The sequence below is a fragment of the Cyclopterus lumpus genome, chromosome 5 (genome assembly GCF_009769545.1).
Source record: "Cyclopterus lumpus isolate fCycLum1 chromosome 5, fCycLum1.pri, whole genome shotgun sequence".
NCBI lineage: Eukaryota > Metazoa > Chordata > Actinopteri > Perciformes > Cyclopteridae > Cyclopterus > Cyclopterus lumpus.
In genome coordinates, this window is record NC_046970.1 from 1,966,194 (window position 1) to 2,025,000 (window position 58,807).

General features: G+C 44.1%; 4 protein-coding genes and 4 long non-coding RNA genes across 9 annotated transcripts in view; 1 reads left to right on the top strand and 7 right to left on the bottom strand.

The window, feature by feature from the left end:
- Window positions 1–3,117: 3,117 nt before the first annotated feature.
- Window positions 3,118–5,334, bottom strand: LOC117730932. The gene is made up of 3 exons (XR_004609503.1): window positions 5,280–5,334; window positions 4,203–4,265; window positions 3,118–3,227 (listed from the first exon to the last, which is right to left on the bottom strand). It is a non-coding gene; the product is annotated as an uncharacterized LOC117730932 (long non-coding RNA).
- On the top strand, window positions 4,922–7,510 carry LOC117730931. Its single transcript, XR_004609502.1, has 3 exons — window positions 4,922–5,240; window positions 6,632–6,982; window positions 7,164–7,510. It is a non-coding gene; the product is annotated as an uncharacterized LOC117730931 (long non-coding RNA).
- A 3,196-nt stretch (window positions 7,511–10,706) lies between these two features.
- Window positions 10,707–13,007, bottom strand: LOC117730805 (tripartite motif-containing protein 16-like). Its single transcript, XM_034532798.1, has one exon. It carries the CDS (start codon window positions 12,956–12,958, stop codon window positions 11,210–11,212), a length of 1,749 nt encoding a protein of 582 aa, XP_034388689.1. The 5' UTR covers window positions 12,959–13,007; the 3' UTR covers window positions 10,707–11,209.
- An 8,874-nt stretch (window positions 13,008–21,881) lies between these two features.
- On the bottom strand, window positions 21,882–24,098 carry LOC117730937. Its single transcript, XR_004609504.1, has 3 exons — window positions 24,044–24,098; window positions 22,967–23,029; window positions 21,882–21,991 (listed from the first exon to the last, which is right to left on the bottom strand). It is a non-coding gene; the product is annotated as an uncharacterized LOC117730937 (long non-coding RNA).
- Window positions 24,099–29,379: 5,281 nt separating this feature from the next.
- On the bottom strand, window positions 29,380–31,743 carry LOC117730754 (tripartite motif-containing protein 16-like). The gene has a single exon (XM_034532714.1). It carries the CDS (start codon window positions 31,685–31,687, stop codon window positions 29,939–29,941), a length of 1,749 nt encoding a protein of 582 aa, XP_034388605.1. The 5' UTR covers window positions 31,688–31,743; the 3' UTR covers window positions 29,380–29,938.
- Window positions 31,744–40,597: 8,854 nt separating this feature from the next.
- On the bottom strand, window positions 40,598–42,815 carry LOC117731492. The gene is made up of 3 exons (XR_004609535.1): window positions 42,760–42,815; window positions 41,683–41,745; window positions 40,598–40,707 (listed from the first exon to the last, which is right to left on the bottom strand). It is a non-coding gene; the product is annotated as an uncharacterized LOC117731492 (long non-coding RNA).
- Window positions 42,816–48,129: 5,314 nt separating this feature from the next.
- On the bottom strand, window positions 48,130–50,528 carry LOC117731490 (tripartite motif-containing protein 16-like). The gene has a single exon (XM_034533888.1). It carries the CDS (start codon window positions 50,443–50,445, stop codon window positions 48,697–48,699), a length of 1,749 nt encoding a protein of 582 aa, XP_034389779.1. The 5' UTR covers window positions 50,446–50,528; the 3' UTR covers window positions 48,130–48,696.
- A 4,822-nt stretch (window positions 50,529–55,350) lies between these two features.
- The window catches only part of rhobtb3 (Rho related BTB domain containing 3), a 22,984-nt gene continuing 19,527 nt past the window's right edge, over window positions 55,351–58,807 (bottom strand). The window contains exons 11-13 of one of the 2 annotated variants that reach the window (XM_034533890.1): window positions 56,852–57,018; window positions 56,463–56,559; window positions 55,351–55,487 (exon numbers count right to left, since the gene is read on the bottom strand). In XM_034533890.1, the coding sequence (XP_034389781.1) occupies window positions 55,369–55,487; window positions 56,463–56,559; window positions 56,852–57,018 (383 nt within the window). In that variant the 3' untranslated portion in view covers window positions 55,351–55,368. Of the gene's footprint in view, window positions 55,488–55,981; window positions 56,560–56,851; window positions 57,019–58,807 lie in introns of those variants that run through there. The other variant, XM_034533889.1, reaches the window with a different exon arrangement.

The window sequence follows — 58,807 nt, forward strand, 5'->3', positions numbered from 1 at the left end:
GTTCTGAAACTAATAAAAAAGGCCAAACTAAAGTGAGAACTCATTAAAAGTCAGACGTCCTCTCCGGTTGTTTTCTGCCCTCTCGGACGCTCGTGTCTGCTGCTGCTCCAGGTGTCGATGAAGTCAAAGACACCAATCAGCACCAGCAAGACCATCGATCTGTCAGATAATGAGCCCAGATGGCCTCTTCCCTCAGAGTCCCGAGGAATAACATGTCAATACACTGCATTTAAAACAAGTTGTTAATGCAAATGTGCATCAGGGAAGAAATTGATGGTCGTCACAACTAATCCTGAGGACAATATTCGCTATTTTAAGGCTCAAACTTCATCGTCTCGTAAATAAATAGACTGATGTGCTTTTCCCACGAGACGTCTTTATTTGTATCCATTTGTTACATCTTTAATGAAAGCTTTGCTGCGATGACATTTAGTTTTAAAAAGCTGATGATGGAGACTCGCGATGCTTTTGGAGGCTAAGCGCTGAGATGTTGAACCAGGTGGCTGAACTAAATATTCACAGGCGTACGCCTCCATCAGAACCCCTTCCTTAAAGCGTCAAGCTGGGTAACGTTTCAATTATTAAAACTAAAAATGAATGAATTGTTTTACACCAGAATGAGGTTGCTGGGTTCATGATGCTCTGCAGCTTCATTAGTACATCGAGCTAGAGCCACATGCAGCATCAGCACCACAACAAGCATTTGGCTGGCAGCAACGAGGCAGCTGCATCCTTCCTGAGCATCTTTGAGTGTGATCCACTTAAATGATGAGTCTCTGTCGGAGGCTGCAGAGCCGTGTGCAGAGCTTTGACACTGTGGCGTCCGGTGCAGAGACGAAAGGGGCAAGACGGTGGCACCAGCAGGACTCAGACCTGGACCATCGTGGTCCAGATTCACTTTCACACACTTTAAAGCTGCACAGTTTAATGTCAATATTCATGTATAGCATCCTAAAGGGAACAAGCCTCCAACACATTTCATTTCAATGGATAGATGAAAGGTCAGGAGGTGACCTCCTGACCTTTCATCTATCCACCTCGAGACATTGATGGTCACCATTGAGGTCACCGACTGACCGACTGACCGACTGACCGACTGACCGACTGACGACCTTTTGGCCTCTTCTCTTAATTCGGGTTCCTTCAGTAAAAAAAAGCATCATAGATAAACAGCTAAACAATGTTATGATGCTACCATAACATTTTGGAAAAATATGGAAGCAAAGCGTTCCCGTCTGTTTGTGAAGTTGCTCAGTGCAGCTTGCAGTTCATAGTCCTTGTTCTATGCAGCTGCTGCACATGACCCCCCCCCCCCCCCCCCCACTGCAACGAGCACCTCCACTCTGTCCCATCCATCATGAGCACCCCCGTCATTATTAAACATTTAGCAGCGTGGGGAAGTTGAGAGGGCGTGGCAGCAGTGGAGCACACAGGTGACTGAAGGTCTTATCTGAACCCTCCAGCCGTGCCCCCGGTTTCCCATCACCGCCTCCGGAAACAGGACTTTAGTTCACATGGAGGGGGGGGGGGGGGGGGGGGGAGGAGAGAGGAGAGGAGAGGAGGAGAGAGGAGGAGAGGAGGAGAGGAGGAGAGAGGAGGAGGAGAGGAGGAGAGAGGAGGAGGGGAGGAGAGAGGAGAGGAGGGGAGGAGGAGAGGAGGAGGGGAGGAGAGAGGAGAGGAGGAGAGAGGAGAGGAGGAGAGGAGGAGAGGAGAGGAGGAGGCGATCCTGTGTTGACAGGGAAAGCTGTAAACATAGTGTATGCATGCAGAAAAAATTAAGAAGCTTCTCCGAGCCATCAAAACCAATTATATCTGTTGGATGCTTTTTATATTGAATTAGTAGTGATGGTTGTATAGAAGACAGTTACTGGAACAGATATAAAAGGGTTAGAGACAAAGTCAAATGTGTGAGTTTTACTGTGATGTGTCATTTCATTCTCTTTATGTGCAAAAGTTAGTGGTGGACTGTAAGATTTAAAATGCACAAGATGTAATTACTTTGTTGTAGCGGCTGTTGTATTGCTTGTTACATCCATTCAATTCATTCATCCGTTCAGTTCATAAAGCGGATCATTTGGCCCGGATCCAAAAGCGGATCCATTACGCAAAACTGCAAATAGTTTGTATAAAATCCGTGAGAATCAGAATCAGAAACGTTCTATTAGCCAAGTAGGTTTACACCTACAAGGAACTTAGCGTGGTGGGTGGTGCAACATAGGACGTCAGACACAACAAACAACAAATAAACAATCAACAAAGTGCAGTCGAGACAAAGAATTAAATGTACAGTGTATGATAAAGTGCAATTGTAAAGTGTATGTAATGTTACAGTTTTAGTAAAAGTGACACGTGTATTATTTAAGTGTGCTGGTATGTGCAGAGGAGTGACCGGTGGAAAATAGTCCGAGGGATGAAAGAGTCCCGGGTAGTAAATAAATAGTCCAGGGGTGGTAAATAGACCCGGGGATGGAAGAGTCAGTCCGTGGGGGGTCCGGGCTCCGTTGATGAGGCTGACTGCTGACGGGAAGAAGCTGTTTGAGTGGCGTGCGTCTAGGACTTGGTGGACTAGCCTCCTGCCAGATGGAAGGGACTCAAACAGCTCGTGTCCAGGGTGAGAGCGGTCGGCTGCAATCTTTCTTGCCCGCTTCAGGGACCTTGAGGCGAACGGGTCCAAGAGGGACGGCAGATTGCAGCCAATCACCCTCTCTGCAGAGCGAATGGTGCGCTGCAGTCGGGCCTTGTCCTTGGCAGTGGCTGCAGCGTACTAGACGGTGATGGAGGAGCAGAGGATGGACTCAATGATGGCCGTGTAAAAGTGTGCCATCATTGTCTTTGGCAGGTTGAATTTCTTCAGCTGCCTCAGGCGGTACATCCTCTGCTGCGCCTTTCTGGTGATGGAGCTGATGTTCAGCTCCCACTTGAGGTCCTGGGATATGGTGGAGCCCAGGAAGCGGAAGGACTCCACCAAGTTGACGGGGGAGTCACACAGGGTGAGGGGGGCGGGTGGGGCTGCGTTCTTCCTGAAGTCCACAACCATCTCCACTGTCTTTAGGGCGTTGAGCACCAGGTTGTTCTGGCTGCACCAGGTCACCAGATGGTCAGTCTCCCACCTGTAGGCGGACTCATCCCCACCAGAGATGAGACCAATGAGGGTGGTGCCATCCGCGAACTTCAGGAGCTTGACGGACTGGTGACTGGAGGTGAGCATTTATATCCAACAGTGGACTCTGCAAGTAACAATAAAATCCTATTAAAAAGATAAACATTCCTCTCAGCAGCTCCCTGGGTTCTAATCCCAACTCTGCGTCCTGACTATGACAAAAATAATTCTTTAAAAAAGGTCATTACGGCCTTAAATATGGAAAACCTGCATTTTATTAGAAGAAACCCAAATCCTTTTTCCCTATTTCTCGTACGCGGCTCAACTAAGTCGATCAAATGTCCTATTAGCCAGCTAAGATTAACAAGATGATTGACATCAGGCTCTCCCGGTTTCTCAAAGGCTGATCCGCGGTCAAACCATGTCGTTAATTTGAACCAGGTAGGTCACATACAATTTTTGTTTCAGTCGCTCAAAAACCTCTGATTTCCGAGTGTTGTTGTTGTTGTTGTTTTCCTTCCGATTACAGAATCCTAACGCTGCTAGGCGATCACCATATGATGGAAAATACATCTTTAATTCGCTATCTGTCATCAGCTGAATGTGCTGGCATCAATGTAAACATTGTTTAAAAAAAGAGCAATTCTGATTAGATAACCTAATCATTTTTGTTCAATTATTTACAAACAGTAAAAAGTGTCTTTGAAAAGTACAGTTGATTGACTCAAATACAGGAATAAATAAATAAATGCTTAAATAAATGTATAAATAAATACAGGAATAATTAAATGCTTAAATAAATGTATAAATAAATACAGGAATAATTAAATGCTTAAATAAATGTATAAATAAATACAGGAATAATTAAATGCTTAAATAAAAAGGTATAAATAAATAAATACAGGAATGAATAAATATAAGTTGATACCTTAAAAAGGACATCATTAAATAAATCTATTTCTACATTTCTTCATTTATTTATGCCTGTACTTATGTGTCATTGTATGCAAATGAGCTGGGGCTGTCTGTATTTATTTATTCATACATTTATTTATTCATGCATTTATTTATTTATACTTATGTCATTGTCTGTCCTCCATACCAGGTCTCTATTGTTTCCTCAGGAACATTTCTCTGTCTCCAGAAGTCACTTAGAGTCTCTGTCCTGTGAGCATGTAAAGGAAAGTTATTGGAGGATATCATCATATACACACAACAAGAGTCTTGGGCTACAGGTGAGATATTTTGCAAGTGAAGTGGCAACTTTGCATTTGTACAGTTTCTTTTTCACACATGTGGTACCACTACTGTGTTCTCCAATATGGATATGAATTTGAAAGGCATTGAATGATACAGGTTGTTCAATGTAAATGTAGCTTATATAAGAGTCTCAACATAGTTTTACTATCTTAATGTTGGTGCATGCCAACATTGGAACATGTAATTAAACAGTGCAGTATGACCTACTGACGTACTATGTGTAGTGTGAGTGTAGATGTGTCAATGTTGACATCAGAAAGTCTAGATAGAAACGTCGTCATATACTACCGGACACTCATTTAAAATGTCAATACAATAACAAATCATCCAAACTAGCTTAACCAGCGCGGCCAGAAGGCTCCTCTCGGCCGGTCGCAGGAGGAGAGACCCACTTTCTACCGGCAGGAGCTCGACAAGACGGTACCAGAACCTGTCCCCGGTGGGCTCCGGGGCGTACTCGGGACCGAGAGCCCACGACCGGCTCCCTCCACCGGCCCGCCAGAGGGAGCTCCCCGCGGGCTGCTTGTCAACCTGTGAAGGGGAGCCGTGGGGGGAGAGGGGGGGCAGGCTAACTGATGTAGCTAACGTGTGAGCTTCGATGGTGCATCGAACCCACTGAGAACTGCCTCCAACACAGCAAATGAACTACTCGTGTTACCGTTATCATGAAGGGAGGCAGAGGAAGAGCTCTACATGTGACACGCTGAGCAGAGAGCGAGCAGGAGGGGGCCAGAAGGAAGCTATCGCTATCCGCTAAGCTAGCACGGTGGCTAACGTTAGCGGAACTAAACAACGTGAAAATAAGACTGTTGGATTTGTAGCGATACGTCGCTAAAAGAAGGAGAGATCCGAGTGTTTAAATGTGTAAGATGTACAGCAGGTAATCAGCCCTTTGTACTAAAGAATATCACACAATTACCGTATCAGCTCCGGCTAAACCAAGCGATCAGAAAACAGACACGCAAGAGATGGGACATGTTTCGGAAAGAATATATAGAAATAAAAAATAAAATAACTTTTTATTTATTAATTTAATTTATTAATAAAAGAAGAAGAAAAAATATTAAATTAATTTAAAAAAAATTAAATTTAATTTAACTTTTTTTTTATTAGATAAATGAACTTTTTCTTTTTTAAACTGCCACTTTTTAAAACAGACACGATGAGAGATGTTTTGGAAAGAATATATATTTATTTTGTATTAATTGCAATAAAGGAAGAAGAAAAGAAAAAAAAAGTTAAAAGTTAAAAAAAAGTTAAATTAAATTAAAAAAAATATATATATATTTTTTTTTTTAATTTAATTTAACTTTTTTTTTTTTGATAAATGAACATTTTCTTTTTTAAACTGCCAGTTACACCGTGCACTGGTATCGCTGGTAATCCTACGTGCCAAACGCCAGTTGAAGCCAGAGGTCGCACTCTCATTATGCAATGTATACACTGCACACACAAGTGTCCCTGTTGGAGGTACCGGGGAGTCATGAAGTCCCGTGACCGCAATCCAGGGGTAGTTCTCCCAATTTGGCTCAACTGACGCCGACACGGTTCTCTCGGGGGGCATAGTATCGTTGAGAACCGTCCGAAATTTGTGGTCCGTTTGCGGATCCAAGTGGGAGGAAATGAGTAAACCCACCAAGCGCGGGGAGTCGCTTTGTGCGAACCACCGCCACACCCGGGTTTCGAACCCGCATCTTATCTGGTGTGGAAGGCGAGAGCGTAAGCCGCTTCGCCACCGCGCTAGCCAACATATACAGATTCGTGGGGAGCTTTGTCTTTTAGAATTTAAAGATTGCGCAATATTTGTCCAATGTCAAGATTGCGCAATAATTTTTAACCAAAATTTGCATTTTTCAAAATTATAACAATTATAAACATTATAAATGTGACAAGATTAGGAGGGGTTTCCCCCCTCCCTCCAGAATTAGACATGTGACAAATGTGGAATCTTTTCACATGCATGCAAACTAGGATAATACTAATATTAATGCTATTTGTTAAGTGTTCAAAAATCGGTCCAGGAACAAGCTGGTGAAAAAGGGAACCATACAGATGTTTTATTTAGTACTATTATAGATAAATATACCAGTATTGTATTTGTGGTATCATACCTTGAAGTTGGTTCATGAATGACTTTAACCATATTGTATATAATGAAAATGTATATTTGTATGTACGACGAGAGAGTACATTTAACCATTTAATTACATGTATGTGCACACACACATGGCCAATAAAGCTGATTCTCACACAAGTGTTTTTATTGTCCAGGTGGGAGAGGGCGGAGTGAAGCGCTGTGGAGATGGCGTCTTCTGTACACCTGTTCTGGCGGTAGGTGAATTGGAGGGGGTCCAGTGTGGGTGGTAAGCAGGTTTTCAGATGAGCCAAGACCAGCCTCTCATACACTTCATGATGATGGGTGTAAGTGCAGCGGGGCGAAAGTCGCTAAGGCTCGCTGCAGTGGCGTGTTTGGGCACTGGCACGATAGAGGTGGCTTTAAAGCACGTTGGCACAGCTGCTTGGGCCAGTGACAGGTTGAAGATGTCAGTCAGGACCCCAGTCAGCTGCCCAGCACAGGCCTGGAGCACACGTCCGGGATGCCGTCAGGGCCCGCAGCCTTACGTGAGTTGATGCTGCGCAGCGCAATCCACACATCCGTATGCATGTATATGTATGTATGTATATATATATATATATATATATATATACAGTATATATATATATATGTATATGTATGTGCTGTATTATCATATTATCTATTATTGTGCATTTCTAACAGCATAACATTAATATCCTGTTACAGGACAATCCCAATTGTACTTGATCCCAGATATCCAGACCTCGTGATAATGTCCTGTTCAGGGACAACGGTGATCAGAAGAACCAACATCAGACACATCCGGGTATTTGGACCGTGCATGAGCAGATGGGGAGTTCAGAACTCCGTGATCAACGTGCACAGGTCCACCACGTTCTGGCTCTATGTGGATGTTTCAATGTTAGTCAACCTGCCCTGACCTGTGTGACACTGTCCGTCTAACTGGGAAAAGGGAGGCTTGTTTCTCTTAGTTGCATCACACTGTGCACCAGATGTGTTGAGTCAAATGGAAATCAAAAAGATATTAAATTAGAATTTACACAATATTTATTATATATAAAGTGTCATACAGTACATTTTTTAAATTAAATCAGAACTATTATGACATTGGTTCTAATATAAAGACATGTTTACAATGTTTGTTGAACATTTAATTAATAGTGCTATATAAATATATATATATATATATTTATATATATATATATACATATATGTATAATTTAATTTTCTTAAATATAGATCTATAGAAGTATATTTAGTTGCAAACAACTGGGTCGAAAGAAAAGAGATCATTTCAAAAAGTTCTGCCGAGACATTAGTCTGTTGACAGCGGTCACCATGACGAGGGCAATCTGATGCATGGTGGGTAATATGGGCGGGGAAAGCGTGTTTTCATTGGTGGTCCAGCGGATTGGTCAGTGGCATTCGGAGCGCAGGGTCAGAGGTTCGAAACCCGGCTCCGCCCCCAAGCAGCCGACGTGAGTCACGTGAGTCACCTCTGTGTCGATAGCTTAGCTTGTTGCTAACCAACGCTAGCTCTCGTTCTTTAGCTTAGCAGATAGCCATGCACGCGTCTCTTCTACCAGGCGAGGAGAGAATACTATGGAGAGGAATGAGACGTCCTTTCCTCCCAAGCGTCGCGTGAAGGACGTGTCTGCTTCACACTGACTCCGGATCAGCTGATCAGCTGTCAGTCGGTTTTAACAGCTGGAGAGACGCGATCGATGTAACGGAGTTGTTTCCTGGTATAAAGATCCTTCTTCTGTCTTGGTCAGGTCTTTCTTTGTTTTCGCTGACAGCGCCCCACACTTCAGCATGCTCACGCATTCACATTCACATGATACTGATGTCACTGACTGGCACAATTGTCACAATATGTCTTTTCTTTACCTGCTTATAATAAATAACCTTTTTAATTTGCCATCATCCACTGTGTCCTTTCCCATATTTGACAGAGCCTCAGAGCCGGGTTGTGACAGTTACACACACACAACCCTGAAGATAAGAAATGATCATATATTCATTTAACTGATGTCTGTACGGTGCGTTTTGTGAACAAATGGCAACAATACGTTGATTAGAAAACCTATTTGTAATAGAAACATAAACAGGGAGAAAATAACGTCATTGAGAATGCATTTGAGTTTTGTTAATATATATTATTTGGGGGAACTTCATTAATTAATATCATTGTTATAATGTTCACAACACGCTGCGGTTGTGGAGCGCTCAGACAGTCCGCTGTCGCCCCCTGCCGGTCGCTGCGGAGGCTGCGCAACGTGCTGGGTTCATTTCAGGTGACACTAGCCGTGATAACAGAGAGGGTGAGGTCACTTTGTAGGGTGCAGTTTGCAGAGAACAGGTATGTGTTTAAAGTGTTTGACAAGAAGTCCAGAGAACCAGTTCATCTGTGCTGTTGGAACAAAATACTACACTGTGAAAAAGAAACAGTAAAAGTCTTACTGAAGGAAAAGAATGTTGTGTACTTATCGTAAAGTTGTTGTACTATGTTGTTCTATTTTATCTGATGTTTCTGGTTTAATATTACTGCTTCAAAAGAGACTAAAGCCGTCAGACTAATGTAGTAAAAAGTACAACATGTACCTCTTAGATGTAGTACACTAAAAAGTACAACATGTACCTCTTAGATGTAGTACACTAAAAAGTACATGTACCCCCACTTGAGTACTACTCTCGTCTCCCACTGTGAACATAGTACTTTAGTAGTACTTTAGTAGTACTCACGTCCCCCACTGTGAACGTAGTACTTTAGTAGTACTCTCATCTCCCACTGTGAACGTAGTACTTTAGGAGTACTCACGTCTCCCACTGTGAACGTAGTACTTTAGTAGTACTCACGTCTCCTACTGTGAACGTAGTACTTTAGTAGTACTCACGTCTCCCACTGTGAACGTAGTACTTTAGTAGTACTTTAGTGTAGTACTTTAGTAGTACTTTAGTGTAGTACTTTAGTAGTACTCACGTCTCCCACTGTGAACGTAGTACTTTAGTAGTACTCACGTCTCCCACTGTGAACGTAGTACTTTAGTAGTACTCTCATCTCCCACTGTGAACGTAGTACTTTAGTAGTACTCACGTCTCCCACTGTGAACGTAGTACTTTAGTAGTACTCACGTCTCCCAGTGTGAACGTAGTACTTTAGTAGTACTCACGTCTCCCACTGTGAACGTAGTACTTTAGTAGTACTTTAGTAGTACTTTAGTAGTACTCTCGTCTCCCACTGTGAACGTAGTACTTTAGTAGTATTCTCGTCTCTTACTGTGAACGTAGTACTTTAGTAGTACTCACGTCTCCCACTGTGAACGTAGTACTTTAGTAGTACTCTCGTCTCCCACTGTGAACGTAGTACTTTAGTAGTACTTTAGTAGTACTTTAGTAGTACGTAGTACTAGACGAATTCCACACACCACGGTCGACCTCTCAGCAGAGGGAGCGACTCCAAAGGGTTCTCCATGTCTGAGCAGGCTCAGATCCAGGAGTGTGAAGAGGTGAAAGCTGCTCAACTTGTAAATGCTTAGCAGTGCTCAGCTATGAAGACGGCACACAACACATTGAAGGGAAGAAGGAGAATCTAATTGAATCTGTTTGCAAGTCTCTCTCTTCAAGACTCATTCACGTGGTCTGTGTTCTCCTGCGTGACCTCAGGCCTTCACCATCATGGACCAGAACAGACTAGAACCATCTGAGGTATGTCCGCCCCTTAGCACCTTGTCCTTTCAATCTTAGTTGTAGCTGCTAGCACATATCTCATAGCTGCACTATTCAATGTTCATTATATTGACGATGTGTAATGTGAAAGAGATCATGTGGAGATACAGAGAATTGTCACACAGCGCTGCAATTCTAGCTTTTTAGCATTTTAGCTCTTTTTTTCCTCGACCCCCAAGTAACCAAACAAGACCAGTGTTTAGTGCTATTTGTGAATGACTCGACCACCAGGACACTGGACGCTGTCTTCAGATGATGGACTTTGGACTTTAAAACATGTTCTTCTGCTCTCAACATGAACTCTGGACTTTGTGGTGTTTCAGGAGGAAAACTGCCTCAGTTATTCTCTCATATTAGTTTCATATTTTATACATTAGCTTCGTATGAAACCCTGAAAATACGACAAGAAGAAAGTACTTTGTTCATTCTTGAGTCAATAAACACTTTATTCATCATGTAAACCTGTTCAATGTGTTGGACCATAATCTCACTTATGTAAAAGAATAATGAAAGATGTGCTTATTGATTATGATACTTTATTTTATAACACAACATAGTGCATCATGTGTATGTTGATTCAGACAACAACAACAACAACATTTAGTCTCTCAATCTAATGAACACAAGAACACTTTGCAGAAAGTTGTAAGAACTAAATATCTAGAATAAAGAATCTCTTCTTTCTCTTTAAGACCCATGCAGAGGAAGAGACATTAACAAATACATCGATAACAACATTCATCAAACATTTAGAGCTCACAGCATTTGACATGTTCCTGCAGATGAATATGAGTTCAGGTAAACAAAGATCATCATGAGCAGTGAGAGCCTCCATAAACACACAGAGGAAGGAGCGCCACCTACAGGAACTCATTTACACAGCAACGAGATGGACAAGCACCGCCCACAAGGTTTGATTGACAGGTGGAGAAAAGTCTGCTCTCAGCGACAATGAAGTAAACAAAATAAGTTTAAGAATTAAAACCCAGACTTTAACCGGCTGTCCCTTAAATCATTTCTGTCTATTTGAGTTTACAGAACTCAGCAGTGTCTCCAGAAAAATAAAACCCAAGTCCAGCATAGAGAGGCTGAGTGAATGTGGTCTGGACTCTGTGGAGGAGAGTCATGGTTCCAGAGACGCTGTAGAAGGACAGAATACCTGCTCTGTGATCCAGGTACACTCCTAGTCTGGAGGACCGAGGACCAGAGACGGGGGTTTGGACTTCGTTGTACCTAAAGTCATAACTGTTATTGGAACAACATAAAGCCCAAGATTTGTTATTGGATCCAAACCTACATTCATTCCCTGTTCTCATGATGTTCTTGTATGAAACTGCTACTCTAACAACTCCTCCTCCTCTCCACTCCACCTCCCAGTAACAACGTCCAGTCAGACTCTCTCTACTCAGGACCTGAAGACACCATCCACTGAACCTGTCTGGGTGACTAGAATAAGACTGATGTTCATTCATAACAGTTCCTTTTCTGTTCCCATCAGATAATAACAGCCGTGTGTCTGCTGTGTTTGGATCCAGAGTGAGTTCACATGAACATCTTAAGAATCCATCTCTGGTCGTGGGCTCTGGTGCAGACAGTAAAACATCCACTTCAGTCCCCGTCAGTGAGACGTTTGTCCACTTGTCTCTCAGGACGTCCTGTAGTTCATCTCTGAGTCCTGAAACAGCCGCCGTCACGTCCTCAAAGTACCTCAGAGGACGGATGTTGATGCTGGATGAGTCTGTAGACCCACTGAGTGGTGACAGTGAGGGGTAGTGGTGGAGAAGCTGGTTGAGATCCTCTGTGTGTGAGAGCAGCTTCAGCTCAGCGTCGTTCCTCTTCAGCTCAGTGATCTCCTGCTCCAGCTTCTCCTGAAGCTCTTTGACTCGACTCACTTCAGTTCTCTGCTGGGATCTGACCTGCTGCTTCACATCAGAGCTTCTTTTCTTCATGAGACGGATCAGCTTAGTGAAGATCTTCTCACTGTCCTCCACTGTTTTATCAGCAGAGAGGTTGATGGCCTCCACCTCCTGATGGAGCAGCTTCAGGTCTTTCTCTCTGTCCTGGATTCTCTGCTGGATGTTTAGTCGACTCCCCTCCAGCTCTCTCTGCCTCTCGGTCCTTTCTGCTGCAGCTGAGACGGTGTCGTGGCCTTTATGTTCATCCAGAGAGCAGAGGTAGCAGATACACTGCTGATCAGTACGGCAGAAGATCTTCATCACCTCATTGTGACGAGAGCAGATGTTCTCCTGGAGCTGGTTGGAGGGGTCCACCAGCTGGTGTTTCTTTAATGGAGGTGCATCATAATGAGGCTGGAGGTGTTTCTCACAGTAAGAAGCCAGACACACCAGACAGGACTTGAAGGCCTTCAGTCTCCTCCCAGTGCAGACATCACAGGCCACATCTTCAGGTCCAGCATAGCAGTGATCAGCAGGAGCAGCTTGGAGTCCAGTCTTCTTCAGCTGCTCCACTACAACTGCCAACATGGTGTTCTTCAGCAGGGCAGGCCTCGGTGTGAAGGTCTGCCTACACAGAGGGCAGCTGAGGAGCTTCTTCCCGTCCTCTTCATCCCAGTGGTCTTTAATACAGTTCATGCAGTAGCTGTGTCCACAGGGAATAGTCACCGGATCCTTCAGGAGATCCAGACAGATGGAACAAGAGAAGGTCTCCCGGTCCAGCTGATCTCCTTTGGGCTCCATTTCACCTCTCGGTAACAACGAGTGTCTGAGTTTCACTTCCTCAGAAGAGACTCTGACTTCAGGTCTGAACAACATGTGACGGTTCAGTGAACGGGGCGTGTCAGCTCTACTGCTCCGCCTCCATGTTGGTTACACCAATCTTTAGAGCTGTAGATCTGAAGGGGAGGGGCCAGGAAGGATGTGGACACAGTGCAGCTGTCTGTGATTGACAGCAGGAGGAAGAGGGAGGGGCTTATCAAGCTGATCTTCATTCCAGGAAGAGGAGCGGCGCTGTGAAAGTGAACTTTGTTCCCTCATTTACAGACAGAGACTCTGTTGAAACCTGCTGCATGTTTGAAATCATTTCAGTTTCTCAACTTCAACATATGTCTTGGCTCCTCAGGCGTTGATGATCGATCCATATTTCTCTACAACTCTTCCTCAAGTTCTGTTTCTCTAATTCTTAAATCAGTTATTCGTTGCAGCTCTGACTCCAGAAGCTCCTGAAGAACCCGACGAGCTGCTTCTGTAATTAACTGGTTGATAAACATTAATACATGTTTCTGTCAAATGGAGAAATTACATATATGTGGTAAGGCAGGCAACGGGCAGCCTGTGATTAGGACCCAGGCCAAGGGGCGGAGCTTCTAAAAAGGGGTGGGAAGCTCACCTGGGCCTTTCTTCCTGTAGTCAGACACACCTGAGAGAGCACACAGTCATAGAGCAGCCATCTTTCATGGGCCTTTTATTGTTGCTGTGAACCGGTAACTTTGATTTGGTTGAAGAGTTCTCCTAAATGACCTACACACGTTGTGACTTTATACTTTATGTTTTTATTGAACTCTACACTGACAGTTTAGCCCCACATGGTTTACTCTCTTGTTTGAGCACTTCTTTTGATTTATGTATTAAATGTATAATTTACTTCAATAAAATATATATTTTCTGGTGGTGTGTGGTATATCACCGGGTCACACACACACACACACACATATATATATATATATATATATATATATATATATATATATATATATGGCAGCAGATCTTCAGGTCCAGACCCAGTTCAGTTCTGATCACCACAGAGTGCCACGCACAGGAAACGGAGAGAGGTGGTAGACCTGTTTGTGTTATTGATTCCCCAGACATCTTTGATGATGACATTGACCTGTCAATCAAAGCAGGGCACGTGAGCAGGTGCAGAGCGCTGTGTCAGGGCGGGCCGACTGTGTACTTACTGCTGATGGCTTCCAGACGGGGAGAGAGGCGTACTGAGGAAGCTGGAGGAAGCTTTTGGCCAAAGAGTGCATGAACCAACAATCATCCTGTTTACTCGAGGGGACCTGAAGCAGCAACAAATGAGCCCGGCTGACTTCATGCGCTCCTCCACACCTCATCTCAAGGACATCATTGCAAAGTGTGTCCACATTGTGTCTTCTTTGAGAACAAGGCCTCACGTCCCCCTCAAGTGGAAAGGCTGATGCAGAGCGTTGACGAGATCATAACAGAAACAATAACAGATCCATACAGTGCTGGGTTGTGACTTATCTCCTTGAATATATAAATAGGCCACAAGCTGAACAAATCTAACGTCTTAATTAAACTGGTTGATTTTACACATTTTATTTTCTTGGTGGCAGGTTCTGTCACGTGAACCAGATCTCGGCCAGAGGAGACGAGAGGTCGGCCTCCCTGCGCCTACGGGGAGTCGGGCTCTGACTGCTGTTGGTGCTGATGCACCAAACAGCAGTTCAGAGTCTCCGGCCTTCTTGGAGTCGGTGGGAGGGGTCCTGGAAAGGGCGCCGCCTCGGACTCCGTGGTTCTCCTGGGTGAAGAGCTGTCAACTGATCACCACCTGGTGGGGAGTTGGATCAGATGGGGGGGGGGGCCGGCTAGAAAGACCTGGCAAGCCCAAACGTGTAGTGAAGGTGAACTGGGAACGTCTGGTGGAGGATCCTGGTAAGGTCACGATACATAGATGTAGGTGCAAGGGAACAACATGTGACGTTAATATATAAGTGGGAAACAATGTGGGAACGTAATGAAATTAATATCATTATTATAATTTGTATAGCTTATTTAAAAATGATCATATAGAATTTACCAACACTTGAGGGGCAAAATAAAGAAATACATAGAAAATAACTACAAGGTACATTTGTATTGTTACTTTGCAACAAACAGAAGCTCAACGAGTATTTATTGTCAGGTACAAACTGTTGGCCTCAATAATCAGTGAAACATTTGAGGGTCATTGCAGATATCAAAATGAAATTATGAGATGAAAAGTTCATGTGAAGGTCCAAATGTAAAAAGGGTATCTGCACTGCCGCCACCAGATGGCGTCATTGTCAGTTAGTTTTCTCTGATGCTCTTCTGTGCAGTGAGCCACCATCACCACTGATATGAACGATAAGGCATATGTTAGTAAATGTATTGTGACATCTGTGTGATGCCTATAAACTACAGATCCATTCCACACATGGGAAACACTGTTTCTCTGCACGTGTGTTCGGTGTGCAGTACAGCTCAGTGGGTCTGAGTGGCAGTGAAGAGTGACGAGTGCAGCGTGCACACGAGATGAAGACGTGCACACGTGATCTCGTCTGTAAATTATTGCCTTTACATAGTGAGTTTACAACAGGTGACCTTTTGAAGAGAGCCCGTTACCAAGTCGAAGCTCAACAGGTGTCACATACAGACAGCTTTAGCTTTAGTCAAACATACCGAGACAAGAGATGGGAGGTGTTTCGGAAAGAATATATAGAAATGCTGTTAATATATATTGTTAATACAATATATATATATATATGTTAAGATAAGTGTATATAAATCTAACTGTATATAAAGGAAGAAAAAAAAAAAACCTTTTGATTATTTTTTTTAACATGTTTTAAATCGTCTCTTATATAACTGACAATCCTACGTGACAAGGAGCATGGAAGCCAGAGGTCGCACTGTGCCATACATGTACAACACTGCAGACACACCTGAGCCGTATATCAGGTGAGTCATGACCTCACGTGACCTCGACCAGGATAGTTCTCCCTCTATGGCTCAACCGCCAAGCCACATTCTCACAGGGGGGTATATCATATATACATATATATACATATATATATATATATATATATATATATATATATATATATATATATATATATATATGTGACAGAGACCTGATGTGGAATCTTTCCACATATATGCAAACTTGTCGCTTTTTGGTGAAATTCGCCAAAAAGCGCCAAGTTTGAGATTAGAGGTAATTGCTCAGCGGTGAAGACGTGTCTTGAATGCGGTTTGACGAGTAGGAGAAGAGCTTCAGAGATTTGGTAGAAGCTGCGCCGTTAATCTGTCATCCGATTATGAAATAAAAGCCGGACAATAATGTTGAGACGCAGACGGCCGGTGGCTCGTTGATTCTAAAACATGTCTTTATTTAAAGTCAGACGTCATGTTATCTACAGTCTGTACAGCACTGGGTGTGGAGGGCACTCAGTTTACAGTCCACTCTTTCTACTGTTATTCACCCACTTTATTTATGTGTTTTGTTTGAGAGGAGACTGGGATTCAACACTGGTTTCTGTGGTGCAGGTTAATAATACACCTTATGGATTGATTTCTCCTGTACCCCGTCAGTATCTCTGTGGGAGCTTTAATGTACTTTATACACAGCCTGCTCCTCTGAGTACTGCAAGAACAGTGTACAGTTACACACTGTCTGTTCACGACTGATCCACTAAATAAATTTAAAAAATAGCTGCAAAATGTCACTATTTATCTTTTTGCTTTCATTTTGTTTATCTGACAAATAAAGTTATTTCTTTTTTTTATTATGCCCTTTCTAAAAGTAAACGCCAGTGAAGCAGTAGACTGTCAAACAGGGTCACCCAGTTGTCTCTACTCTAAAATGTAAAAATAATAATCATGTCCACGTACAGTATAGTTTACAAAAATAATTGCAGCACCAATAAATCATAATCTCTGATTAAAAACAAGGTGAAATTAAAAAAATAGGATAGAATAAATATTGTGTATGGACCCAGAGGCATTGTGGTTCTTGGTGTCGTTGATAGACTTCTTGATATGGTTGTTTTTCATTAATCTTTATACCACGTCCGTCCACATAAAGGCTTTCTTCTTCTTTTTCATTTTATGTGACTGAGACGGATCATTATTATTTGTTATTGCAAATAGATACGGAATATTTTTGACATTATTTAATAATAACCTGCAAAGAAAATGGTGTAAAAGTCCACCATTTTAAATTAAATGAAAAAAAATAATAATACATTGATTATTGTTCTGGATTTTTTGTGTACTTTTAATTTGACAATTTTTAATTTCAACCCGGCCGACGCCCAGAATTTACTCCGTCTCAAAATCAGTCCGACGGCGAGACACTGGTGGACGTGGCATCACAGATCTGAGACCAGCATGGTATTTAAATGAGTTCTGCTCGTCTGCATAACGAGTTATTACCAGACGACGGGTGAACGGGGTCATGGAGGCGCCACCCTCTGTGTCAATGTGGGTCAGATACCGAGAGAGTCACCAGGCGAAGCAATGCTGCACGTTTCACCATGTTTAGATCCAAGAGGACCCAGGTGCATCATGGGCCGAGTCGAGTCCAGAGTCCTCCAAAGTCACATGACTGTAGTTTGACCCCGGTCTGACTCCCAACAGATGGATAAACATGTCTGTGTTTCGTGTCACTGTTCAAGGTGGATAATCACCATTTTTGCATCGGCCAGTATGAATATAATCTTTCACACGGTCATTTTAAATTCATACTGGGGTTTTAAGGATGCGGTCCTCCTGGGGGGGGGGAGGCGTGTCACCGCACGACAACGCCGTCCCATTGGCCGCCGAGTCTTGTGACCTCCTTGTCCCTCAGAGGCGGCCTTCATCCGGCGCAGTCTGTTTCCACGTGTTGACGTCTCCTCCTCTGCTCTCCCCACTGTGTTCAGGCGTCCTGGGAGGGGGGGGGGGGGGGGGGGATATAAAATTAAAATGACAAGCATTTCATACCTTTAAGGAAATGGAGGAGGAACCATGATTAAGATTTCCTTTAGCTTTACAAGGTGCGTTGATGAAGTGATGAAATGAATGTATTAATACTAGAAACATACGTCTTGCTTGTTTATGATGTCGATTATGAAGCAACGTTGAAATAAAAACTATCAATCAATAAATATAGTCTGAATGTCACTTTTTAACAATAGTAATGAAAACATAACATTATGGTATTAAATGTGATGCACTGGTGAGGCGAAGGGAAACCAGTGGCTGTGAACGCATGGTGACACCGTGTGTGATGAGGCCTTCATAGTGCTACAGCGTGCATGGAATCTTTTTGATTTCTTTACTTTAAAATCAAGCGTCACAAATGTGAAGAAAGTTTATTAGTTTCCATCATCGGATTCAAAGATAGAGGAGAGGAGAGGAGGAGAGAGGAGAGGAGGAGGAGAGGAGAGAGGAGGAGAAGAGAGGAGAGGAGGAGAGAGGAGAGGAGAGAAGAGGAGAGAGGAGGAGAAGAGGAGAGGAGGAGAGGAGGAGAGAAGAGGAGAGGAGAGAGGAGAGGAGGGAGGAGGAGAGGAGGAGAGGAGGGAGGAGGAGAGGAGGAGAGGAAGAGAGAGGAGGAGAGAGGAGGAGGTTTGGTTTGAAAAAATCCTTTATTCCACTATTGCAGTGAAAACAGAAACCACTCTAAAACATCACTTGAAGGACAAACAAACAACTAATAATCAAACAAACAAACAAACAAAAAACCACAGAACAAGGACAATCAATAGTTCAGCACCAGCTCTCCACCATCACCCACTGAGCATAAAATGCTCCCCGTAGTCCATCTACCCCTGAAAGTCTGTATGTTGTCCATTGCCGTGTAATAAGCGTGTTCCAGCCTGAGTCGAGCTTTCAACAGTCCCTTCATGACTTGCACCGGGTCCTCACAACCAGAACCCCCGGCCCGATTCTTACGCGTCAGCCAGATGGCTAGCTTGGCAGAACCGGACAAAAAGTTCACCAGCGTGTGGACAGCCTTCTTTTTTGCGGAATATTTCGGCCCGAAAATGAATAAATACAAAGAAAAACTCTCTCCAAGCCCCTGAAACCACACTTTCAAAAGTTCAAACAGTGCTGAGAGCCGAGGACACCGAGCAAACAAGTGCTCCAGGGTCTCCGTCTGACCGCAGAAATAGCATTCCTCCCCAATAAGAGGGTCCAGGTGTGCCCGGTATCTATTTGTGGCTACTGCCCCGTGTACAACCCTCCATTGGAGGTCTGCTGTCCGCTTCTCAACGGGCATTTTGTACAAACACCTCCAGCTGCCCCTCGGGGAAAAACCTGGGCCAAAGAACTCGGTCCAACTCGACTCCTTCAACCCCGCCAGAGAGCGCAGGTTCACAACTTTTACGCAGATTTCGTAAATTGCCTTTTTCCCCGCTGCCTGAAAACTGTCCAGGTGAGGGGTTGTGAAAGACAGCAGCTGATTTCCTCCCTCCTGCCAGTCCCCCACCACCGGGGCAATGAGCAGAGTGGGGGGGGTGGACTCACTTTCTTCATCCCACCGGCCAGACAGAGCATGGCGTCCTACAACTGCTCTCAGCTGTTGCGGCAGGGCGGCACAGACCTCCTTCACTATCCTGCCAGTCAACCTGACAGACGCGATGTTGATGCTCTGCCTGAAGGCGACCACGGCTGATGACGTTGATGACATCCTCACCAAATGTCCCAGTTTGGTGCAGCCGACTTCTCTTAGCCGCGTCCGTAGGCTGGCAGACTGCAGCAATTGAGCCCTTATGAACCTGTTGAAAAACAGAGGTTCCTCCAGCAGCCACACGCCTGGAGCCTCGTTGGGTTCACGTGAGAAGTTAAACACTTGCCAGGCCTGCAGGACAGAGCTGTAGAACGACGTCAGTCCAGCCAAGTCCACTTCCTCAGGTTGTAGGAGAAAGAGCTGTTTGTCGTATCCCAACCGCCCAGCCCTCCTCAGCAGCAGTCGAGCAGCGTCCATCCAGCTGGGGCCGCAGTCATAAAGCAGCTTCTGTGCAGTCCGCAGTCTGAAAGAGAGGACCCTGGACTGGATATCAATGAGGCCCTGCCCCCCCTCTGCCACAGGCAGATAGAGAGCTGCTGCACGAATCCAGTGCCGGCCAGACCAGAAGAAGTCCACAACAGACCTCTGTACCGCTGCTATGAGACCTCCTGGTGGTGTCAGCGCGATGAGCCTGTGCCACAGAGTCGAGGCAACCAAGTTGTTAGCAACCAGGACTCTCCCCCTAAAGGACAGCTGGGGCAGTAACCATCTCCACTTAGAGAAACGGACACACACCTTCCCCTCAACTCCCTCCCAATTCTTTTTCTGATAGACCTCCGAACCCAAGAACACACCCAGCACCTTCAATCCCTCTTTTCCCCACTGAAGACCTCCGGGCAGGTGAGGCACCACCTGCTCCGTCCACCGTCCCACCAATAAGGCCTCCGATTTCTCCCAATTCACCCGTGCAGAAGAGGCATTCTCATAGAGTGACAAGATATCCTGCAGCAAACCAACATCACCCTGATGCCTAATGAAAATGTTTGCATCATCAGCATATGCTGACACAGTGAGAGGACGACTAAGACTGGAGGACCCTGGCAGTGACAGACCACTGAGCCGACTCCTCAACTTGCATAACAAGGGTTCAAAAGCAAGGCTGTAAAGCTGCCCTGAAATAGGACAACCCTGCCTTATCCCTCGTCGTACAGGGATCGGTCGGCCCAGCCCAGCTCCCATTTTCACCATGCATTCTGCACCGCTGTACAACAAACCCACCCAAGATAGAAAACCTTCACCAAACCCAAAAGCCCTAAGTGAAGGAAACAAATAAGAGTGGTCCACCCTGTCAAAGGCCTTTTCCTGATCCAGGGAGACAATACCAACATCTACATCGTGAAATCTACACACATCCAGCACATCACGAAAGAGAAATATATTGTCCATGATTGTTCGACCCAGGATACAGTATGTCTGGTCACTATTAACAATTGATCCCAAGTAGTCTCTGAGTCTGTTGGACAAGGCTCTGGAGAGCACCTTGTAATCCATGCAAAGCAGGGCAACTGGTCTCCAGTTCTTGAGGAGAGCCAAATCGCCCTTCTTAGGCAGCAAGGAGAGGACTGCTCGTTTGCAGGAAACAGGAAGCGATCCTGTCCTAAAGCATTCCATCAGGACACCATGGAAGTCAGGACCGATGACATTCCAGAAATGCTTCACAAAGTCTGTGGAGAGGCCGTCGATTCCCGGAGTTCTTCCCGAGGTCATCTGGCCCACCGCAACCGTCAGCTCCTCCAGCGTCAGTTCCCCGTCCAGCGCAGCCCTCTCCTCTGGGCTGAGACGTGGAAGCCCCTCCAGGAGCTCCTTACTGGCTGACTGCTGACGGGAAGAAGCTGTTTGAGTGGCGTGCGTCTAGGACTTGGTGGACTAGCCTCCTGCCAGATGGAAGGGACTCAAACAGCTCGTGTCCAGGGTGAGAGCGGTCGGCTGCAATCTTTCTTGCCCGCTTCAGGGACCTTGAGGCGAACGGGTCCAAGAGGGACGGCAGATTGCAGCCAATCACCCTCTCTGCAGAGCGAATGGTGCGCTGCAGTCGGGCCTTGTCCTTGGCAGTGGCTGCAGCGTACTAGACGGTGATGGAGGAGCAGAGGATGGACTCAATGATGGCCGTGTAAAAGTGTGCCATCATTGTCTTTGGCAGGTTGAATTTCTTCAGCTGCCTCAGGCGGTACATCCTCTGCTGCGCCTTTCTGGTGATGGAGCTGATGTTCAGCTCCCACTTGAGGTCCTGGGATATGGTGGAGCCCAGGAAGCGGAAGGACTCCACCAAGTTGACGGGGGAGTCACACAGGGTGAGGGGGGCGGGTGGGGCTGCGTTCTTCCTGAAGTCCACAACCATCTCCACTGTCTTTAGGGCGTTGAGCACCAGGTTGTTCTGGCTGCACCAGGTCACCAGATGGTCAGTCTCCCACCTGTAGGCGGACTCATCCCCACCAGAGATGAGACCAATGAGGGTGGTGCCATCCGCGAACTTCAGGAGCTTGACGGACTGGTGACTGGAGGTGAGCATTTATATCCAACAGTGGACTCTGCAAGTAACAATAAAATCCTATTAAAAAGATAAACATTCCTCTCAGCAGCTCCCTGGGTTCTAATCCCAACTCTGCGTCCTGACTATTAAAAAATGAATTCTTTAAAAAAGGTCATTACGGCCTTAAATATGGAAAACCTGCATTTTATTAGAAGAAACCCAAATCCTTTTTCCCTATTTCTCGTACGCGGCTCAACTAAGTCGATCAAATGTCCTATTAGCCAGCTAAGATTAACAAGATGATTGACATCAGGCTCTCCCGGTTTCTCAAAGGCTGATCCGCGGTCAAACCATGTCGTTAATTTGAACCAGGTAGGTCACATACAATTTTTGTTTCAGTCGCTCAAAAACCTCTGATTTCCGAGTGTTGTTGTTGTTGTTGTTTTCCTTCCGATTACAGAATCCTAACGCTGCTAGGCGATCACCATATGATGGAAAATACATCTTTAATTCGCTATCTGTCATCAGCTGAATGTGCTGGCATCAATGTAAACATTGTTTAAAAAAAGAGCAATTCTGATTAGATAACCTAATCATTTTTGTTCAATTATTTACAAACAGTAAAAAGTGTCTTTGAAAAGTACAGTTGATTGACTCAAATACAGGAATAAATAAATAAATGCTTAAATAAATGTATAAATAAATACAGGAATAATTAAATGCTTAAATAAATGTATAAATAAATACAGGAATAATTAAATGCTTAAATAAATGTATAAATAAATACAGGAATAATTAAATGCTTAAATAAAAAGGTATAAATAAATAAATACAGGAATGAATAAATATAAGTTGATACCTTAAAAAGGACATCATTAAATAAATCTATTTCTACATTTCTTCATTTATTTATGCCTGTATTTATGTGTCATTGTATGCAAATGAGCTGGGGCTGTCTGTATTTATTTATTCATACATTTATTTATTCATGCATTTATTTATTTATACTTATGTCATTGTCTGTCCTCCATACCAGGTCTCTATTGTTTCCTCAGGAACATTTCTCTGTCTCCAGAAGTCACTTAGAGTCTCTGTCCTGTGAGCATGTAAAGGAAAGTTATTGGAGGATATCATCATATACACACAACAAGAGTCTTGGGCTACAGGTGAGATATTTTGCAAGTGAAGTGGCAACTTTGCATTTGTACAGTTTCTTTTTCACACATGTGGTACCACTACTGTGTTCTCCAATATGGATATGAATTTGAAAGGCATTGAATGATACAGGTTGTTCAATGTAAATGTAGCTTATATAAGAGTCTCAACATAGTTTTACTATCTTAATGTTGGTGCATGCCAACATTGGAACATGTAATTAAACAGTGCAGTATGACCTACTGACGTACTATGTGTAGTGTGAGTGTAGATGTGTCAATGTTGACATCAGAAAGTCTAGATAGAAACGTCGTCATATACTACCGGACACTCATTTAAAATGTCAATACAATAACAAATCATCCAAACTAGCTTAACCAGCGCGGCCAGAAGGCTCCTCTCGGCCGGTCGCAGGAGGAGAGACCCACTTTCTACCGGCAGGAGCTCGACAAGACGGTACCAGAACCTGTCCCCGGTGGGCTCCGGGGCGTACTCGGGACCGAGAGCCCACGACCGGCTCCCTCCACCGGCCCGCCAGAGGGAGCTCCCCGCGGGCTGCTTGTCAACCTGTGAAGGGGAGCCGTGGGGGGAGAGGGGGGGCAGGCTAACTGATGTAGCTAACGTGTGAGCTTCGATGGTGCATCGAACCCACTGAGAACTGCCTCCAACACAGCAAATGAACTACTCGTGTTACCGTTATCATGAAGGGAGGCAGAGGAAGAGCTCTACATGTGACACGCTGAGCAGAGAGCGAGCAGGAGGGGGCCAGAAGGAAGCTATCGCTATCCGCTAAGCTAGCACGGTGGCTAACGTTAGCGGAACTAAACAACGTGAAAATAAGACTGTTGGATTTGTAGCGATACGTCGCTAAAAGAAGGAGAGATCCGAGTGTTTAAATGTGTAAGATGTACAGCAGGTAATCAGCCCTTTGTACTAAAGAATATCACACAATTACCGTATCAGCTCCGGCTAAACCAAGCGATCAGAAAACAGACACGCAAGAGATGGGACATGTTTCGGAAAGAATATATAGAAATAAAAAATAAAATAACTTTTTATTTATTAATTTAATTTATTAATAAAAGAAGAAGAAAAAATATTAAATTAATTTAAAAAAAATTAAATTTAATTTAACTTTTTTTTTATTAGATAAATGAACTTTTTCTTTTTTAAACTGCCACTTTTTAAAACAGACACGATGAGAGATGTTTTGGAAAGAATATATATTTATTTTGTATTAATTGCAATAAAGGAAGAAGAAAAGAAAAAAAAAGTTAAAAGTTAAAAAAAAGTTAAATTAAATTAAAAAAAATATATATATATTTTTTTTTTTAATTTAATTTAACTTTTTTTTTTTGATAAATGAACATTTTCTTTTTTAAACTGCCAGTTACACCGTGCACTGGTATCGCTGGTAATCCTACGTGCCAAACGCCAGTTGAAGCCAGAGGTCGCACTCTCATTATGCAATGTATACACTGCACACACAAGTGTCCCTGTTGGAGGTACCGGGGAGTCATGAAGTCCCGTGACCGCAATCCAGGGGTAGTTCTCCCAATTTGGCTCAACTGACGCCGACACGGTTCTCTCGGGGGGCATAGTATCGTTGAGAACCGTCCGAAATTTGTGGTCCGTTTGCGGATCCAAGTGGGAGGAAATGAGTAAACCCACCAAGCGCGGGGAGTCGCTTTGTGCGAACCACCGCCACACCCGGGTTTCGAACCCGCATCTTATCTGGTGTGGAAGGCGAGAGCGTAAGCCGCTTCGCCACCGCGCTAGCCAACATATACAGATTCGTGGGGAGCTTTGTCTTTTAGAATTTAAAGATTGCGCAATATTTGTCCAATGTCAAGATTGCGCAATAATTTTTAACCAAAATTTGCATTTTTCAAAATTATAACAATTATAAACATTATAAATGTGACAAGATTAGGAGGGGTTTCCCCCCTCCCTCCAGAATTAGACATGTGACAAATGTGGAATCTTTTCACATGCATGCAAACTAGGATAATACTAATATTAATGCTATTTGTTAAGTGTTCAAAAATCGGTCCAGGAACAAGCTGGTGAAAAAGGGAACCATACAGATGTTTTATTTAGTACTATTATAGATAAATATACCAGTATTGTATTTGTGGTATCATACCTTGAAGTTGGTTCATGAATGACTTTAACCATATTGTATATAATGAAAATGTATATTTGTATGTACGACGAGAGAGTACATTTAACCATTTAATTACATGTATGTGCACACACACATGGCCAATAAAGCTGATTCTCACACAAGTGTTTTTATTGTCCAGGTGGGAGAGGGCGGAGTGAAGCGCTGTGGAGATGGCGTCTTCTGTACACCTGTTCTGGCGGTAGGTGAATTGGAGGGGGTCCAGTGTGGGTGGTAAGCAGGTTTTCAGATGAGCCAAGACCAGCCTCTCATACACTTCATGATGATGGGTGTAAGTGCAGCGGGGCGAAAGTCGCTAAGGCTCGCTGCAGTGGCGTGTTTGGGCACTGGCACGATAGAGGTGGCTTTAAAGCACGTTGGCACAGCTGCTTGGGCCAGTGACAGGTTGAAGATGTCAGTCAGGACCCCAGTCAGCTGCCCAGCACAGGCCTGGAGCACATGTCCGGGATGCCGTCAGGGCCCGCAGCCTTACGTGAGTTGATGCTGCGCAGCGCAATCCACACATCCGTATGCATGTATATGTATGTATGTATATATATATATATATATATATATATATATATATATATATATACAGTATATATATATATATGTATATGTATGTGCTGTATTATCATATTATCTATTATTGTGCATTTCTAACAGCATAACATTAATATCCTGTTACAGGACAATCCCAATTGTACTTGATCCCAGATATCCAGACCTCGTGATAATGTCCTGTTCAGGGACAACGGTGATCAGAAGAACCAACATCAGACACATCCGGGTATTTGGACCGTGCATGAGCAGATGGGGAGTTCAGAACTCCGTGATCAACGTGCACAGGTCCACCACGTTCTGGCTCTATGTGGATGTTTCAATGTTAGTCAACCTGCCCTGACCTGTGTGACACTGTCCGTCTAACTGGGAAAAGGGAGGCTTGTTTCTCTTAGTTGCATCACACTGTGCACCAGATGTGTTGAGTCAAATGGAAATCAAAAAGATATTAAATTAGAATTTACACAATATTTATTATATATAAAGTGTCATACAGTACATTTTTTAAATTAAATCAGAACTATTATGACATTGGTTCTAATATAAAGACATGTTTACAATGTTTGTTGAACATTTAATTAATAGTGCTATATAAATATATATATATATATATTTATATATATACATATGTACATAAATATAGATCTATAGAAGTATATTTAGTTGCAAACAACTGGGTCGAAAGAAAAGAGATCATTTCAAAAAGTTCTGCCGAGACATTAGTCTGTTGACAGCGGTCACCATGACGAGGGCAATCTGATGCATGGTGGGTAATATGGGCGGGGAAAGCGTGTTTTCATTGGTGGTCCAGCGGATTGGTCAGTGGCATTCGGAGCGCAGGGTTAGAGGTTCGAAACCCGGCTCCGCCCCCAAGCAGCCGACGTGAGTCACGTGAGTCACCTCTGTGTCGATAGCTTAGCTTGTTGCTAACCAACGCTAGCTCTCGTTCTTTAGCTTAGCAGATAGCCATGCACGCGTCTCTTCTACCAGGCGAGGAGAGAATACTATGGAGAGAAATGAGACGTCCTTTCCTCCCAAGCGTCGCGTGAAGGACGTGTCTGCTTCACACTGACTCCGGATCAGCTGATCAGCTGTCAGTCGGTTTTAACAGCTGGAGAGACGCGATCGATGTAACGGAGTTGTTTCCTGGTATAAAGATCCTTCTTCTGTCTTGGTCAGGTCTTTCTTTGTTTTCGCTGACAGCGCCCCACACTTCAGCATGCTCACGCATTCACATTCACATGATACTGATGTCACTGACTGGCACAATTGTCACAATATGTCTTTTCTTTACCTGCTTATAATAAATAACCTTTTTAATTTGCCATCATCCACTGTGTCCTTTCCCATATTTGACAGAGCCTCAGAGCCGGGTTGTGACAGTTACACACACACAACCCTGAAGATAAGAAATGATCATATATTCATTTAACTGATGTCTGTACGGTGCGTTTTGTGAACAAATGGCAACAATACGTTGATTAGAAAACCTATTTGTAATAGAAACATAAACAGGGAGAAAATAACGTCATTGAGAATGCATTTGAGTTTTGTTAATATATATTATTTGGGGGAACTTCATTAATTAATATCATTGTTATAATGTTCACAACACGCTGCGGTTGTGGAGCGCTCAGACAGTCCGCTGTCGCCCCCTGCCGGTCGCTGCGGAGGCTGCGCAACGTGCTGGGTTCATTTCAGGTGACACTAGCCGTGATAACAGAGAGGGTGAGGTCACTTTGTAGGGTGCAGTTTGCAGAGAACAGGTATGTGTTTAAAGTGTTTGACAAGAAGTCCAGAGAACCAGTTCATCTGTGCTGTTGGAACAAAATACTACACTGTGAAAAAGAAACAGTAAAAGTCTTACTGAAGGAAAAGAATGTTGTGTACTTATCGTAAAGTTGTTGTACTATGTTGTTCTATTTTATCTGATGTTTCTGGTTTAATATTACTGCTTCAAAAGAGACTAAAGCCGTCAGACTAATGTAGTAAAAAGTACAACATGTACCTCTTAGATGTAGTACACTAAAAAGTACAACATGTACCTCTTAGATGTAGTACACTAAAAAGTACATGTACCCCCACTTGAGTACTACTCTCGTCTCCCACTGTGAACATAGTACTTTAGTAGTACTTTAGTAGTACTCACGTCCCCCACTGTGAACGTAGTACTTTAGTAGTACTCTCATCTCCCACTGTGAACGTAGTACTTTAGGAGTACTCACGTCTCCCACTGTGAACGTAGTACTTTAGTAGTACTCACGTCTCCCACTGTGAACGTAGTACTTTAGTAGTACTCACGTCTCCCACTGTGAACGTAGTACTTTAGTAGTACTTTAGTGTAGTACTTTAGTAGTACTCACGTCTCCCACTGTGAACGTAGTACTTTAGTAGTACTCACGTCTCCCACTGTGAACGTAGTACTTTAGTAGTACTCTCATCTCCCACTGTGAACGTAGTACTTTAGTAGTACTCACGTCTCCCACTGTGAACGTAGTACTTTAGTAGTACTCACGTCTCCCAGTGTGAACGTAGTACTTTAGTAGTACTCACGTCTCCCACTGTGAACGTAGTACTTTAGTAGTACTTTAGTAGTACTTTAGTAGTACTCTCGTCTCCCACTGTGAACGTAGTACTTTAGTAGTATTCTCGTCTCTTACTGTGAACGTAGTACTTTAGTAGTACTCACGTCTCCCACTGTGAACGTAGTACTTTAGTAGTACTCTCGTCTCCCACTGTGAACGTAGTACTTTAGTAGTACTTTAGTAGTACTTTAGTAGTACGTAGTACTAGACGAATTCCACACACCACGGTCGACCTCTCAGCAGAGGGAGCGACTCCAAAGGGTTCTCCATGTCTGAGCAGGCTCAGATCCAGGAGTGTGAAGAGGTGAAAGCTGCTCAACTTGTAAATGCTTAGCAGTGCTCAGCTATGAAGACGGCACACAACACATTGAAGGGAAGAAGGAGAATCTAATTGAATCTGTTTGCAAGTCTCTCTCTTCAAGACTCATTCACGTGGTCTGTGTTCTCCTGCGTGACCTCAGGCCTTCACCATCACGGACCAGAACAGACTAGAACCATCTGAGGTATGTCCGCCCCTTAGCACCTTGTCCTTTCAATCTTAGTTGTAGCTGCTAGCACATATCTCATAGCTGCACTATTCAATGTTCATTATATTGACGATGTGTAATGTGAAAGAGATCATGTGGAGATACAGAGAATTGTCACACAGCGCTGCAATTCTAGCTTTTTAGCATTTTAGCTCTTTTTTTCCTCGACCCCCAAGTAACCAAACAAGACCAGTGTTTAGTGCTATTTGTGAATGACTCGACCACCAGGACACTGGACGCTGTCTTCAGATGATGGACTTTGGACTTTAAAACATGTTCTTCTGCTCTCAACATGAACTCTGGACTTTGTGGTGTTTCAGGAGGAAAACTGCCTCAGTTATTCTCTCATATTAGTTTCATATTTTATACATTAGCTTCGTATGAAACCCTGAAAATACGACAAGAAGAAAGTACTTTGTTCATTCTTGAGTCAATAAACACTTTATTCATCATGTAAACCTGTTCAATGTGTTGGACCATAATCTCACTTATGTAAAAGAATAATGAAAGATGTGCTTATTGATTATGATACTTTATTTTATAACACAACATAGTGCATCATGTGTATGTTGATTCAGACAACAACAACAACAACATTTAGTCTCTCAATCTAATGAACACACTTTGCAGAAAGTTGTAAGAACTAAATATCTAGAATAAAGAATCTCTTCTTTCTCTTTAAGACCCATGCAGAGGAAGAGACATTAACAAATACATCGATAACAACATTCATCAAACATTTAGAGCTCACAGCATTTGACATGTTCCTGCAGATGAATATGAGTTCAGGTAAACAAAGATCATCATGAGCAGTGAGAGCCTCCATAAACACACAGAGGAAGGAGCGCCACCTACAGGAACTCATTTACACAGCAACGAGATGGACAAGCACCGCCCACAAGGTTTGATTGACAGGTGGAGAAAAGTCTGCTCTCAGCGACAATGAAGTAAACAAAATAAGTTTAAGAATTAAAACCCAGACTTTAACCGGCTGTCCCTTAAATCACTTCTGTCTATTTGAGTTTACAGAACTCAGCAGTTTCTCCAGAAAAAGAAAACAACCCAAGTCCAGCATAGAGAGGCTGAGTGAATGTGGTCTGGACTCTGTGGAGGAGAGTCATGGTTCCAGAGACGCTGTAGAAGGACAGAATACCTGCTCTGTGATCCAGGTACACTCCTAGTCTGGAGGACCAAGGACCAGAGACGGGGGTTTGGACTTCGTTGTACCAAAAGTTATAACTGTTATTGTAACAACATAAAGCCCAAGATTTGTTATTGTATCCAAACCTACATTCATTCCCTTTTCTCATGATGTTCTTGTATGAAACTGCTACTTCAACTCCTCCTCCTCTCCACTCCACCTCCCAGTAACAACGTCCAGTCAGACTCTCTCTACTCAGGACCTGAAGACACCATCCACTGAACCTGTCTGGGTGACTAGAATAAGACTGATGTTCATTCATAACAGTTCCTTTTCTGTTCCCATCAGATAATAACAGCTGTGTGTCTGCTGTGTTTGGATCCAGAGTGAGTTCACATGAACATCTTAAGAATCCATCTCTGGTCGTGGGCTCTGGTGCAGACAGTAAAACATCCACTTCAGTCCCCGTCAGTGAGACGTTTGTCCACTTGTCTCTCAGGACGTCCTGTAGTTCATCTCTGAGTCCTGAAACAGCCGCCGTCACGTCCTCAAAGTACCTCAGAGGACGGATGTTGATGCTGGATGAGTCTGTAGACCCACTGAGTGGTGACAGTGAGGGGTAGTGGTGGAGAAGCTGGTTGAGATCCTCTGTGTGTGAGAGCAGCTTCAGCTCAGCGTCGTTCCTCTTCAGCTCAGTGATCTCCTGCTCCAGCTTCTCCTGAAGCTCTTTGACTCGACTCACTTCAGTTCTCTGCTGGGATCTGACCTGCTGCTTCACATCAGAGCTTCTTTTCTCCATGAGACGGATCAGCTTAGTGAAGATCTTCTCACTGTCCTCCACTGTTTTATCAGCAGAGAGGTTGATGGCCTCCACCTCCTGATGGAGCAGCTTCAGGTCTTTCTCTCTGTCCTGGATTCTCTGCTGGATGTTTAGTCGACTCCCCTCCAGCTCTCTCTGCCTCTCGGTCCTTTCTGCTGCAGCTGAGACGGTGTCGTGGCCTTTATGTTCATCCAGAGAGCAGAGGTAGCAGATACACTGCTGATCAGTACGGCAGAAGATCTTCATCACCTCATTGTGACGAGAGCAGATGTTCTCCTGGAGCTGGTTGGAGGGGTCCACCAGCTGGTGTTTCTTTAATGGAGGTGCATCATAATGATGCTGGAGGTGTTTCTCACAGTAAGAAACCAGACACACCAGACAGGACTTGAAGGCCTTCAGTCTCCTCCCAGTGCAGACATCACAGGCCACATCTTCAGGTCCAGCATAGCAGTGATCAGCAGGAGCAGCTTGGAGTCCAGTCTTCTTCAGCTGCTCCACTACAACTGCCAACATGGTGTTCTTCAGCAGGACAGGCCTCGGTGTGAAGGTCTGCCTACACTGAGGGCAGCTGAGGAGCTTCTTCCCGTCCTCTTCATCCCAGTGGTCTTTAATACAGTTCATGCAGTAGCTGTGTCCACAGGGAATAGTCACCGGATCCTTCAGGAGATCCAGACAGATGGAACAAGAGAAGGTCTCCCGGTCCAGCTGATCTCCTTTGGGCTCCATTTCACCTCTCGGTAACAACGAGTGTCTGAGTTTCACTTCCTCAGAAGAGACTCTGACTTCAGGTCTGAACAACATGTGACGGTTCAGTGAACGGGGCGTGTCAGCTCTACTGCTCCGCCTCCATGTTGGTTACACCAATCTTTAGAGCTGTAGATCTGAAGGGGAGGGGCCAGGAAGGATGTGGACACAGTGCAGCTGTCTGTGATTGACAGCAGGAGGAAGAGGGAGGGGCTTATCAAGCTGATCTTCATTCCAGGAAGAGGAGCGGCGCTGTGAAAGTGAACTTTGTTCCCTCATTTACAGACAGAGACTCTGTTGAAACCTGCTGCATGTTTGAAATCATTTCAGTTTCTCAACTTCAACATATGTCTTGGCTCCTCAGGCGTTGATGATCGATCCATATTTCTCTACAACTCTTCCTCAAGTTCTGTTTCTCTAATTCTTAAATCAGTTATTCGTTGCAGCTCTGACTCCAGAAGCTCCTGAAGAACCCGACGAGCTGCTTCTGTAATTAACTGGTTGATAAACATTAATACATGTTTCTGTCAAATGGAGAAATTACATATATGTGGTAAGGCAGGCAACGGGCAGCCTGTGATTAGGACCCAGGCCAAGGGGCGGAGCTTCTAAAAAGGGGTGGGAAGCTCACCTGGGCCTTTCTTCCTGTAGTCAGACACACCTGAGAGAGCACACAGTCATAGAGCAGCCATCTTTCATGGGCCTTTTATTGTTGCTGTGAACCGGTAACTTTGATTTGGTTGAAGAGTTCTCCTAAATGACCTACACACGTTGTGACTTTATACTTTATGTTTTTATTGAACTCTACACTGACAGTTTAGCCCCACATGGTTTACTCTCTTGTTTGAGCACTTCTTTTGATTTATGTATTAAATGTATAATTTACTTCAATAAAATATATATTTTCTGGTGGTGTGTGGTATATCACCGGGTCACACACACACACACATATATATATATATATATATATATATATATATATATATATATATATATATATGGCAGCAGATCTTCAGGTCCAGACCCAGTTCAGTTCTGATCACCACAGAGTGCCACGCACAGGAAACGGAGAGAGGTGGTAGACCTGTTTGTGTTATTGATTCCCCAGACATCTTTGATGATGACATTGACCTGTCAATCAAAGCAGGGCACGTGAGCAGGTGCAGAGCGCTGTGTCAGGGCGGGCCGACTGTGTACTTACTGCTGATGGCTTCCAGACGGGGAGAGAGGCGTACTGAGGAAGCTGGAGGAAGCTTTTGGCCAAAGAGTGCATGAACCAACAATCATCCTGTTTACTCGAGGGGACCTGAAGCAGCAACAAATGAGCCCGGCTGACTTCATGCGCTCCTCCACACCTCATCTCAAGAACATCATTGCAAAGTGTGTCCACATTGTGTCTTCTTTGAGAACAAGGCCTCACGTCCCCCTCAAGTGGAAAGGCTGATGCAGAGCGTTGACGAGATCATAACAGAAACAATAACAGATCCATACAGTGCTGGGTTGTGACTTATCTCCTTGAATATATAAATAGGCCACAAGCTGAACAAATCTAACGTCTTAATTAAACTGGTTGATTTTACACATTTTATTTTCTTGGTGGCAGGTTCTGTCACGTGAACCAGATCTCGGCCAGAGGAGACGAGAGGTCGGCCTCCCTGCGCCTACGGGGAGTCGGGCTCTGACTGCTGTTGGTGCTGATGCACCAAACAGCAGTTCAGAGTCTCCGGCCTTCTTGGAGTCGGTGGGAGGGGTCCTGGAAAGGGCGCCGCCTCGGACTCCGTGGTTCTCCTGGGTGAAGAGCTGTCAACTGATCACCACCTGGTGGGGAGTTGGATCAGATGGGGGGGGGCCGGCTAGAAAGACCTGGCAAGCCCAAACGTGTAGTGAAGGTGAACTGGGAACGTCTGGTGGAGGATCCTGGTAAGGTCACGATACATAGATGTAGGTGCAAGGGAACAACATGTGACGTTAATATATAAGTGGGAAACAATGTGGGAACGTAATGAAATTAATATCATTATTATAATTTGTATAGCTTATTTAAAAATGATCATATAGAATTTACCAACACTTGAGGGGCAAAATAAAGAAATACATAGAAAATAACTACAAGGTACATTTGTATTGTTACTTTGCAACAAACAGAAGCTCAACGAGTATTTATTGTCAGGTACAAACTGTTGGCCTCAATAATCAATGAAACATTTGAGGGTCATTGCAGATATCAAAATGAAATTATGAGATGAAAAGTTCATGTGAAGGTCCAAATGTAAAAAGGGTATCTGCACTGCCGCCACCAGATGGCGTCATTGTCACAGTTAGTTTTCTCTGATGCTCTTCTGTGCAGTGAGCCACCATCACCACTGATATGAACGATAAGGCATATGTTAGTAAATGTATTGTGACATCTGTGTGATGCCTATAAACTACAGATCCATTCCACACATGGGAAACACTGTTTCTCTGCACGTGTGTTCGGTGTGCAGTACAGCTCAGTGGGTCTGAGTGGCAGTGAAGAGTGACGAGTGCAGCGTGCACACGAGATGAAGACGTGCACACGTGGTCTCGTCTGTAAATTATTGCCTTTACATAGTGAGTTTACAACAGGTGACCTTTTGAAGAGAGCCCGTTACCAAGTCGAAGCTCAACAGGTGTCACATACAGACAGCTTTAGCTTTAGTCAAACATACCGAGACAAGAGATGGGAGGTGTTTCGGAAAGAATATATAGAAATGCTGTTAATATATATTGTTAATACAATATATATATATATATGTTAAGATAAGTGTATATAAATCTAACTGTATATAAAGGAAGAAAAAAAAAAACCTTTTGATTATTTTTTTTAACATGTTTTAAATCGTCTCTTATATAACTGACAATCCTACGTGACAAGGAGCATGGAAGCCAGAGGTCGCACTGTGCCATACATGTACAACACTGCAGACACACCTGAGCCGTATATCAGGTGAGTCATGACCTCACGTGACCTCGACCAGGATAGTTCTCCCTCTATGGCTCAACCGCCAAGCCACATTCTCACAGGGGGGTATATCATATATACATATATATACATATATATATATATATATATATATATATATATATATATATGTGACAGAGACCTGATGTGGAATCTTTCCACATATATGCAAACTTGTCGCTTTTTGGTGAAATTCGCCAAAAAGCGCCAAGTTTGAGATTAGAGGTAATTGCTCAGCGGTGAAGACGTGTCTTGAATGCGGTTTGACGAGTAGGAGAAGAGCTTCAGAGATTTGGTAGAAGCTGCGCCGTTAATCTGTCATCCGATTATGAAATAAAAGCCGGACAATAATGTTGAGACGCAGACGGCCGGTGGCTCGTTGATTCTAAAACATGTCTTTATTTAAAGTCAGACGTCATGTTATCTACAGTCTGTACAGCACTGGGTGTGGAGGGCACTCAGTTTACAGTCCACTCTTTCTACTGTTATTCACCCACTTTATTTATGTGTTTTGTTTGAGAGGAGACTGGGATTCAACACTGGTTTCTGTGGTGCAGGTTAATAATACACCTTATGGATTGATTTCTCCTGTACCCCGTCAGTATCTCTGTGGGAGCTTTAATGTACTTTATACACAGCCTGCTCCTCTGAGTACTGCAAGAACAGTGTACAGTTACACACTGTCTGTTCACGACTGATCCACTAAATAAATTTAAAAAATAGCTGCAAAATGTCACTATTTATCTTTTTGCTTTCATTTTGTTTATCTGACAAATAAAGTTATTTCTTTTTTTTATTATGCCCTTTCTAAAAGTAAACGCCAGTGAAGCAGTAGACTGTCAAACAGGGTCACCCAGTTGTCTCTACTCTAAAATGTAAAAATAATAATCATGTCCACGTACAGTATAGTTTACAAAAATAATTGCAGCACCAATAAATCATAATCTCTGATTAAAAACAAGGTGAAATTAAAAAAATAGGATAGAATAAATATTGTGTATGGACCCAGAGGCATTGTGGTTCTTGGTGTCGTTGATAGACTTCTTGATATGGTTGTTTTTCATTAATCTTTATACCACGTCCGTCCACATAAAGGCTTTCTTCTTCTTTTTCATTTTATGTGACTGAGACGGATCATTATTATTTGTTATTGCAAATAGATACGGAATATTTTTGACATTATTTAATAATAACCTGCAAAGAAAATGGTGTAAAAGTCCACCATTTTAAATTAAATGAAAAAAAATAATAATACATTGATTATTGTTCTGGATTTTTTGTGTACTTTTAATTTGACAATTTTTAATTTCAACCCGGCCGACGCCCAGAATTTACTCCGTCTCAAAATCAGTCCGACGGCGAGACACTGGTGGACGTGGCATCACAGATCTGAGACCAGCATGGTATTTAAATGAGTTCTGCTCGTCTGCATAACGAGTTATTACCAGACGACGGGTGAACGGGGTCATGGAGGCGCCACCCTCTGTGTCAATGTGGGTCAGATACCGAGAGAGTCACCAGGCGAAGCAATGCTGCACGTTTCACCATGTTTAGATCCAAGAGGACCCAGGTGCATCATGGGCCGAGTCGAGTCCAGAGTCCTCCAAAGTCACATGACTGTAGTTTGACCCCGGTCTGACTCCCAACAGATGGATAAACATGTCTGTGTTTCGTGTCACTGTTCAAGGTGGATAATCACCATTTTTGCAACGGCCAGTATGAATATAATCTTTCACACGGTCATTTTAAATTCATACTGGGGTTTTAAGGATGCGGTCCTCCTGGGGGGGGGGGAGGCGTGTCACCGCACGACAACGCCGTCCCATTGGCCGCCGAGTCTTGTGACCTCCTTGTCCCTCAGAGGCGGCCTTCATCCGGCGCAGTCTGTTTCCACGTGTTGACGTCTCCTCCTCTGCTCTCCCCACTGTGTTCAGGCGTCCTGGGAGGGGGGGGGGGGGGGGGGGGATATAGAATGAAAATGACAAGCATTTCATACCTTTAAGGAAATGGAGGAGGAACCATGATTAAGATTTCCTTTAGCTTTACAAGGTGCGTTGATGAAGTGATGAAATGAATGTATTAATACTAGAAACATACGTCTTGCTTGTTTATGATGTCGATTATGAAGCAACGTTGAAATAAAAACTATCAATCAATAAATATAGTCTGAATGTCACTTTTTAACAATAGTAATGAAAACATAACATTATGGTATTAAATGTGATGCACTGGTGAGGCGAAGGGAAACCAGTGGCTGTGAACGCATGGTGACACCGTGTGTGATGAGGCCTTCATAGTGCTACAGCGTGCATGGAATCTTTTTGATTTCTTTACTTTAAAATCAAGCGTCACAAATGTGAAGAAAGTTTATTAGTTTCCATCATCGGATTCAAAGATAGAGGAGAGGAGAGGAGGAGAGAGGAGAGGAGGAGGAGAGGAGAGAGGAGGAGAAGAGAGGAGAGGAGGAGAGAGGAGAGGAGAGAAGAGGAGAGAGGAGGAGAAGAGGAGAGGAGGAGAGGAGGAGAGAAGAGGAGAGGAGAGAGGAGAGGAGGGAGGAGGAGAGGAGGAGAGGAGGGAGGAGGAGAGGAGGAGAGGAAGAGAGAGGAGGAGAGAGGAGGAGGTTTGGTTTGAAAAAATCCTTTATTCCACTATTGCAGTGAAAACAGAAACCACTCTAAAACATCACTTGAAGGACAAACAAACAACTAATAATCAAACAAACAAACAAACAAAAAACCACAGAACAAGGACAATCAATAGTTCAGCACCAGCTCTCCACCATCACCCACTGAGCATAAAATGCTCCCCGTAGTCCATCTACCCCTGAAAGTCTGTATGTTGTCCATTGCCGTGTAATAAGCGTGTTCCAGCCTGAGTCGAGCTTTCAACAGTCCCTTCATGACTTGCACCGGGTCCTCACAACCAGAACCCCCGGCCCGATTCTTACGCGTCAGCCAGATGGCTAGCTTGGCAGAACCGGACAAAAAGTTCACCAGCGTGTGGACAGCCTTCTTTTTTGCGGAATATTTCGGCCCGAAAATGAATAAATACAAAGAAAAACTCTCTCCAAGCCCCTGAAACCACACTTTCAAAAGTTCAAACAGTGCTGAGAGCCGAGGACACCGAGCAAACAAGTGCTCCAGGGTCTCCGTCTGACCGCAGAAATAGCATTCCTCCCCAATAAGAGGGTCCAGGTGTGCCCGGTATCTATTTGTGGCTACTGCCCCGTGTACAACCCTCCATTGGAGGTCTGCTGTCCGCTTCTCAACGGGCATTTTGTACAAACACCTCCAGCTGCCCCTCGGGGAAAAACCTGGGCCAAAGAACTCGGTCCAACTCGACTCCTTCAACCCCGCCAGAGAGCGCAGGTTCACAACTTTTACGCAGATTTCGTAAATTGCCTTTTTCCCCGCTGCCTGAAAACTGTCCAGGTGAGGGGTTGTGAAAGACAGCAGCTGATTTCCTCCCTCCTGCCAGTCCCCCACCACCGGGGCAATGAGCAGAGTGGGGGGGGTGGACTCACTTTCTTCATCCCACCGGCCAGACAGAGCATGGCGTCCTACAACTGCTCTCAGCTGTTGCGGCAGGGCGGCACAGACCTCCTTCACTATCCTGCCAGTCAACCTGACAGACGCGATGTTGATGCTCTGCCTGAAGGCGACCACGGCTGATGACGTTGATGACATCCTCACCAAATGTCCCAGTTTGGTGCAGCCGACTTCTCTTAGCCGCGTCCGTAGGCTGGCAGACTGCAGCAATTGAGCCCTTATGAACCTGTTGAAAAACAGAGGTTCCTCCAGCAGCCACACGCCTGGAGCCTCGTTGGGTTCACGTGAGAAGTTAAACACTTGCCAGGCCTGCAGGACAGAGCTGTAGAACGACGTCAGTCCAGCCAAGTCCACTTCCTCAGGTTGTAGGAGAAAGAGCTGTTTGTCGTATCCCAACCGCCCAGCCCTCCTCAGCAGCAGTCGAGCAGCGTCCATCCAGCTGGGGCCGCAGTCATAAAGCAGCTTCTGTGCAGTCCGCAGTCTGAAAGAGAGGACCCTGGACTGGATATCAATGAGGCCCTGCCCCCCCTCTGCCACAGGCAGATAGAGAGCTGCTGCACGAATCCAGTGCCGGCCAGACCAGAAGAAGTCCACAACAGACCTCTGTACCGCTGCTATGAGACCTCCTGGTGGTGTCAGCGCGATGAGCCTGTGCCACAGAGTCGAGGCAACCAAGTTGTTAGCAACCAGGACTCTCCCCCTAAAGGACAGCTGGGGCAGTAACCATCTCCACTTAGAGAAACGGACACACACCTTCCCCTCAACTCCCTCCCAATTCTTTTTCTGATAGACCTCCGAACCCAAGAACACACCCAGCACCTTCAATCCCTCTTTTCCCCACTGAAGACCTCCGGGCAGGTGAGGCACCACCTGCTCCGTCCACCGTCCCACCAATAAGGCCTCCGATTTCTCCCAATTCACCCGTGCAGAAGAGGCATTCTCATAGAGTGACAAGATATCCTGCAGCAAACCAACATCACCCTGATGCCTAATGAAAATGTTTGCATCATCAGCATATGCTGACACAGTGAGAGGACGACTAAGACTGGAGGACCCTGGCAGTGACAGACCACTGAGCCGACTCCTCAACTTGCATAACAAGGGTTCAAAAGCAAGGCTGTAAAGCTGCCCTGAAATAGGACAACCCTGCCTTATCCCTCGTCGTACAGGGATCGGTCGGCCCAGCCCAGCTCCCATTTTCACCATGCATTCTGCACCGCTGTACAACAAACCCACCCAAGATAGAAAACCTTCACCAAACCCAAAAGCCCTAAGTGAAGGAAACAAATAAGAGTGGTCCACCCTGTCAAAGGCCTTTTCCTGATCCAGGGAGACAATACCAACATCTACATCGTGAAATCTACACACATCCAGCACATCACGAAAGAGAAATATATTGTCCATGATTGTTCGACCCAGGATACAGTATGTCTGGTCACTATTAACAATTGATCCCAAGTAGTCTCTGAGTCTGTTGGACAAGGCTCTGGAGAGCACCTTGTAATCCATGCAAAGCAGGGCAACTGGTCTCCAGTTCTTGAGGAGAGCCAAATCGCCCTTCTTAGGCAGCAAGGAGAGGACTGCTCGTTTGCAGGAAACAGGAAGCGATCCTGTCCTAAAGCATTCCATCAGGACACCATGGAAGTCAGGACCGATGACATTCCAGAAATGCTTCACAAAGTCTGTGGAGAGGCCGTCGATTCCCGGAGTTCTTCCCGAGGTCATCTGGCCCACCGCAACCGTCAGCTCCTCCAGCGTCAGTTCCCCGTCCAGCGCAGCCCTCTCCTCTGGGCTGAGACGTGGAAGCCCCTCCAGGAGCTCCTTACTGGCTGACTGCTGACGGGAAGAAGCTGTTTGAGTGGCGTGCGTCTAGGACTTGGTGGACTAGCCTCCTGCCAGATGGAAGGGACTCAAACAGCTCGTGTCCAGGGTGAGAGCGGTCGGCTGCAATCTTTCTTGCCCGCTTCAGGGACCTTGAGGCGAACGGGTCCAAGAGGGACGGCAGATTGCAGCCAATCACCCTCTCTGCAGAGCGAATGGTGCGCTGCAGTCGGGCCTTGTCCTTGGCAGTGGCTGCAGCGTACTAGACGGTGATGGAGGAGCAGAGGATGGACTCAATGATGGCCGTGTAAAAGTGTGCCATCATTGTCTTTGGCAGGTTGAATTTCTTCAGCTGCCTCAGGCGGTACATCCTCTGCTGCGCCTTTCTGGTGATGGAGCTGATGTTCAGCTCCCACTTGAGGTCCTGGGATATGGTGGAGCCCAGGAAGCGGAAGGACTCCACCAAGTTGACCGTGGAGTCACACAGGGTGAGGGGGGCGGGTGGGGCTGCGTTCTTCCTGAAGTCCACAACCATCTCCACTGTCTTTAGGGCGTTGAGCACCAGGTTGTTCTGGCTGCACCAGGTCACCAGATGGTCAGTCTCCCACCTGTAGGCGGACTCATCCCCACCAGAGATGAGACCAATGAGGGTGGTGCCATCCGCGAACTTCAGGAGCTTGACGGACTGGTGACTGGAGGTGAGCATTTATATCCAACAGTGGACTCTGCAAGTAACAATAAAATCCTATTAAAAAGATAAACATTCCTCTCAGCAGCTCCCTGGGTTCTAATCCCAACTCTGCGTCCTGACTATTAAAAAATGAATTCTTTAAAAAAGGTCATTACGGCCTTAAATATGGAAAACCTGCATTTTATTAGAAGAAACCCAAATCCTTTTTCCCTATTTCTCGTACGCGGCTCAACTAAGTCGATCAAATGTCCTATTAGCCAGCTAAGATTAACAAGATGATTGACATCAGGCTCTCCCGGTTTCTCAAAGGCTGATCCGCGGTCAAACCATGTCGTTAATTTGAACCAGGTAGGTCACATACAATTTTTGTTTCAGTCGCTCAAAAACCTCTGATTTCCGAGTGTTGTTGTTGTTGTTGTTTTCCTTCCGATTACAGAATCCTAACGCTGCTAGGCGATCACCATATGATGGAAAATACATCTTTAATTCGCTATCTGTCATCAGCTGAATGTGCTGGCATCAATGTAAACATTGTTTAAAAAAAGAGCAATCCTGATTAGATAACCTAATCATTTTTGTTCAATTATTTACAAACAGTAAAAAGTGTCTTTGAAAAGTACAGTTGATTGACTCAAATACAGGAATAAATAAATAAATGCTTAAATAAATGTATAAATAAATACAGGAATAATTAAATGCTTAAATAAATGTATAAATAAATACAGGAATAATTAAATGCTTAAATAAATGTATAAATAAATACAGGAATAATTAAATGCTTAAATAAAAAGGTATAAATAAATAAATACAGGAATGAATAAATATAAGTTGATACCTTAAAAAGGACATCATTAAATAAATCTATTTCTACATTTCTTCATTTATTTATGCCTGTACTTATGTGTCATTGTATGCAAATGAGCTGGGGCTGTCTGTATTTATTTATTCATACATTTATTTATTCATGCATTTATTTATTTATACTTAAGTCATTGTCTGTCCTCCATACCAGGTCTCTATTGTTTCCTCAGGAACATTTCTCTGTCTCCAGAAGTCACTTAGAGTCTCTGTCCTGTGAGCATGTAAAGGAAAGTTATTGGAGGATATCATCATATACACACAACAAGAGTCTTGGGCTACAGGTGAGATATTTTGCAAGTGAAGTGGCAACTTTGCATTTGTACAGTTTCTTTTTCACACATGTGGTACCACTACTGTGTTCTCCAATATGGATATGAATTTGAAAGGCATTGAATGATACAGGTTGTTCAATGTAAATGTAGCTTATATAAGAGTCTCAACATAGTTTTACTATCTTAATGTTGGTGCATGCCAACATTGGAACATGTAATTAAACAGTGCAGTATGACCTACTGACGTACTATGTGTAGTGTGAGTGTAGATGTGTCAATGTTGACATCAGAAAGTCTAGATAGAAACGTCGTCATATACTACCGGACACTCATTTAAAATGTCAATACAATAACAAATCATCCAAACTAGCTTAACCAGCGCGGCCAGAAGGCTCCTCTCGGCCGGTCGCAGGAGGAGAGACCCACTTTCTACCGGCAGGAGCTCGACAAGACGGTACCAGAACCTGTCCCCGGGGGGCCCCGGGGCGTACTCGGGACCGAGCGCCCACGACCGGCTCCCTCCACCGGCCCGCCAGAGGGAGCTCCCCGCGGGCTGCTTGTCAACCTGTGAAGGGGAGCCGTGGGGGGAGAGGGGGGGCAGGCTAACTGATGTAGCTAACGTGTGAGCTTCGATGGTGCATCGAACCCACTGAGAACTGCCTCCAACACAGCAAATGAACTACTCGTGTTACCGTTATCATGAAGGGAGGCAGAGGAAGAGCTCTACATGTGACACGCTGAGCAGAGAGCGAGCAGGAGGGGGCCAGAAGGAAGCTATCGCTATCCGCTAAGCTAGCACGGTGGCTAACGTTAGCGGAACTAAACAACGTGAAAATAAGACTGTTGGATTTGTAGCGATACGTCGCTAAAAGAAGGAGAGATCCGAGTGTTTAAATGTGTAAGATGTACAGCAGGTAATCAGCCCTTTGTACTAAAGAATATCACACAATTACCGTATCAGCTCCGGCTAAACCAAGCGATCAGAAAACAGACACGCAAGAGATGGGAGATGTTTCGGAAAGAATATATAGAAATAAAAAATAAAATAACTTCTTTTTTTTATTAATAAAGGAAGAAGAAAAAAAATTAAAATTAAAAATTTTAAAAATGTTTTTTTTTTTTAGATAAATGAACACTTTCTTTTTTAAACAGACACGCAAGAGATGGGAGATGTTTCGGAAAGAATATATAGAAATACAAAATAAAATAACTTTTTTTTTTTTTTTTGTTAATTGCCAAAGAAGAATAAAAATGAAATTAAAAAAAAAAATTTTAAATTTAATGTAACTTTTTTTTTTTTGATAAATGAACATTTTCTTTTTTAAACTGCCAGTTACACCGTGCACTGGTATCGCTGGTAATCCTACGTGCCAAACGCCAGTTGAAGCCAGAGGTCGCACTCTCATTATGCAATGTATACACTGCACACACAAGTGTCCCTGTTGGAGGTACCGGGGAGTCATGAAGTCCCGTGACCGCAATCCAGGGGTAGTTCTCCCAATTTGGCTCAACTGACGCCGACACGGTTCTCTCGGGGGGCATAGTATCGTTGAGAACCGTCCGAAATTTGTGGTCCGTTTGCGGATCCAAGTGGGAGGAAATGAGTAAACCCACCAAGCGCGGGGAGTCGCTTTGTGCGAACCACCGCCACACCCGGGTTTCGAACCCGCATCTTATCTGGTGTGGAAGGCGAGAGCGTAAGCCAACATATACAGATTCGTGGGGAGCTTTGTCTTTTAGAATTTAAAGATTGCGCAATATTTGTCCAATTTCAAGATTGCGCAATATATATTTTTTTCAAAATTTGCATTTTTCAAAATTATAACAATTATAAACATTATAAATGTGACAAGATTAGGAGGGGTTTCCCCCCTCCCTCCAGAATTAGACATGTGACAAATGTGGAATCTTTTCACATGCATGCAAACTAGGATAATACTAATATTAATGCTATTTGTTAAGTGTTCAAAAATCGGTCCAGGAACAAGCTGGTGAAAAAGGGAACCATACAGATGTTTTATTTAGTACTATTATAGATAAATATACCAGTATTGTATTTGTGGTATCATACCTTGAAGTTGGTTCATGAATGACTTTAACCATATTGTATATAATGAAAATGTATATTTGTATGTACGACGAGAGAGTACATTTAACCATTTAATTACATGTATGTGCACACACACATGGCCAATAAAGCTGATTCTCACACAAGTGTTTTTATTGTCCAGGTGGGAGAGGGCGGAGTGAAGCGCTGTGGAGATGGCGTCTTCTGTACACCTGTTCTGGCAGTAGGTGAATTGGAGGGGGTCCAGTGTGGGTGGTAAGCAGGTTTTCAGATGAGCCAAGACCAGCCTCTCATACACTTCATGATGATGGGTGTAAGTGCAGCGGGGCGAAAGTCGCTAAGGCTCGCTGCAGTGGCGTGTTTGGGCACTGGCACGATAGAGGTGGCTTTAAAGCACGTTGGCACAGCTGCTTGGGCCAGTGACAGGTTGAAGATGTCAGTCAGGACCCCAGTCAGCTGCCCAGCACAGGCCTGGAGCACACGTCCGGGATGCCGTCAGGGCCCGCAGCCTTACGTGAGTTGATGCTGCGCAGCGCAATCCACACATCCGTATGCATGTATATGTATGTATGTATATATATATATATATATATATATATATATATACAGTATATATATATATATGTATATGTATGTGCTGTATTATCATATTATCTATTATTGTGCATTTCTAACAGCATAACATTAATATCCTGTTACAGGACAATCCCAATTGTACTTGATCCCAGATATCCAGACCTCGTGATAATGTCCTGTTCAGGGACAACGATGATCAGAAGAACCAACATCAGACACATCCGGGTATTTGGACCGTGCATGAGCAGATGGGGAGTTCAGAACTCCGTGATCAACGTGCACAGGTCCACCACGTTCTGGCTCTATGTGGATGTTTCAATGTTAGTCAACCTGCCCTGACCTGTGTGACACTGTCCGTCTAACTGGGAAAAGGGAGGCTTGTTTCTCTTAGTTGCATCACACTGTGCACCAGATGTGTTGAGTCAAATGGAAATCAAAAAGATATTAAATTAGAATTTACACAATATTTATTATATATAAAGTGTCATACAGTACATTTTTTAAATTAAATCAGAACTATTATGACATTGGTTCTAATATAAAGACATGTTTACAATGTTTGTTGAACATTTAATTAATAGTGCTATATAAATATATATATATATATATATTTATATATATATATATACATATATGTATAATTTAATTTTCTTAAATATAGATCTATAGAAGTATATTTAGTTGCAAACAACTGGGTCGAAAGAAAAGAGATCATTTCAAAAAGTTCTGCCGAGACATTAGTCTGTTGACAGCGGTCACCATGACGAGGGCAATCTGATGCATGGTGGGTAATATGGGCGGGGAAAGCGTGTTTTCATTGGTGGTCCAGCGGATTGGTCAGTGGCATTCGGAGCGCAGGGTCAGAGGTTCGAAACCCGGCTCCGCCCCCAAGCAGCCGACGTGAGTCACGTGAGTCACCTCTGTGTCGATAGCTTAGCTTGTTGCTAACCAACGCTAGCTCTCGTTCTTTAGCTTAGCAGATAGCCATGCACGCGTCTCTTCTACCAGGCGAGGAGAGAATACTATGGAGAGAAATGAGACGTCCTTTCCTCCCAAGCGTCGCGTGAAGGACGTGTCTGCTTCACACTGACTCCGGATCAGCTGATCAGCTGTCAGTCGGTTTTAACAGCTGGAGAGACGCGATCGATGTAACGGAGTTGTTTCCTGGTATAAAGATCCTTCTTCTGTCTTGGTCAGGTCTTTCTTTGTTTTCGCTGACAGCGCCCCACACTTCAGCATGCTCACGCATTCACATTCACATGATACTGATGTCACTGACTGGCACAATTGTCACAATATGTCTTTTCTTTACCTGCTTATAATAAATAACCTTTTTAATTTGCCATCATCCACTGTGTCCTTTCCCATATTTGACAGAGCCTCAGAGCCGGGTTGTGACAGTTACACACACACAACCCTGAAGATAAGAAATGATCATATATTCATTTAACTGATGTCTGTACGGTGCGTTTTGTGAACAAATGGCAACAATACGTTGATTAGAAAACCTATTTGTAATAGAAACATAAACAGGGAGAAAATAACGTCATTGAGAATGCATTTGAGTTTTGTTAATATATATTATTTGGGGGAACTTCATTAATTAATATCATTGTTATAATGTTCACAACACGCTGCGGTTGTGGAGCGCTCAGACAGTCCGCTGTCGCCCCCTGCCGGTCGCTGCGGAGGCTGCGCAACGTGCTGGGTTCATTTCAGGTGACACTAGCCGTGATAACAGAGAGGGTGAGGTCACTTTGTAGGGTGCAGTTTGCAGAGAACAGGTATGTGTTTAAAGTGTTTGACAAGAAGTCCAGAGAACCAGTTCATCTGTGCTGTTGGAACAAAATACTACACTGTGAAAAAGAAACAGTAAAAGTCTTACTGAAGGAAAAGAATGTTGTGTACTTATCGTAAAGTTGTTGTACTATGTTGTTCTATTTTATCTGATGTTTCTGGTTTAATATTACTGCTTCAAAAGAGACTAAAGCCGTCAGACTAATGTAGTAAAAAGTACAACATGTACCTCTTAGATGTAGTACACTAAAAAGTACAACATGTACCTCTTAGATGTAGTACACTAAAAAGTACATGTACCCCCACTTGAGTACTACTCTCGTCTCCCACTGTGAACATAGTACTTTAGTAGTACTTTAGTAGTACTCACGTCCCCCACTGTGAACGTAGTACTTTAGTAGTACTCTCATCTCCCACTGTGAACGTAGTACTTTAGTAGTACTCACGTCTCCCACTGTGAACGTAGTACTTTAGTAGTACTCACGTCTCCCACTGTGAACGTAGTACTTTAGTAGTACTCACATCTCCTACTGTGAACGTAGTACTTTAGTAGTACTTTAGTGTAGTACTTTAGTAGTACTCACGTCTCCCACTGTGAACGTAGTACTTTAGTAGTACTCACGTCTCCCACTGTGAACGTAGTACTTTAGTAGTACTCTCGTCTCCCACTGTGAACGTAGTACTTTAGTAGTACTCTCATCTCCCACTGTGAACGTAGTACTTTAGTAGTACTCACGTCTCCCACTGTGAACGTAGTACTTTAGTAGTACTCACGTCTCCCACTGTGAACGTAGTACTTTAGTAGTACTCACGTCTCCTACTGTGAACGTAGTACTTTAGTAGTACTCTCGTCTCCCACTGTGAACGTAGTACTTTAGTAGTACTCACGTCTCCCACTGTGAACGTAGTACTTTAGTAGTACTCACGTCTCCCACTGTGAACGTAGTACTTTAGTAGTACTCACGTCTCCCACTGTGAACGTAGTACTTTAGTAGTACTCACGTCTCCCACTGTGAACGTAGTACTTTAGTAGTACTTTAGTAGTACTCTCGTCTCCCACTGTGAACGTAGTACTTTAGTAGTACTTTAGTAGTACTTTAGTAGTACGTAGTACTAGACGAATTCCACACACCACGGTCGACCTCTCAGCAGAGGGAGCGACTCCAAAGGGTTCTCCATGTCTGAGCAGGCTCAGATCCAGGAGTGTGAAGAGGTGAAAGCTGCTCAACTTGTAAATGCTTAGCAGTGCTCAGCTATGAAGACGGCACACAACACATTGAAGGGAAGAAGGAGAATCTAATTGAATCTGTTTGCAAGTCTCTCTCTTCAAGACTCATTCACGTGGTCTGTGTTCTCCTGCGTGACCTCAGGCCTTCACCATCACGGACCAGAACAGACTAGAACCATCTGAGGTATGTCCGCCCCTTAGCACCTTGTCCTTTCAATCTTAGTTGTAGCTGCTAGCACATATCTCATAGCTGCACTATTCAATGTTCATTATATTGACGATGTGTAATGTGAAAGAGATCATGTGGAGATACAGAGAATTGTCACACAGCGCTGCAATTCTAGCTTTTTAGCATTTTAGCTCTTTTTTTCCTCGACCCCCAAGTAACCAAACAAGACCAGTGTTTAGTGCTATTTGTGAATGACTCGACCACCAGGACACTGGACGCTGTCTTCAGATGATGGACTTTGGACTTTAAAACATGTTCTTCTGCTCTCAACATGAACTCTGGACTTTGTGGTGTTTCAGGAGGAAAACTGCCTCAGTTATTCTCTCATATTAGTTTCATATTTTATACATTAGCTTCGTATGAAACCCTGAAAATACGACAAGAAGAAAGTACTTTGTTCATTCTTGAGTCAATAAACACTTTATTCATCATGTAAACCTGTTCAATGTGTTGGACCATAATCTCACTTATGTAAAAGAATAATGAAAGATGTGCTTATTGATTATGATACTTTATTTTATAACACAACATAGTGCATCATGTGTATGTTGATTCAGACAACAACAACAACAACATTTAGTCTCTCAATCTAATGAACACACTTTGCAGAAAGTTGTAAGAACTAAATATCTAGAATAAAGAATCTCTTCTTTCTCTTTAAGACCCATGCAGAGGAAGAGACATTAACAAATACATCGATAACAACATTCATCAAACATTTAGAGCTCACAGCATTTGACATGTTCCTGCAGATGAATATGAGTTCAGGTAAACAAAGATCATCATGAGCAGTGAGAGCCTCCATAAACACACAGAGGAAGGAGCGCCACCTACAGGAACTCATTTACACAGCAACGAGATGGACAAGCACCGCCCACAAGGTTTGATTGACAGGTGGAGAAAAGTCTGCTCTCAGCGACAATGAAGTAAACAAAATAAGTTTAAGAATTAAAACCCAGACTTTAACCGGCTGTCCCTTAAATCACTTCTGTCTATTTGAGTTTACAGAACTCAGCAGTGTCTCCAGGAAAATAAAACAACCCAAGTCCAGCATAGAGAGGCTGAGTGAATGTGGTCTGGACTCTGTGGAGGAGAGTCATGGTTCCAGAGACGCTGTAGAAGGACAGAATACCTGCTCTGTGATCCAGGTACACTCCTAGTCTGGAGGACCAAGGACCAGAGACGGGGGTTTGGACTTCGTTGTACCAAAAGTTATAACTGTTATTGTAACAACATAAAGCCCAAGATTTGTTATTGTATCCAAACCTACATTCATTCCCTTTTCTCATGATGTTCTTGTATGAAACTGCTACTTCAACTCCTCTTCCTCTCCACTCCACCTCCCAGTAACAACGTCCAGTCAGACTCTCTCTACTCAGGACCTGAAGACACCATCCACTGAACCTGTCTGGGTGACTAGAATAAGACTGATGTTCATTCATAACAGTTCCTTTTCTGTTCCCATCAGATAATAACAGCTGTGTGTCTGCTGTGTTTGGATCCAGAGTGAGTTCACATGAACATCTTAAGAATCCATCTCTGGTCGTGGGCTCTGGTGCAGACAGTAAAACATCCACTTCAGTCCCCGTCAGTGAGACGTTTGTCCACTTGTCTCTCAGGACGTCCTGTAGTTCATCTCTGAGTCCTGAAACAGCCGCCGTCACGTCCTCAAAGTACCTCAGAGGACGGATGTTGATGCTGGATGAGTCTGTAGACCCACTGAGTGGTGACAGTGAGGGGTAGTGGTGGAGAAGCTGGTTGAGATCCTCTGTGTGTGAGAGCTTCTGCAGCTCAGCGTCGTTCCTCTTCAGCTCAGTGATCTCCTGCTCCAGCTTCTCCTGAAGCTCTTTGACTCGACTCACTTCAGTTCTCTGCTGGGATCTGACCTGCTGCTTCACATCAGAGCTTCTTTTCTTCATGAGACGGATCAGCTCAGTGAACATCTTCTCACTGTCCTCCACTGTTTTATCAGCAGAGAGGTTGATGGCCTCCACCTCCTGATGGAGCAGCTTCAGGTCTTTCTCTCTGTCCTGGATTCTCTGCTGGATGTTTAGTCGACTCCCCTCCAGCTCTCTCTGCCTCTCGGTCCTTTCTGCTGCAGCTGAGACGGTGTCGTGGCCTTTATGTTCATCCAGAGAGCAGAGGTAGCAGATACACTGCTGATCAGTACGGCAGAAGATCTTCATCACCTCATTGTGACGAGAGCAGATGTTCTCCTGGAGCTGGTTGGAGGGGTCCACCAGCTGGTGTTTCTTTAATGGAGGTGCATCATAATGATGCTGGAGGTGTTTCTCACAGTAAGAAACCAGACACACCAGACAGGACTTGAAGGCCTTCAGTCTCCTCCCAGTGCAGACATCACAGGCCACATCTTCAGGTCCAGCATAGCAGTGATCAGCAGGAGCAGCTTGGAGTCCAGTCTTCTTCAGCTGCTCCACTACAACTGCCAACATGGTGTTCTTCAGCAGGACAGGCCTCGGTGTGAAGGTCTGCCTACACTGAGGGCAGCTGAGGAGCTTCTTCCCGTCCTCTTCATCCCAGTGGTCTTTAATACAGTTCATGCAGTAGCTGTGTCCACAGGGAATAGCCACCGGATCCTTCAGGAGATCCAGACAGATGGAACAAGAGAAGGTCTCCCGGTCCAGCTGATCTCCTTTGGGCTCCATTTCACCTCTCGGTAACAACGAGTGTCTGAGTTTCACTTCCTCAGAAGAGACTCTGACTTCAGGTCTGAACAACATGTGACGGTTCAGTGAACGGGGCGTGTCAGCTCTACTGCTCCGCCTCCATGTTGGTTACACCAATCTTTAGAGCTGTAGATCTGAAGGGGAGGGGCCAGGAAGGATGTGGACACAGTGCAGCTGTCTGTGATTGACAGCAGGAGGAAGAGGGAGGGGCTTATCAAGCTGATCTTCATTCCAGGAAGAGGAGCGGCGCTGTGAAAGTGAACTTTGTTCCCTCATTTACAGACAGAGACTCTGTTGAAACCTGCTGCATGTTTGAAATCATTTCAGTTTCTCAACTTCAACATATGTCTTGGCTCCTCAGGCGTTGATGATCGATCCATATTTCTCTACAACTCTTCCTCAAGTTCTGTTTCTCTAATTCTTAAATCAGTTATTCGTTGCAGCTCTGACTCCAGAAGCTCATGAAGAACCCGACGAGCTGCTTCTGTAATTAACTGGTTGATAAACATTAATACATGTTTCTGTCAAATGGAGAAATTACATATATGTGGTAAGGCAGGCAACGGGCAGCCTGTGATTAGGACCCAGGCCAAGGGGCGGAGCTTCTAAAAAGGGGTGGGAAGCTCACCTGGGCCTTTCTTCCTGTAGTCAGACACACCTGAGAGAGCACACAGTCATAGAGCAGCCATCTTTCATGGGCCTTTTATTGTTGCTGTGAACCGGTAACTTTGATTTGGTTGAAGAGTTCTCCTAAATGACCTACACACGTTGTGACTTTATACTTTATGTTTTTATTGAACTCTACACTGACAGTTTAGCCCCACATGGTTTACTCTCTTGTTTGAGCACTTCTTTTGATTTATGTATTAAATGTATAATTTACTTCAATAATATATATATGTTCTGGTGGTGTGTGGTATATCACCGGGTCACACACATATATATATATATATATATATATATATATATATATATATATATATATATATATATATATATATATATGGCAGCAGATCTTCAGGTCCAGACCCAGTTCAGTTCTGATCACCACAGAGTGCCACGCACAGGAAACGGAGAGAGGTGGTAGACCTGTTTGTGTTATTGATTCCCCAGACATCTTTGATGATGACATTGACCTGTCAATCAAAGCAGGGCACGTGAGCAGGTGCAGAGCGCTGTGTCAGGGCGGGCCGACTGTGTACTTACTGCTGATGGCTTCCAGACGGGGAGAGAGGCGTACTGAGGAAGCTGGAGGAAGCTTTTGGCCAAAGAGTGCATGAACCAACAATCATCCTGTTTACTCGAGGGGACCTGAAGCAGCAACAAATGAGCCCGGCTGACTTCATGCGCTCCTCCACACCTCATCTCAAGAACATCATTGCAAAGTGTGTCCACATTGTGTCTTCTTTGAGAACAAGGCCTCACGTCCCCCTCAAGTGGAAAGGCTGATGCAGAGCGTTGACGAGATCATAACAGAAACAATAACAGATCCATACAGTGCTGGGTTGTGACTTATCTCCTTGAATATATAAATAGGCCACAAGCTGAACAAATCTAACGTCTTAATTAAACTGGTTGATTTTACACATTTTATTTTCTTGGTGGCAGGTTCTGTCACGTGAACCAGATCTCGGCCAGAGGAGACGAGAGGTCGGCCTCCCTGCGCCTACGGGGAGTCGGGCTCTGACTGCTGTTGGTGCTGATGCACCAAACAGCAGTTCAGAGTCTCCGGCCTTCTTGGAGTCGGTGGGAGGGGTCCTGGAAAGGGCGCCGCCTCGGACTCCGTGGTTCTCCTGGGTGAAGAGCTGTCAACTGATCACCACCTGGTGGGGAGTTGGATCAGATGGGGGGGGCCGGCTAGAAAGACCTGGCAAGCCCAAACGTGTAGTGAAGGTGAACTGGGAACGTCTGGTGGAGGATCCTGGTAAGGTCACGATACATAGATGTAGGTGCAAGGGAACAACATGTGACGTTAATATATAAGTGGGAAACAATGTGGGAACGTAATGAAATTAATATCATTATTATAATTTGTATAGCTTATTTAAAAATGATCATATAGAATTTACCAACACTTGAGGGGCAAAATAAAGAAATACATAGAAAATAACTACAAGGTACATTTGTATTGTTACTTTGCAACAAACAGAAGCTCAACGAGTATTTATTGTCAGGTACAAACTGTTGGCCTCAATAATCAATGAAACATTTGAGGGTCATTGCAGATATCAAAATGAAATTATGAGATGAAAAGTTCATGTGAACGTCCAAATGTAAAAAGGGTATCTGCACTGCCGCCACCAGATGGCGTCATTGTCACAGTTAGTTTTCTCTGATGCTCTTCTGTGCAGTGAGCCACCATCACCACTGATATGAACGATAAGGCATATGTTAGTAAATGTATTGTGACATCTGTGTGATGCCTATAAACTACAGATCCATTCCACACATGGGAAACACTGTTTCTCTGCACGTGTGTTCGGTGTGCAGTACAGCTCAGTGGGTCTGAGTGGCAGTGAAGAGTGACGAGTGCAGCGTGCACACGAGATGAAGACGTGCACACGTGGTCTCGTCTGTAAATTATTGCCTTTACATAGTGAGTTTACAACAGGTGACCTTTTGAAGAGAGCCCGTTACCAAGTCGAAGCTCAACAGGTGTCACATACAGACAGCTTTAGCTTTAGTCAAACATACCGAGACAAGAGATGGGAGGTGTTTCGGAAAGAATATATAGAAATGCTGTTAATATATATTGTTAATACAATATATATATATATATGTTAAGATAAGTGTATATAAATCTAACTGTATATAAAGGAAGAAAAAAAAAAACCTTTTGATTATTTTTTTTAACATGTTTTAAATCGTCTCTTATATAACTGACAATCCTACGTGACAAGGAGCATGGAAGCCAGAGGTCGCACTGTGCCATACATGTACAACACTGCAGACACACCTGAGCCGTATATCAGGTGAGTCATGACCTCACGTGACCTCGACCAGGATAGTTCTCCCTCTATGGCTCAACCGCCAAGCCACATTCTCACAGGGGGGTATATCATATATACATATATATACATATATATATATATATATATATATATATATATATATATATATATATATATATGTGACAGAGACCTGATGTGGAATCTTTCCACATATATGCAAACTTGTCGCTTTTTGGTGAAATTCGCCAAAAAGCGCCAAGTTTGAGATTAGAGGTAATTGCTCAGCGGTGAAGACGTGTCTTGAATGCGGTTTGACGAGTAGGAGAAGAGCTTCAGAGATTTGGTAGAAGCTGCGCCGTTAATCTGTCATCCGATTATGAAATAAAAGCCGGACAATAATGTTGAGACGCAGACGGCCGGTGGCTCGTTGATTCTAAAACATGTCTTTATTTAAAGTCAGACGTCATGTTATCTACAGTCTGTACAGCACTGGGTGTGGAGGGCACTCAGTTTACAGTCCACTCTTTCTACTGTTATTCACCCACTTTATTTATGTGTTTTGTTTGAGAGGAGACTGGGATTCAACACTGGTTTCTGTGGTGCAGGTTAATAATACACCTTATGGATTGATTTCTCCTGTACCCCGTCAGTATCTCTGTGGGAGCTTTAATGTACTTTATACACAGCCTGCTCCTCTGAGTACTGCAAGAACAGTGTACAGTTACACACTGTCTGTTCACGACTGATCCACTAAATAAATTTAAAAAATAGCTGCAAAATGTCACTATTTATCTTTTTGCTTTCATTTTGTTTATCTGACAAATAAAGTTATTTCTTTTTTTTATTATGCCCTTTCTAAAAGTAAACGCCAGTGAAGCAGTAGACTGTCAAACAGGGTCACCCAGTTGTCTCTACTCTAAAATGTAAAAATAATAATCATGTCCACGTACAGTATAGTTTACAAAAATAATTGCAGCACCAATAAATCATAATCTCTGATTAAAAACAAGGTGAAATTAAAAAAATAGGATTGAATAAATATTGTGTATGGACCCAGAGGCATTGTGGTTCTTGGTGTCGTTGATAGACTTCTTGATATGGTTGTTTTTCATTAATCTTTATACCACGTCCGTCCACATAAAGGCTTTCTTCTTCTTTTTCATTTTATGTGACTGAGACGGATCATTATTATTTGTTATTGCAAATAGATACGGAATATTTTTGACATTATTTAATAATAACCTGCAAAGAAAGTGGTGTAAAAGTCCACCATTTTAAATTAAATGAAAAAAAATAATAATACATTGATTATTGTTCTGGATTTTTTGTGTACTTTTAATTTGACAATTTTTAATTTCAACCCGGCCGACGCCCAGAATTTACTCCGTCTCAAAATCAGTCCGACGGCGAGACACTGGTGGACGTGGCATCACAGATCTGAGACCAGCATGGTATTTAAATGAGTTCTGCTCGTCTGCATAACGAGTTATTACCAGACGACGGGTGAACGGGGTCATGGAGGCGCCACCCTCTGTGTCAATGTGGGTCAGATACCGAGAGAGTCACCAGGCGAAGCAATGCTGCACGTTTCACCATGTTTAGATCCAAGAGGACCCAGGTGCATCATGGGCCGAGTCGAGTCCAGAGTCCTCCAAAGTCACATGACTGTAGTTTGACCCCGGTCTGACTCCCAACAGATGGATAAACATGTCTGTGTTTCGTGTCACTGTTCAAGGTGGATAATCACCATTTTTGCATCGGCCAGTATGAATATAATCTTTCACACGGTCATTTTAAATTCATACTGGGGTTTTAAGGATGCGGTCCTCCTGGGGGGGGGAGAGGCGTGTCACCGCACGACAACGCCGTCCCATTGGCCGCCGAGTCTTGTGACCTCCTTGTCCCTCAGAGGCGGCCTTCATCCGGCGCAGTCTGTTTCCACGTGTTGACGTCTCCTCCTCTGCTCTCCCCACTGTGTTTTCCGCAGGTGTTCAGGCGTCCTGGGAGGGGGGGGGGGGGGGGGAGGTCACATGACGAGGCAGCGGGACTTGCGTAACTTGCGCCGCCGCTGCTGGTACTCGCTGAGCTCCTGCAGGTAGCCTCTGGACGGCCAGCGGAGACGCTCCACCTGCTCGCGCTCCTCCTCTGGGGAACGGAAACATGTGAAACTGTAATCGACCAATCAACTGCATTTACTACTCTGCTTGCTCATCAAACACACTCGCTTTCATTGTTGCCAAGAACACGACTTTGTTTACACCAACAAAACGCTTCTCCCTCTTGTGCCGTCGCCTTATTCTGACCTTTGACTCCTCTTGTTGGAAGTACCCGTCCAATCAGCATCTACGCTTCTTGTGTGTTTGACTGATGACAATAAAACGTGAATCTGCTACTCACCGGACAATGTTGTCGTTAATCTGTGTGCCGAATGCTTATTAACTATTAACTGGTATTAATAGTTTATACTGGTATTAAGCTTACTACAAGGATGCTGACGTCCAGTGTAATCCATACCATAACACAAGGTGCTATATGGGCACTGTGGGTCAGTGGTTAGCAGGTCCGTCTTTTTTTCAGGGGGTTGGTGGTTCAATCCCCGCCCTAGTCGATGTGTCCTTGAGCAAGACACTTAACCCTGAGTTGTTCCCTGTAGCTGTTCTACTGTGTATGAATGTAACATGACTGTAAGTCGCTTTGGATAAAAGCGTCAGCTAAATGACATGTCATGTAATATGCAGTATAGAACAGAGGTGTTCACAGGTGTCTCTAAAAGCATGTTGTTTCTCCAACCTCCAAAAATACAAAGTGAGTTCATCAGTTTCTATTTTCCAGAAGATGACAACATGGTTCCTGTTGTTTAAATTGTGTTCACGAGTGACGGTCGGACCCCTTCATTACAAACGGAGAACCAGCCTCCCATTGGCTGCACTCATCTGAGACGGAGAACCTTTACGGTGAGGAGAACGCCTCCTCAAGAGCCTGCAGGCACCGTGACTTGAATGTTTAATAAAAAACATCTCATCTGTTTCATTTTGCTCTGCAGCGATCGTTCGCACAGCCGTCACTCACAAACGGCATTTGAATTTGCAGATAAAAATAATGTTTAAAAAAACCACGAACCTGAGAGCTCCAGGAAGTCGGGTTTGTGGCTGAAGATCAGGTAGTTGTTGGCGATGAAGTGGAGGAGCCAGACGTACAGCTGCTCTGCGTTGTGGCACTGGGAATCAATTCAAACGTGCACGTTGTGTTAAATAACGACGCTCCTTAGAGAATTAATGCGTTCTGACATAACCACGGATATCTGAGGCCTCCGGCTGCTGCAAGTAAAATATTACGCTTTGGCAAACCAGAAGATTTCCTCAAAAAGACCAAAACATCATTTGCATTTTGGAAGCTGAAGGAACGTGTCGTATTATAAGGAAGCGGTAATTAATGCACACGGACGAGCCATCTCCTGCAGGTGTGTTCATTCCCTCGATTCGTCTCTCCTGACGTGACCTTTCACTGACCTTTGCTCGGCGGAGCAGCCGGATCACGCTGATGCCCGTCGACGACAGCTCTCGGCTGGGCATGCTCTGGAGGTAGGCGCACACACACACCTCACACAGGTGCTGCAGACGCTTCACCTGGTACATCTCGGCACAGACCAGCACCGCCATGGCCTGCAGCACGCTGGCTGCACACACACACACACACACACACACACACTGATGAAGGATTACATGCGCACATGCATCGTTACATCATGTAGATCCTGTTTTACTCCAGATGTACACAGTAGTTTCAGCAGTTTTAGCTTTTAACGACCATGATCATCACAGCAGAATTGTAATTGAACAGTTGGGTGTTTTGTAGTTGCACACAGGGTGGAAACAAAAGGGTAAAAAGTGCATTGGCAAAAAGTCATATCTGACAGAATACTATAAAAACAATGAGTGCTTTTACACTGTATTAATAGAAACCATTACTATGCCAATGCAAGGTGATAAACCAACAGAACATCATTACACGACTCTGCAGCTCCCCTCATTTCTATAAATACGAGCATTTTAGCGTCTCATCAGCTCATCGTTTTTGGTTGTTTTTTTTATTTTAATTTTGGATTCACTCTCACTGAGTTTCCAACACCAGCAGCAGCTGTTTTGAGCAAAAGGCTGCACACCACCTGCCCACAGACGCACTAGAGACCAGCTGCTGAACACTGTGGAGCGCTTGGCAGGGAAACAGACAGACATCTCCCTCAGGAGGTGGTGGAGACCAAAACGGAGCTAAAAGGAGAGTGAATATTGAACTTGTGTTGGTCATGTGGCCAGAAAAACAGCTCAAAATATAGTTTCATGTCTGCTTGATGTTTTACGTGCTAAAACAAACTACTTCCCAAAAGCACCTCTCTTCAATATCGTGCTGCACAATGCTCTTAAAGACAAAGAGCTCACCAGCCGAATCCATCCCTTCAGATATTGGCCCCAATATCTATATATTATATTTCTACCGTATTGTCACGTATTTAAATCGTATTTAAACACGTCCTCCAGGTTCTGCGAGGATGTGTTCTACCATCATACCGCGAGTACAGTCTATGTATGATGGTAGAACACATCCTCCAGGTTCTGCGCAGAACCTGGAGGACGTGTTCTACCATCATACCGCGAGTACAGTCTATGTATGATGGTAGAACACATCCTCCAGGTTCTGCGCAGAACCTGGAGGACGTGTTCTACCATCATACCGCGAGTACAGTCTATGTATGATGGTAGAACACATCCTCCAGGTTCTGCGCAGAACCTGGAGGACGTGTTCTACCATCATACCGCGAGTACAGTCTATGTATGATGGTAGAACACATCCTCCAGGTTCTGCGCAGAACCTGGAGGACGTGTTCTACCATCATACCGCGAGTACAGTCTATGTATGATGGTAGAACACATCCTCCAGGTTCTGCGCAGAACCTGGAGGATGTGTTCTACCATCATACCGCGAGTACAGTCTATGTATGATGGTAGAACACATCCTCCAGGTTCTGCGCAAAACCTGGAGGATGTGTTCTACCATCATACCGTGAGTACAGTCTATGTATGATGGTAGAACACATCCTCCAGGTTCTGCGCAGAACCTGGAGGACGTGTTCTACCATCATACCGCGAGTAGTCTATGTTTGATGGTAGAATACATCCTCCAGGTTCTGCGCAGAACCTGGAGGATGTGTTCTACCATCATACCGCGAGTACAGTCTATGTATGATGGTAGAACACGTCCTCCAGGTTCTGCGCAGAACCTGGAGGACGTGTTCTACCATCATACCGCGAGTACAGTCTATGTATGATGGTAGAACACATCCTCCAGGTTCTGCGCAGAACCTGGAGGATGTGTTCTACCATCATACCGCAAGTACAGTCTATGTATGATGGTAGAACACATCCTCCAGGTTCTGCGCAGAACCTGGAGGATGTGTTCTACCATCATAC

Bases quoted from the DNA above. Each gene is read 5' to 3' on its own strand.
- LOC117730805 (XM_034532798.1), bottom strand. From the start codon at position 12,958: ATGTTGTTCAGACCTGAAGTCAGAGTCTCTTCTGAGGAAGTGAAACTC.
- LOC117730754 (XM_034532714.1), bottom strand. From the start codon at position 31,687: ATGTTGTTCAGACCTGAAGTCAGAGTCTCTTCTGAGGAAGTGAAACTC.
- LOC117731490 (XM_034533888.1), bottom strand. From the start codon at position 50,445: ATGTTGTTCAGACCTGAAGTCAGAGTCTCTTCTGAGGAAGTGAAACTC.